Source organism: Haliotis rufescens, unplaced genomic scaffold, assembly GCF_023055435.1.
Source record: "Haliotis rufescens isolate VD_foot unplaced genomic scaffold, xgHalRufe1.0.p SCAF_20, whole genome shotgun sequence".
Taxonomy (NCBI): domain Eukaryota; kingdom Metazoa; phylum Mollusca; class Gastropoda; order Lepetellida; family Haliotidae; genus Haliotis; species Haliotis rufescens.
Genome location: NW_025963891.1, coordinates 17,698,586 through 17,759,533, shown reverse-complemented (window position 1 = coordinate 17,759,533; position 60,948 = coordinate 17,698,586). Strand labels below are relative to the sequence as shown.

At 41.1% G+C, this 60,948-nt stretch overlaps 2 protein-coding genes across 3 annotated transcripts in view; one reads left to right on the top strand and one right to left on the bottom strand.

Annotated features, from left to right (window-relative positions):
• Positions 1 to 712: 712 nt before the first annotated feature.
• On the bottom strand, positions 713 to 36,340 carry LOC124132807 (sphingosine kinase 2-like). The gene is made up of 6 exons (XM_046496949.2): positions 35,944 to 36,340; positions 14,354 to 14,503; positions 9,322 to 9,416; positions 8,632 to 8,747; positions 7,754 to 7,974; positions 713 to 6,275 (listed from the first exon to the last, which is right to left on the bottom strand). Exons 1-6 carry the CDS (start codon positions 36,338 to 36,340, stop codon positions 5,293 to 5,295), a joined length of 1,962 nt encoding a protein of 653 aa, XP_046352905.2. The 3' UTR covers positions 713 to 5,292.
• A 13,197-nt stretch (positions 36,341 to 49,537) lies between these two features.
• Positions 49,538 to 60,948, top strand: part of LOC124132799 (glutamate receptor ionotropic, kainate 3-like) — a 16,751-nt gene continuing 5,340 nt past the window's right edge. Inside the window, exons 1-12 of one of the 2 annotated variants that reach the window (XM_048400900.1) lie at positions 49,538 to 50,005; positions 51,003 to 51,194; positions 52,324 to 52,467; positions 53,803 to 54,054; positions 54,956 to 55,149; positions 55,288 to 55,449; positions 56,088 to 56,243; positions 57,076 to 57,291; positions 58,360 to 58,454; positions 59,682 to 59,772; positions 60,167 to 60,303; positions 60,584 to 60,786. In XM_048400900.1, the coding sequence (XP_048256857.1) occupies positions 51,089 to 51,194; positions 52,324 to 52,467; positions 53,803 to 54,054; positions 54,956 to 55,149; positions 55,288 to 55,449; positions 56,088 to 56,243; positions 57,076 to 57,291; positions 58,360 to 58,454; positions 59,682 to 59,772; positions 60,167 to 60,303; positions 60,584 to 60,786 (1,756 nt within the window). In that variant the 5' untranslated portion in view covers positions 49,538 to 50,005; positions 51,003 to 51,088. Of the gene's footprint in view, positions 50,006 to 50,417; positions 51,195 to 52,323; positions 52,468 to 53,802; positions 54,055 to 54,955; positions 55,150 to 55,287; positions 55,450 to 56,087; positions 56,244 to 57,075; positions 57,292 to 58,359; positions 58,455 to 59,681; positions 59,773 to 60,166; positions 60,304 to 60,583; positions 60,787 to 60,948 lie in introns of those variants that run through there. The other variant, XM_048400899.1, reaches the window with a different exon arrangement.

Genomic DNA, 60,948 nt, shown 5'->3' with positions numbered 1-60,948 from the left:
AAATACAGTTCATTTAATTTTGCACTTTCAAAAAACTTGAACAAGCAGCGCCATGGTCAAAACAGAAAACAGTTGGTTCCACTGAAACAAACTGTCCACCATGAAAATCAGTAGTCAAGTGTTCACTGTTCAATTGTGAGTGAGTTGGGTTTAACGACGCTTTCAACAGTAATACAGTTATATCACGGCGTGTCAGCTTAATCTGGGAGGAAAGCCCGAAGTGATGCAGGTCTCAGATGTTTACCACTGCGGTGAAACCCACGAGCACGGGTATGGTGCTGACCAACCTAAAAAACATAATCGGGGGGAACCGGGATTCGAACCCACAATCATAGGTTTCTGGCGTGCCCAAGGGACGCAAGTTCACTGTTCAAGGTACATGTAGAAATCTCTTCCCAGGCTGATTAAAATTCAATATCTTATGATTATCAATGACATAAAAAAAAAATTAGGAGCGAGTGAGTTGGGTTTAACGCCGTTCTAAACAGTACCGGTATTCCACTTATATCACCATGTGTCAGCTTAATGTGTCGAGGAAAGCCAGAAGTGATGCAGGTCTCAGACGTTTACCACTTCGGTGAAACCCACAAGCACAGGTATGGTGCTGACAAATAGAAACATAATGGGGGCGAACAGGGATTTGAACCCACAATCATAGGTTTCTGGCGTACCTAAGGGACGCAACTCTGCACAGCGAATCGCGGAGCCTAAGACGACTGGGCTACCCGTGCCCCCTCCAAATAAACAGTTGTGTACAATCAACCTGGGAAAGGGCCTCCCTACATAAATGTATTCCTTGATGAATAAATAGTACAGTATTTGACTACCGTTGGAATTGGAAGATTAAAGTAAACTTATGTGACCCACAAGTTCCTGTATCGAAAACTTCAGTGACCCACAAGTTCCTGTGTCGGAAACTTGTGAGACCCACAAGTTCCTGTGTCGGAAACTTGTGTGACCCACAAGTTCCTGCAATGTGTCAACACTCACACACAAATTCTGAAATGTCCTTTTTTATTTTTCATTTTTCCTATCTTCCAACTAGGATTTTTTCACAAAAGAAATCTGTAAACCACAGGATTAAAATAGTCTGGCCTAACCTAAGTAATGCCGTAATTCATTGAAAACTTGTCGTAAGAGGCGACTAATGGGATCGGGTGGTCAGGCTTGCTGATTTGGTTGATGCATGTCATCGTATCCCAAATGCGTAGATCAATGCTCATGACGTCAATCACTAGAATCTTGCCGAGTGCAGCGTTGAACAAGAAATAAACAAACAAATCATTGAAAACTAAACTGACAAGGGAGGAACGCTTTCTACTCCCCCCCCCTGCCCCGAAGAATACCAACCAACACAACGGGGCACACATGGATTTCGTCTCTCTGATACGATGTCAGTGTTGGTTGTGTTCATTTTATGAACATTTCCTGCTTCCTATAAAATGTGAAATTTGCCAATAAAAAAGACTGACAAGCAAAAATACCACAGAAATATTTCCTTTGATAAGCCTCATCAAACATGGTCCAAACATGGTCCAAACATGGTCCGAACGAGTCCTTGGTCCACATAAACATGATTAACCATGATAGGAACTATTGCACATAGAAAATAGAAATATACAAAATTTGATGTACATATTCAAATGTTCACTTTGAGTGTCGCACTGAATGGGAACATGATCTAGATAACCATAACACGACAAATGGGACTTCAAGGTGCTGGGATCTTTGTCTTCAAACCAGGAATACCTTTAAATACTGACATATATACGCATAAGTCCTCAAGGTCAAATCACCATATAAACATAGCACTTTGGAAGTAACTTGTATGATTTAATCACTAGTAGTTAATATAGAAAGGAGAGTTTGATAGCGAAATGGCATACAATTTCATTATTTGAATCAGAATATCAGATTCCTGATTCAATTCAAAGTTGCATTATGCAATGTTTGACAATTAAACGAACTCATACATTCTGTTGCTCCCATAACATGACAACATGATACTTTGGGTACAATATTGAAGCTCACCTTGCTTTTATGATTCCAAATCCAATATTTCATGGCCTATTATTTCATCATTTCATATTAATATGGAATGGTAATATCATAAATAAATAAATGTTTAATGTGAAATAGTAGAAATTTTATCAAAGATCAAAGTAAATACATGTAAACTCTGTTTCACAAAATGAATGAGTCAAAGTTACAACATAAATAAAAGGAAGCTTTTAACATCTAACACACACCCTAGCCTAGTTTCCATACATTTCTTATATATCAAATCTTATATAGAAGATAACTGGATTCAGTTTTTGAATGACAACAAGTTAGCCTGCCTCTCACATAACCTGTTTTAGCAGTCCTTTGAGTGAGTGAGTGAGGTTTTACGCCACTTTTAGCAATATTCCAGCAAATATCAAGGCGGGGGACACCAGAAATGGGCTTCACGCATTGTACCCATGTCGGGAATCAAACCCACACTAGGCTACCCAACCACCCATCAGTACTTTTAAGCATCATATTTCTACTGAAGACAAACAAAACAAATCTTCAACATGAGTGCTTTCATTTTTTACATGAGGACACCTGTACGAAATTTGGAAGATTAATTTCTTTTTTCACTGTTTCAAACCTACAATTTCTTTCTCTGAATATATTAAAAGGAAAAGATGAACCATTTCATTTTTTTTACAAAACACTTTTTTCAAGACAATTTTTTTCTGTCTTTACTTTTAAGCACATATTTTTGATTCAGTATTTTCTGGAACAAATAATGTTTTTCCAAAACACTCCCAGCCCCCTCCTACCCAGCCCTGAATATCATATGATCAGTCCCTAAGAATATCACACATCCAAGGGCCTATTCACTGACATTTCAGATGCTTAAGGTTCATATAAGCGAAATGAAACAATCAGATAAATTGGATAAAGTCATCCTCTCTGTCCTCACTATCTTAACCACAAACTACATAAAGACTGAATACTGAGTGAGTGAGTATGGTTTTACGCCGCTTTTAGCAATATTCCAGCAAGATCACGGCGGGGGACACCAGAAATGGGCTTCACACATTGTACCCATGTCGGGAATCGGACCTGGGTCTTCGGCGTGACGAGCGAACGCTTTAACCACTAGGCTACCCGACCGCTCCCTGAATACTGAGACCTCACAAAGCAAGACAAAGGTGAAACGTAATTTCTATTTCCAAGAGAGCAAGAAACACAACACAAATTCAAAACATGTAAGGACACAGGGTCCCGTTCCACAAAGCTATCTTAGCGCTACGACTGTCATAAGTCAATGCTAAAGTATGGGAGTTGCGGTCATCTTGGCGCTAAGATTGCTTTGTGGAAAGGGGCCCAGGTTATACAAATAACTTTAGGCTACGACTGTCGCAAGTCTACGTTAAGGTATGCAAGTTTCGATCCCAAAGATCGCTTTGTACAACGGCACTCAGAACTTTGTGAACTCTGACCTCTGACCTCCACAATAATCACCTCCAAATAGATGACCAAGTGTGTAGTATTCTTGGGCTTCGTGGGACAAACACTCATTGAAAATACAAAGCATTCAAGCATCAAATGCACATTCACACCACAGTGGCACGTTACAGTTATACAAATATAAATATACCCTTGAGTAAGTGTCATGAATTTGAGCCGTATTCTAAATACTACAATCACACATTCATGAGTACAAAAACCATCTTCCACAAGAATTTGTGCAAGTTACCATGGCTATGTGTCATCTTTGCATAGACTCTAGAAAATATATAATATATTTTGAAAATATCAATAATCTCTATTTACATATATACACAGTGAAGCCCTGACTCATTATACAATTTTTGAAAAAACCCAGGTAATTCAATTTTATGACCGGGTAAGTAACGCCAAGACTCTTCTGGGACAGTATGTGGTTACATTTTGTTACAAGTCCGGTGCATTACAAATCACATGACTTTCACATGATATAGATCAATGTCACAATACCATATCTCTCATCTTATTGTGCGTGTCCTGGTATCATATTCTCCCATTCCAAAATCATCCATGCAAGTCAAGGATTGGATCACAGACAAGCTTTTATACTACCAACCATAAACTATTTTCTCAGCAGTTAGTTTTTGCAACTCACAAGGTTAACACTTGATGCTGTCTATAACACTGCCACCTGCAGAGTCCGACAAACAGCGAAAACAATCACACTTACCGTATTTGCCATATTAAACACCCTGTCTCTATTCAGTTTCAAGACCAAACTGCATGTAATCTTCAAAAGCAACATTTTCAGCCTGATATGGTCCATACGAGCCATTATTTTGTTTTAATATTTATAATAGTATTTATTTTCAGACAGGTGTGTATACATGCAGATAATGAGTTTTGACATCTGTCAGGATGTGACAACACTACTAGTATGTAAACACTGGATATACGTACCATGTCAACAAATTCTAACTCTGTCTCTTATTCATCCCTTTCTTACAATATTTCATCGCGTGCTCATCACCTTGTCTATCTTCTTATAGCAAAAGTTTTAGTTACATCAGCATTAAATAATGTTAGTTCACTCCTCGATCTGTTATCAAATTTAGACATATTGTGAGTTATTAAAAAAAGCATCCAACTCGACTTAATTTCTAATCACCCATGGTCCTTAATATGGCGAATACATTATCTATACTATGTACTGTAATGTAAGTACAGTATAACATGCATATCTAGTCATATCATGCACTGCAGTGCACATCTGGCCAATATCAGACACATATAACTCTGATATCCACTAGAGCGTATCTAGCCACCATATACAACGCATACAATAATGCATATCTATTCACAACATGTACTGTAGTGCATATCTAGCCATAACGCACCTTAAAGTATGTATAGCGCAAATGTACTTAATCTAGCCACTATAATATATATCTATCCACAATATGCTTAAAAAATACATCAAGTTAGTACATCCACTCTTGTGTGTATCTGGCCACAATACACCATAATGCATATCTAGCAATAACAAACTCTGTAACAAATCTAGCCGTAACATCTACTAAAACGTGGGTTAATACATGAAGCTAGAGCATTCTGTTCCACAAATCCGAAACCTATGTTCTGTCTTCCAATTTATGCTGCTAGTACATCTCAAGTCTGTTGTTGGACCACACAAACCTGGAATTAATACACACTAAGCAATGCCACTATAGCTCTGACGCATGTTGGCAGAAGCCATTGACAAACACATCCATCTTGAAATCATCCATCATAATACAGAAAATGATTAGATCACTGAATTGCCATAATTCTACTAAGCTGAGGTAGAACTTGACCTTGGAGAGGGGTCACATCAATTCGTTCACCATCAACCATAATATTCCCATTTGACGAAGATGGCTCGAACCTAAAAGCTAGCACTTTGACAATTTCCACATGAGGCGAATCAACATGTCCGCCTTCACCGAAGGACAGAAAGAGATTTAAGAGCGTATTCCGTGGAATTCCATCTCTGATAAACATAAGATACATAAAGCCGTCACTAAGATGAGCATGAGGTGCTGCAAGCATGTCACTTCCAAGATGGGTCTGGTATAGAGCACTGACTGACACGAACCCATCCTCTATAACAACCCAATCCTCGGGAACTGGTTGATCTAGCGGCGGCAGAAGAGCGGCAGACAGGTTGTGGTTCTCAGCCCTCTTAGCCGAAACCGTTTCTGTTTCAATTTCAAATTGGCCACGGCTTCCCGAAGCTGTTATGGAACTCTTCTTCAATTTCACATTATTTTCCAAGCTCTGATTTGTCCCGCCAGATGGTTCATTCGTGGAGTGTCCGTTTGTCGTAATGTTTATTGGTTTAGGAGTTTGTATGCCGTCTCCACAGCCGTCCGGGGAGAAGTCCTCGCTGATCTCCATGCTTGACCTGGTAGCGGAATTGGACAGAGTGGAATGTTCCTGAGATTCTTGGAGGTTTGGCATCTGTTCTTGATCTCCCATGCTGCTGTTCATCTCACCCATACTCCCGTTGGAGTTGCTGAGGCTGAGCTGGGAGCTGCTTGGGTTCAGGTCCGAGCTGACAAGGTCCTGGGAGCCGAACGCTGACAGTCTATCATTGCTGCCTGAACTCAGTGTGCTTTTACTGTTACTGCGACTCCGTAGTGAAAATCTACGGATCTTGGTCACAACAGCATTCTTACTTTCTCCATTCACAACCTTGGGACTGTATTCAGCAACTGGCAGGAAGGAGATTTTTCCTTTGTACGAGCGTAAATCTGAAGAACAAAGTGATCATGGAATATAAAAATTGACAAAAGGACTTTATGCATGTTCAAAATATTATGTCTCATAAAAAAGATAAGACCCTATTTAATCATACCTACCTGCTTATGTTCAGCAAATTGCCTATTGAGAGGTGAGGATGAATTTAATACTGTGAGTAAACCAGAGCTGTAGCTCACCTGACTGACTGAATGAACACACTGGCGGATGCAACTGTCATGAAGTCACGATACTGGGGTAAACATACTGTTAGTGTTGACATCAACCGAATACTAGAAAACCAATGAGTGAGTGAGTGAGTTTGGTTTAATGCCGCTTTTAACAGTTATATCACAGCGTGTCAGCTTAATGTGAGAGGAAAGCCCGAAGTGATGCAGGTCTCGGACGTTTACCACTTTGTGTGAAACCCACGAGCACGGGTATGGTGCTGACAAACCTAGTAACGTAATCGGGGCGAACCGGGATTCGAATCCACAATCATAGGTTTCTTGCGTGCACCAGGGACGCAACTCTGCACAGCGAATCGCTGGCCTTAGACGACTGGGCCACCCGTGACCCCAGAAAACCAATGACCAAACACAGGATGTCTTATATGGTTGAATGGAAACCAAATTATACATTGATGAAGATGTGATGATGAACAAACATTCGAGATCATTGTTGGAATCAAACGAAGACTCAGATTCATTTCTCCTTTGACATTTCAGGGAAGATGCTAAGTGAGTGAGTATAGTTTTACCGCAATTAGCAACATTCCAGGAATATCACAGTGGAGAACGCCAGGAATGGGCTTCACACTTTACCCATGTGGGGACAACCCGGGTCTTCAGCATGACAAGCGAACGCTTTAACCACTAGGCTACCGACCACCCCTGCTAAAGAAAGCCTCCACAGTTCTGTTCAATGCCAGGATGTCAATCCATATCATGTCAAACCAAGTCATGACTTGTAGAGGCCATTGAACTGGTTTGTTTGTTTGTTTGTTTGTTGGTTGTTTGAATGAAGCAAGTCCTATGAAGATTCCGGGTTAGAGTAGGTCTTCAGCGACCCATGCTTGTTGTAAGAGGCGACTAACGGGATCAGGTGGTCAGGCTCGCTGACTTGGTTGATGCATGTCATCGTACACCAATTGTACAGATCGATGCTCATGATGTCAATCACTTGACTGTCTAGTCAAGACTCGATTATTTATAGCCGGCTGTCATATAGCTGGAATATTCCTGAGTGCGGCGTTAAACAACAAACAAAAAACAAACACACTCACTCATCAATATTCCTGCAAAATGAGGGCAGCCTGTAAATGATCAAGTATTGACCAGACAAACCAGTGATTGACATTATGAGCAATGATCCATGCCGTCGGGCCCGATGACATGCCATCAACCAAGTCTCCAATCCTTACCAACTGATCCATTAAATCACCCATACGATACTGGGGACCTATTCCACCCCGGAGTCGGCTGGTACTCACTAAGAATGCGCTTGATGGCCCCGAGAGTGAACCTGGCTTCCCCGATACTGCGGTACTTCTCACTCTCAAAGTCGATGTCGGCCATGATGCCCCATGTGACGGACAGGAAGGAGAAGATCCGCTGTGACGGAGTCTGGATCAGCACCAGGTCCATGGGCACGACCTTGTGCTTGATGAGGACAAAGGTCGAATGCAGCACAGCATTCATGTCCACTGGCTCTCTGAGGAAGTAAAGGCAATTAGGACGACTTCGAAAAGATGTTCGTACTCATACCTTTAATCGACATAAACCCGTAGCACAAAAGGGGTAAAAAACCTGGACATGTCAGCACATGTAACAAGGTAGCAACAGATAAGGGAAATCGCAATGTGTGTCCCTTCTTTCTATACTTGATACACCAGACAGCCCTACTACTTCCATCTTCCCGAGGCAAGCGTGTCCCCTATCAAAGCCTAGTTTCTACCCTTTCCACATCAAGGCCACTTTTAATGGCTAAGCCCTGGCGCCATTACGCGTAGATCATGAGTTGTGCCCCTTGTACTGAAAACGGGATATCCAATCAGATCGCTGTTCTTAACTCATATAGCTTCACAAAGATGGAGGCTACCATAGGCAACAACCTAGTCAATCAGATAACAGGAAGATGTACTACTGCATGTCACATGTGAATCAACATTCATTTACAGAAATCCATTGAAAAACCTGTTTAAAACAGCGATCATATATACAAAATGCTTTCTGCATACATCTATTTTGAAACAACATCAAGTTGAGTTGTCAAATCTACAGTATAACATACAACTGTCAAACACAATCAGTTTAACCACTTTGTCAAATGTTTCATTGAAGCAGACGGTTAAAGCACCAAGCTCCTTACCCTGCTGAATAGTTGATGGAGCAGCAGAGAGCATTGCCGGAGCCACCAGGAATACATCCCACGGGAATCTGGATCGCTTTCTCCCAGTCCGGCCTCTCCATCAGCCCATTGATAGCCTGGAATCCAATTGAAATTTACTTTAATAAAAATTCATTATAAAGAGCAAAATTTATAAAAATTTGTGGCCAAATTGTTTTTTGTATATTCTGATAGAGAAGTATCTTGTCAAACCAAATTCAATTTTTCAAAGGCTGTGATATTAATTGAACTTGATGCTGAAAATACCCACCCTCATTCATTAACACGTGCAGACAATTGTCGCAGTTGTGTGTGTCACTATTCACAGATGTTTCGACACATAAAATGAGTTCTGTGTTTTGTTTGTTTGTTTGTTTGTTGTTTAACATAGCACTCAGCAATATTCCAGCTATATGATGGCGGTCTGTAAATAATTGAGTCTAGACCAGACAATCCAGTGATTGACATCATGAGCATCGATCCATGCACATTGGGATAGGATGACATGTATCAACCAAGTCAGTGAGCCTGACCACCCGATATCATTAGTCGTCTCTTACGACAAGCATAGTCACCTTTTCGGCAAGAATTGGTTGCTGAAGACCTATTCTACCCCGGATCTTCATGGGTCAAGCGGCCTGTATGTCTAGTTAACAGTTGAAATATCCGTACCTCATATATCAAGCCATCGCCGGACACGATGACCACTGCATACCATTCACTCAGGGCCAGTGTCAGCAGCAGGTCTCGGGCGTGGCCGGCATACTCTGAAATACAGGACGAGTCAAACTGAAGTGCCCCTCTGGGGAACATATTTCTGAAGTATTGATTTTGTTCGTTGTAAATAACGCTGCAGTCTGAAATATTCCAACCCTATGGAGGCTGCCTTGATATGATCGATTCTGGACCAGACAAACTAGTGATTGATATTATGAGCAACAATTCATGCCGATGGGTTACGATGACCTGCAGTCAACCAGATCACCAAGCGTGACAAAACTGATGCATTTAGTCACCTTTTAAGACCAGCATAGGTTACTTCCAACCGATTCTAACCCGAAGTCCTTACGAGTGACCATAGTTTTGACTCTCTATTATCTACTCCAGGTGCTTTTTCTTACAAAAATTTCATGCTAGGGTTAAAAAAATAAAAGAATTGATTCTGAGGCAATGACTTTTGAAAATATAGTGAGGGTGGGCGTTTTTGTTGTTGTTGTTGTTTTAACCAGTATGTAACCAAATAAACGGTTGTGTACCATCAATCTGTGAAAGGGCCTCCCTCCCTACATAAACAAACATACAAACTCCTATAGCCGGCATGACCATAACACGAGATGCACAGTAAAGCAGTGCTAATGTACAGGGAAGTAACTGTGTGCTATATGGACCGCATTGTCTTTAAGTATCTGTTTTAAGTATTTGTTTGAAAATGGAAATAAAAACGAAAAGTGCGGCAGACTTTACGACCATGTGGGTGGTTCCTGAGAACCATGACTAATATTTTTTTAGCCTTATGTGAGCAGACATTTACACTGATCATTGCTCACAGGAGCTTTCAACATCAAAGGTAATATTTTTTGATAAATTCTCTGATCATATGGACTTGTTGACAAACTGCGGACTCGTAAATAACTTGCTTGCTTCCATCATGTCATGGAAACATGGATCAATAAAATTGTTAATGCCGTGGTCAACACAGTTGTTTAAAGCGTTGATTTGTCACTCAAATACTAAGAACTCTACTTTTGTGTCTTATAATTGTTAATGCTTTATTCTCTCGTTTATTACACCAATATAATCCATTAAACCATTGATAACAACACACAAATATTCAAGAAAACCCAGCCAAACCAAGCAATGTCAAGCCTCTGTGGGTCTGATGGTAGATGCAATCCTGGGGACATATACCGCAAAAGGTTTAACACTTAAAATTAAAAAACAAAACTGGTTCCAATTAATTAGCTGCCATTTCATAGCATGTTACCATGAGAAATTCTATTGTTGTTCTGTCCATGTTTTTTCATACACTGTATTAGTAAATATCAATTCCAAATTATCCAAAAATACCACTTCTCTGAGGTAAGACAGCATGTTACCATGAATAAATACCATTGGTCTGACCACATTTGTTCTTGCAATGTATTATTTGTTTGTTGTTTAACGCCCCACTCAGCAATATTCCAGCTATATGATGGCGATCTGTAAATAATCAAGTCTGGACCAGCCGATCTAGTGATTGACATCTTGAGCATCTATCTAAGCAATTGGGATACGATGACATGCATCAATCAAGTCAGCAAGCTTGAACACCCGTTAGTAAACCTCTTATGACAAGATGGTCGCCTCCAAGAACTGGAGTGAGATACATTATAGAAATGATGCAGCAAATATTGTGACACACCGGTTTGTTATTGTGTGCATAACATGTATAACAGCTCCTATCAGTGAACAGGGTATTCCATTACAATGATTGCATGTATCATTTGGTGCCAGGTATCGGCAGGTCTGCCACCAGATACTTCTGAACAGGACCTTCAAAACAACTGTTGAGTTTCATATAGCCACAAGACTCTATAGCTCAGGAATATCTTTTTTCAACATTTGCAAACATAAAGGTTTCAAAGATAATAAAGATCATACTACAAGTTAGGGCTGGGACAAGTCCAAATTTACTGCCTGGGTACCCACCCCACTATTACCCGACCCTACCCGGGTACCTGCTGTAGGTCTCAAGAGTTGGGTACAAAATGTCCAATTGGGAATAGTTTGACCATAGCCCTGGCAAAATGTATTTAGATACACATACAAAACGATCTGGTCATTCAAGAACTGAAGTTGTCTGAAGTTTTATCTTTATTCAAACCAATAAAGGTCAGAAGGAATGGGTGGATAGTCTGGAAAGAAATGCGAACATTAGTGACTTGTAGTGTAACCATAGAGTTCTAGATAATTTTTGTCATTAACCAATATATCACTTGACTAACCACGGGTCCGACTCACCTGACCGAGTACCAATCACTACACATTTATTTAATGCAAATAATCACCAATCTCACTCTATATTTATCAGGATATGAAACAAATATACTAGGATGAAAACATGTTCCGCCTACCTAGTTGTTTTGTCCAAACCATATTCTTTAAGCCTTTTCATGGAGTCCAACAATGAAGAAATATTCCTGGCAAGTATTTCTACATCTGACAAAATCAGACACTAGGAATGATAAAATCTGCTCAACAAAATTAATCCAACAAAGGAAAATAGCTCCAATTTCATCTTTTGAAATAGTCAACAAAGGAAATATTACAGAACATATCCTTTCTGAAGACAAATCGGTCCATCTGGGACCAAATGTAACAACTTGCAAAATATAGGAAAGCAATTTTATTCTACCATTCATTCATTCATTCATTCATTCATTCAGTGAGTGAGTGAGTGAGTGAGTGAGTGAGTGAGTGAGTGAGTGAGTGAGTGAGTGAGTGAGTGAGTGAGTGAGTGAGTGAGTGAGTGAGTGAGTGAGTGAGTGAGTGAGTGAGTTGGGTTTAACACCGCTTTTTAACATTTTTCCAGTTATATCACGGCATGTCAGCTTAATGTGGGAGGAAAGCCCGAAGTGATGCAGGTCTCAGACGTTTACCACTTCGGTGAAACCCACGAGCACGGGTATAGTGCTGACAAACCCAGAAACATAACCACTATTCATAGAATCGAAGTATCCCTGTCAATTGAAATGCTAGTAATCACATTCAAACTATGCACATAAAACCTGTACATGTTCTACAATGATAATTTTGGCTCATCCTTATTCTGAAATAGAAGAAGCCTGATGGAATTGTGGCATATAAGATTACTATGATAACAATGTATGTTAATCTTGGCCTCACACATCTGCACATGTGTCGGTATCCACACTACATAATGGCTGTTATGAAACCACAGGGTCAGGACTTAGCTGTCAATGACTCGCATCACATCATGCAGATAAGAGAGGTCACAATGTGGACCAAAGCTGACTGCCATGCATAGCAGGTATAACAAGTGCCTGCTATGTCTACATAAATATTAGGATAGGGACAAGCATGAAAGTAAGGCCATGCTAATGTTTACACTAAATGTACTGAAAACTAGGGCTGGGACGAGTCTTTACAACCCGGGTACCACCCCCCTATTACCTGACCCTACCCGGGTACCCGCTATAGGTCTCAAGAGTTGGGTACAAATGTCCTATGGAAATAGTTTGACCGTAGCTCTGGCAAATCGTATTTAGATACTTGTATAAAACGATCTGGTCATGCAAATACTGGAGCTGATTGAAGTTTTATCTTTATTCAAACATAAAAAGTCAGAAGGAATGCGTGTATAGTCAGAAAGAAATACGAACAGTAGTCACTTAAAGTGTAACCATAGAGTTCTAGATAGTTTTTGCCATTAAACAATATATCACATGACTAACCACCGGTCTGGGTAGTCCTGTGGGTACCAGGGTCCTACTCAGTACCCACCCGATCCGAGTACCCGAGTTACCCATCCCAGCCCTACTAAAAACATACACACTGACTATGACGGTTGTTCTATCGACTATTGTATCTTCCATAGTTGTACATACCACACACACAATTCAACACTGACCAAGTTTGTTATCTTCTGTTTGTTCACCTGAAGCAATACGATTGTGCATCAAATACGAAACAGCTATTTGTCCCAAAACTTGTTCTCAAGAATGGGAAGTGTGCATTATTTACAAGGAAACTTGGTAGACATACAAAAAGCATAGCACTATGATCGCTAATATAAATAACAGAAGCTACAGCCTTGTAAGGATTCCAGGCCAGGCCCTCTCGGTCTGTTCCACAATGCTATCTTAGCGCTAACCTTATCGTAACTCCCACACTTTAACATCCACTTATGACTGTCGTTGCACTACGATCGCCTTATTGGAACGGGACCCTGTCGCTTTATCTGACTCATCTTAAACTGTTGCAAATCCAGTACTGTATCATACACTTGCGATAATCATAGTGCTTCCTGTGGCTACCACACACCTACCTGTGACTTGCATCTTGTACATGATCTCACCTCCTGCAGCATCGGCTTAACTTCCTGTGGCTACCACACACCTACCTGTGACTTGCATCTTGTACGGGATCTCGGCCTCCTGCAGCATCGGCTTAACTTCCTGTTGCAAATCCAGTACTGTATCATACACTTGCGATAATCATAGTGCTTCCTGTGGCTACCACACACCTACCTGTGACTTGCATCTTGTACATGATCTCACCTCCTGCAGCATCAGCTTAACTCCCTGTGGCTTCCACACACCTACCTGTGACTTGCATCTTGTACGGGATCTCGGCCTCCTGCAGCATCAGCCTAACTTCCTGTGGCTACCACACACCTACCTGTGACTTGCATCTTGTACGGGATCTCGGCCTCCTGCAGCATCAGCCTAACTTCCTGTGGCTACCACACACCTACCTGTGACCTGCATCTTGTACGGGATCTCGGCCTCCTGCAGCATCGGCTTAACTTCCTGTGGCTACCACACACCTACCTGTGACCTGCATCTTGTACGGGATCTCGGCCTCCTGCAGCATCAGCTTAACTCCCTGTGGCTACCACACACCTACCTGTGACTTGCATCTTGTACGGGATCTCGGCCTCCTCCAGCATCAGCCTAACTTCCTGTGGCTACCACACACCTACCTGTGACTTGCATCTTGTACGGGATCTCGGCCTCCTCCAGCATCGGCTTGACCTCATTGTTGAAGATCTGCAGTGCCTTCCCGGGGCCGCTGTGGGGGTTGATGAGGACGAGGAGTCGCCCGGGGGCTGGGGGGCAGCAGGAGTCTAGATCTGGGGACACACAGTGAGTGAGTGAGTTAGGAGAGTGTCATTCCAATCTATAAATCTCATAGTAGATACCACGAACCTACCACCTCAACTGTGTGGTGAACCGGAAGGATATCTGTGCAAGTTTATTCATGAACGAGCTGAGTTTAACAGTATTACAGTTCCATTTTGTGTCATTTTAAACGGAAACAAAAGCCCCAAATGCCACGTTTACAGATCTCATGGGAACTCTATTCTGGAATAGAATTTGTCTCCAGCAACCTATATGCTTGTGGTACGAGGCTTCTTAATGGATTGGGTGGTCAGGCTTGATAATGTTGAATCACAGGTTTGTCTGATTTTCAGAAGAGGCAGTGCAAAGATATGGTAAACACTTCATTCCTGCTGATTGACTTTCTGATAGTTAGGGTTTTTTAATCAAGTAATTTTAGCCTTTGTTGAGAAATTTTCAGTAGGACAAAAAGGGTCTGTTATCTATGGAAGAGGAGCTGTGCCAAAATGCAAACATGTTACATGGAAATTTCACTGGCATTGTGGCTATGAAATTTGAGTTTACAGTGCTGCATGTCTAGATAGCATGCTAGTTGCAATGGGCCACTGCCAAGGCTTACAAGTCAATTTGGTCAAAACACTGCATTTCTCAAGTCAATATGTATCTGACCATATGTCTTTCCTTTTTTTATCCAACTAGCCTGACCGACTCATATTAGACTATGGCATCAAGCGGTAAATCAAATAATATCAGTTTCTATTAAACATGTCATTTGTTCTCCATTTATATGAAAAACATGGAAATGTTCTGTGTTTATTTATGGCTTCTTTGAGAGGCATTTAGAAGTTGGAGTACTAAGTAAGGATAAGAATTTATGGGGGAACAACTTCTTTATTACAATTAAGAGCATTAATTGTAATAAAGAAGTTGTTCATCCATAATGTTCTGTGTTTATTTATGGCTTCTTTGAGAGGCATTTAGAAGTTGGAGTACTAAGTAAGGGTAAGAATTTATGGGGGAACAACTTCTTTATTACAATTAAGAGCATTAATTGTAATAAAGAAGTTGTTCATCCATAAATTCTTATCCTTATTTATTTATGGCATCAAGCAGTTAATCAAATAATATCAGTTTCTATTAAACACGTCATCTGTTCTCCATTTATACGAAAAACATGGAAATGTTCTGTGTTTATTTATGGCATCAAGCAGTTAATCAAATGAGATCACTTTCTCCTAAACATGTCATGGTTTTTTTGTTCTCCATTCATGTGAATATCTTGGAAAGCTTCTGTGTTTAATCCCAGGGACCAGTACATGATATGCATATAGGGCAACAAACAAACATGACAAACAAAGACATAAATACACAGGGGACAAACGAAGCATGTCATACTTCCATGTGCTGCGCATACAAACTTCATAAGAGATAGACCGCCTCTGTGGTCTAGTGGTAGAGCATCCGCCCAGAGAACGGAAGATCCGGGGTCTGATCCCCGCCGCGTCATACTAAACGATGTTAAAAGATGGGACTTCTTGTTACCCTGTCTGGTGCTCGGCATTAAGGGGCTATAACAAGGACTGGTCGGCTCAGAGTCAGTATACTGTGTCTGAGTGCGGCATGGTATCTCAGTGAGCTAGCACTATATAAATCGGCATCAGTCCGGACTAGTACAAGCAGCCACACACACACGTGCATGCATGCCGCTATATAAGTGCAATAATCTTGGACGCGACATTAAACCCCATTTCACCTCTCCTCATGAAAGATATTTTAGTTTTGTAGGTTTTGTATCTAAGTGTTGAAATTTCCACACAAAAGATCCTACAAGAGTGGAAAATATGTCTCCAACTTAACATTTTATTTCTTACAGCTCTCAATGCTACAGGCGAATCTATTTGACAGATGCAAACCCAAACACCCCAAAATGATCCTCGCAATAACTGTTTACCAAGTAGACTTTGCGTATAACTGAAGTTACATATCACGCAGGTCAATTTAACTTTAACCATAAACACGTAAAATGTTCAACTTCTCATGATCATGGTTACATTTCTTATTTAATGCCACACTCAGCAACATTCCAGCTCTATGAATCAATACATAATCGAATCTGGGCCAGAAATCAAGAGATTGATGTAATGAACAACAACATTCAATCAACCAAGTCACTGAGTGACAATCAATCCATTAAGTCATCTGTTACGACCAGCAATGGTTGCTAGGGGATGATTTTATACTGGCATCCCAAAAGGGCTGACATACTTATAGATCAACATCCATGTACATTCATATTCACTATTTCATTGAAATGGTCAGTTTCACTGATTACAAACCTCAGCAAGTCACATGAAACATATTTCTGAACAAACCTTTATTTTCATTTACATAAGGCTAAATGATGTTTCTGCCTCTGTCATGCTATAGATCAACATTCATCTGCATTTATAGTCACTATTTCTCTTCAAACCATGGCTCCATTGTCTTTGACCGTGTCAGTACACCACTTGACAATGACGGAACTACTTTTTTCGCAGTCCTTTACCTTGATGATAGAACAATTTCATGAAAAACGAGTGTTGCCAGCAGGATTCGAACCCGCGAAGTCTACACCGAAGGCCAACAAATGTAGTCTTATGCAGTACATTTTATTTTACTCTCAGCATTGTACAGTATGTGTGATTTGGTAGCTATTCATTCAACAAATTAGCTCATAATAGGCCAATATGGGCAAGAAATATTTAGGTTATTGGTAAATGTGCTCGTGTTGGTCCAAAATGAATGGTATACTTGCCCCGGGACATGCATTTCATAACCCGAGTGAGCAAAGTGCGATGTGCACATGCGAAAGGCTCAGGAAACATATTTCAAGTGCACCACTTGAGTGCTACTCACACAGTGTTCTTACAGTCAAGTATAGAGTTCCTGGATATCTTTCAAAATATCTTTAACAAAACAAAGCTATTTAAGCACTTTTGGCCCTATGAATGTTAGCCATGGTTTAATAGGTCATACCACTCGGATTCCGATGTTTAATCATTGAAATGGTCAGTTTAACTGACCATTTCAACGATTAAACATGGGATCCACATGGTCTAACCTATACTTAAGCATATCTCAAAAAAAAGAAAAAAAAGAAAAAAAAGATCAAACAAGACCTAAGTCCTGCATATATCAATAGCAGATGTTTGATTTGATTTCAAACCACAGCAAGTCACATGAAACATGAAACAGAAATAACATTTCTGAACCTCTATTTTCATTGACAACAAGCTAACTGATGTTTCTGCCTCCGTCATATCCTTTTCATTATTTATATATTCTACAGGTTCTAAGAGCTTTCCTAGCAGGAGTAGAGGCATTATAGGCTGAGACACGATATGGCTGAAATTTTGCCGATGTGACTATAAATATTCACTCACTCAAGTTGAGATGTAAGCCTGTTGTTGGAACCACATCACACTAAATTGTTGGTGACGACGTCATGAACTCTTGATGTCAGTATCTTCAATTATTTGTGTAATGTGCTCACATCACATCATGCTTCTATGATCGGCTTTGTAAACAAGAAAACAATGGGACAAGGACACAATCTTGCTAATTAGCATGAGCACAGTTATTGTGCTCAGTGAGAATCAAGGAAAATAGTTTCACCTATAGTCATGCCCCTATGGCATGATGGGAAATATACTACTCAAAAGAAGTTAAAGAACATCCAAATTTATCATGTGACTATAGTTAATCTGTCATGTGACAGTCATTTGAAAAATGTGTGTTCTTTAACTTCTTTTGAGTCGTATATATATAATTATATAACATATACTGAGTTTGAGAAAGATGTTAACTGTTGCTATAGTTACTTAAACTAGATGAACCAATTGTTGTTTCGTATCATGTTCATGTTAATGGCCATTAACCAGTTGTATCAATACCTTTTGGCAGTGACAGACCTGTGTAGTTCTCCCAGCCCACAACACATCAATTTGTGTGGTATTAAATTACTCTGTTAGTATCATAAAACAGTGTGTTAGTACCAGCTGGCAATGAACTGCCCCATGTACACCTGTCCTTTGAAAAGAATCAATACCTCTAACTGATGATGTCTCTATGTATTGGTCAGCTGGGAAAGGGAATTGGAATCCAGGGTTTGTTTGTTTGTTGTTTAATGCCACACTCAGCAATTTTCCAGCTATAGGACAGCAGTCTGAAAATAATCGAGTCTAGACCAGACAATCCAGGGATTGACATCATGAGCATCAATCCACGGGATCAATTGGGATACGATGATATGCATCAACCAAGTCAGCGAGCATGACCACCTGATCACATTAATTACCTCTTACGACAAGCATAGTCGCCTTTTACAGCAACATATGCTTGCTGAAGACCTATTCTACCCTGGATCTTCACAGGTCTACTGAAAGAAAAAACAACAACCCCAAAACAACAACAATAAAAACAAAAAAAAACAAAAAAAATCCAAAACGACCCCATAGTCTTCTCCCCTAAAAAGACTTTGGTAATAATAAGAACAATGTATTCACACCTGGAATAATAAATTACCTGTCCCTTGAGAATTAATGTTGAAAGTAACAAAACTAATTCGCTTAGATTAGATAATCCGAATTCCTCATATTCCCTAAATTGATAATAATCCTGATATCAGTTTAAGTTACATTCTACATCAGAATCCCTGATGCAGAAATGTGAATTGAAGTGTTGCGAGCAGTCAGAGATATTATATGACATGATGATAGTTATGTCATGAATATTCACTTGAAAAAAACCCCACTGTATTACATACACCAGAAGTTGCATGTAACAGTATAAATGTTATGTGTTGGACTCACACATATGGTGTGTCACTAAGCCAGATTGACATATTGTGGAAGATTTGTCAATTCTGTCATAAGATGTCATCTTGTGTATATGCCCTTAGTGTCATCTTGTGTATATGCCCATCTCATCTTGTGTATATGCCCTTAGTCTCATCTTGTGTATATGCCCATAGTCTCATCCTGTGTATATGCCCTTGATGTCATCTTGTGAATATGCCCATCTCATCGTGTATATATGCCCTTGATGTCATTTTGTGTATATGCCCTTAGTGTCATCGTGTATATATGCCCTTGATGTCATTTTGTGTATATGCCCTTAGTGTCATCTTGTGTATATGCCCATCTCATCTTGTGTATATGCCCATCTCATCCTGTGTATATGCCCATCTCATCTTGTGTATATGCCCATCTCATCCTGTGTATATGCCCATCTCATCTTGTGTATATGCCCATCTCATCATGTGTATATGCCCATCTCATCTTGTATATATATGCCCTTGATGTCATTTTGTGTATATGCCCTTAGTGTCATTATGTGTATATGACCATCTCATCTTGTATATATGCCCTTGATGTCATTTTGTGTATATGCCCTTAGTGTCATCTTGTGTATATGCCCTTGATGTCATCTTGTGTACATGCCCATCTCATCCTGTGTATATGCCCTTGATGTCATCTTGTGTCTATGCCCATCTCATCTTGTATATATGCCCTTGATGTCATTTTGTGTATATGCCCTTAGTGTCATCTTGTGTATATGCCCATCTCATCTTGTATATATGCCTTTAGTCTCATCTTGTGTATATGCCCATCTCATCCTGTGTATATGCCCTTGATGTCATCTTGTGTATATGCCCATCTCATCTTGTATATATGCCCTTGATGTCATTTTGTGTATATGCCCTTAGTGTCATCTTGTGTATATGCCCATCTCATCTTGTGTATGTGCCCTTGATGTCATCTTGTGTATATGCCCATGTCCTCAAGCACAGACCTCACATTTTGGTTTATAAGATCATTCGACAGCCTGGACGAAGTCAAAGCTATATGTTCATTATAACAAACCCAGTTCTAATCATAATGCTAATCCCTCAGAAGCAGGAAGTAGACGTGGCATCAACGTGTGGAAGTAAGACCACATGTCCTTGGGCAAGTGAACAATTTGTCTGGAGTCAACAGATCATCATCCAAAATTCAAAACAGGTACAGTCATACCTTACTTAGAAGTGAGGTGAAACGGGGTTTAACGTTGCGTCCATGACTAATGTACTTACATAGCGACGTGCATGCACAAGTGTGTGTTTGGATTGTTATTCTAGTCTGGACTAACACCAATTTTACAGTGCTAGCCCACTGAGATACCATGCTGCAGTTTAAGATGTATACCCCACAAGACACAATATACTGACTCCAAGCCGACCAGGCCTTGTTTAAGCCACTTCTATATGCCAAGCGCCAGGCAGGGTAACAAAAAGTACAATCTCTTGATGTTTTTTGGTATGATGCACCCAGGGTACGAACCTCCGATCTTCCACTCTCCAGGCAGACGATCTACAACTAGACCACAGAGATGGTCACCTTACTTAGATTAAGCTCTGTATAATGGATGACGCTCATTTTACCACATACTGATGGCAAGTGAACCAAGCTGATAAGCCAAATATATTAACAATATATACTACTCAAAAGAAATTAAAGAACATTTGATTCTTTCATATTACTACAGTTAATCAGGCGTGACAGATTAACTTCGGTAATACAGGTTGAATGTTCTTGAATTTCTTTTGAATAGTATACATGAAACATTTTAGTAGGGGGATTAGGCACATAAACACTAGCAATCCAACGTCTAGTTTAAGTTGTTCAAACACTACTTTGTTTACCGTATTCTATGTAATAAGCACCCGAGAACTCTCAATATTAGAAAAGGGGTTCACTTATTAGAATGCAATTTTGGTTAAAAAACAGATTGAAAGATCACGCAGAAAATGATCTGTGTCCATATTTTACCCCTTAGATATGTCTCTTACAAATAATATACTATGTGCTTGCCTGGCAAATACTGCTGTGGGTGCTTTTTACAGCAGGGTTACATTGAATACGGTATCTGCTAACTCAGTTTACAATGTAAACCAGTCAAACAAGTAATGATAACACGGAGACAAGGACTCCCACAATACAACAGCTAAACCTGGACTGACGCACTAGCAACACCCCATCGAACACAATGACAAAAATTATCTAGAACTCTATGGTTACACTACGAGTCATATGGTTGAATAAAGCTATGACTTAAGTCAACTTCAGCGTATGCATGACCAGATTGTTTAATACATGTATCTAAATATGTTTTGCAAGTGCTGTGTTAAAAATAAATTCCCAATCAGACATTTTGTATCTCTTGAGACCTACAGTGGGTACCCTGGTAGGGTCGGGTAATAGGGGGGTGGGTACCGGGGTAGTAAATTTGGACTCGTCCCAGCCCTCATGTCTTCAGCATAATGAGCAAACGCTTGAACCACCAGGCTAAAATATCAGTAACGTCATCAGACATAATCAACCATGTCCTGATATCCCAACATTTGCCACAGGTGAAGGAACCAGCATAATCAATCACACATGCAGAACTAAAGTCATTGGCCCCAGGTAGAGATCAGATGGCGCAACCCAGAGTTGTACCAAGCCTTAACACCTAGGGTCACTGTGACTCCAGAACAAATATATTGAAGGTTTCTTCAAACAGTGGATCATCCTGATATTACAGCACATGAGTCCTGATTTAGTCTTTGTTTGATGTTTTGATCTTGATACTTTATTTGAAGTTGCATGTTTTTTTCACAATGCTTAATGTGTGATGTTTTGATCATGATATTTTTTTATTCATAATTTGATGCTTTGTTCACCATACTTTATTTAATATTTGAAAGATTGACCATATTTTTAATCATTTTCTATCATGATCGTGAGTTATAACAGCAACCGAGTCATGGCTTATACCTTATTTGATGTTTTGATCACTTTATTTGATGTTTCGATCACACTTGATTTGTTATTTTGATCACTTTATTTGATGTTTTGATCACTTTATTTGATGTTTCGATCCCACTTAATTTTTATTTTGATCACTTTATTTGATGTTTTGATCACTTTATTTGATGTTTTTCGATCACACTTCATTTGATATTTTGATCACTTTATTTGATGATTTGATCACTTTATTTGATGTTTTGATCACACTTAATTTGATATTTTGATCACTTTATTTGATGTTTTGATCACACTTAATTTGATATTTTGATCACTTTATTTGATGTTTTGATCACACTTAATTTGATATTTTGATCACTTTATTTGATGTTTTGATCACACTGAATTTGATATTTTGATCACTTTATTTGATGTTTTGATCACACTTAATTCAATATTTTGATCACACTTAATTTGATGTTTTGATCACATTTCATGTGATGTTTTCAACAAGAATGCCTGCTTCATCGCACTGTTGACAATTGACCTTAGGCTCCACTTAAACAGGGAACCATATACAAATTGACATACCAGATAAAACTGTTGGATTGTTTGCTTGTGAGTGTCATTTAGATATCACAGTGTCAGGTATGTAGGGCAAATCCTGGGGACCACTGGTTATAGCTGCACACTGACCTCAATCTTTGACTAAGCTTGACCGAAACATCTTTCAAGCAGGGCCCAATCCCAGAGGAGGTATATACCAAGTTTAATGATAATTGCATCAAAAGGTTTTGAGAAAGTCTAACCACAAGCTGTTGTGTATTTCTATCCCATGACATTTGACCTTTTCAATACATCTGCTAAAAGAATTCCCCAGTGCCAATTGGAGGAAGTCCATGAAAGAAGATAATCTTTGTGTTGTCAGTAGAAAAATCACCTGCAGTGGCAGTCAAATTCCAAGAAAAGCAGACGATACTAATTCATATTCAAAGAGTTATGTTTTTATCTGAGAGAAAGACTATTTCTAGGTTTTTCAGAACTGTTTGTAAAAGATATATACACCAGCTTGCTGTAACAACATCATCATCATCATCATCATCATCATCATCATGACTTTCTAGTGACAAGTGCATGTTGTACTGACTAACCTCAGGCCCTTCCCTAGCACCAGGGGTCCGGAAACCGTCATATGCGCCGGACATGTCCGATTTGGAATCTCAAATGTCCGTTTTAAAATATTGCTTACCGGACATTTTAAAAAGTATTGTCCAGACATTCTTAAATTTTGACCGGACATGATCAACAGTTAGGACTGAGCAGTTTCTGTCTGCAGTTGCAACACAATGAAGATTAACTACACTGACAAGCTTTGTTTGTTTTGATTGCTGTAAATACATCGTACCTACATGATAGTCCAATCGGTCAATCACTGTAATAGGCAATAAACTGAGTTGACACTGATTAATCGAGGATTAATTACGATACGTAACCTCAGACAAGAAGCGAAAGCGTGACGACAGCCAGTCGACCGATGCAGATCAGTCGAGCGGATCTGCCAAACCCTCAAAGTCTGGACGATCATTTTGTAAGTCGTGGCTAACGACTTTCACTTGGTTGACATACAATAAGGATTTGCAGATTTTATTGTTTTCAGTAGCTAGTCGTATATTGAATCTTGATTGACCGCCATTTTGCTTTCTCGGACGATCGATATCCAATTTTTTTATGGTAAAAAATTAAGTACAGATGAAAAAAGTATTCAAATAACTATTGCTATCAATGATATTTTAGTATTTGTGATTAAATTATCTGTCTTGTTTTTAAAAAAATCTTTAGTTTAAAAAAAAACTTTTCCCATGAGGTCACGTGATAACCAAATATGGGATAATAGTCTCGATCCAAATGTTACAACGCGTACACTTGAGCAGACTCATGAATATTAATTAGACCGTTCACTACGTTAACAGATCGTTATTATAACAGAAACACACGTATGTTTTCCATGTAAATCTAAAATGATATTATTTGTTATTAATTGTCCGGTGAATTAAACAATTTAAATTGAAACAATTCATAATTCATTATATTATGAATACGTAAACTTGTAATGTGTGTGGAAAGTCGTACTAAAATACGCTATTTGAAGGGTGTGTGGCCTAAATGCAAATGTCCGATTGGGATTTTAAATTTTCCGGACCCCTGCCTAGCACCCTAACACATCTGAACCGTTTGTTGTTTAACGCCACACTCAGCAATACTCAAGCTATATGACGGTGGTCTGTAAATAATAGTGTCTGGACCAGACAATCCAGTGATTCATGCCAATCCACCAAGGTGGGATACCATGACATGCATCAACCAAGTCAGCGAGTCTGATCACCACTCCCATTTGTCGCCTCTCACGACAAGCATGGGTTCTAACCCGGATCTTCACGGGTCCGTTCATCTAGAGAATAATTCACATATAATCCAGTGAAAAGAAGAAAGACCAGGAGTGAGTGAGTGAGTGAGCTTGGTTTAACGCCGCTTTTAGCAATATCCCAGCAATATCACGGCGTGGGACATCAGAAATGAGCTTCACACATAGTACCCATGTCGGGAATCAAACCTGCGTTTTCAGTGGACAAGCAAACACTTTAACCACTAGGTTACCTACCGCCCCTTTTAAGACCAGGAGGATACACATGCAATATCTAGAGTCAACTATACACTTTATTTGTTTACTCTTATGTTGTTGCCATTTATCAAGTATAACTGAACAAATAGATGACACACCAACTTCCTTAATGTACATGATACATGAGGGCTCCTACCATCAGTTATCAGCCTCGGCTCAACACCTGATCGTTAGGCTTGAGCAGGTTCCCAGCTTGCTGTCAATCCTGAGGCAAAACTGGGTCATGATCACTGATAATGTACTGGTCAAATGTGAAGATGAAAACAAGTTACTTTACACATTCACAAGATGTGAATCCAGTGTTCCATTCAATCAGGTATTTTGAGACAGGGCGAAGTTATGGCCACACCGTGCACACATGTACATTAGTACACAGGGGAAGGCTAGGGTTGTGTTCAGGGTGAAAACACATTGATTTCTCTATTTACTGTTTACATTGACTTTCAGATTCAAATTCACGTGTTTACGCTAGCTGAAGTGACTCGCTAGCACCTACACACTGATAGGCTCCAGACCTGGTGAGACGGCCATATTGAAAAGAAATGGAGAGTCATTTGGGGTTTTTCTCAGGGGTTTAAGGACTCATGCCTCTAGGCAATTTGAAACACTGTTTATTTCACACGTTTCAGTCTGCAATTTTATTCCCTCGCCAACTGAAGCTAAGTACGTGTATTAAGGAAAGCTCTACTGCTTCAGATGAGCCTTATCATAAATATTACTTGTTTGGAAACCCTGGAAGTTGACGTCACAGACAGATAGGCGTCTACCATGTTGTATTTAAGCTAGCCTGACCATCATCCATCATGGCTGGTGTCATGTCCCTCCCTTATCATGCTAATGCTTGTCCAGTTTTCTGATGACCCTCAAAATGTTGTCAATTTGCCAAAATATGTTTTTATCACACAGGAGTCATCAGAAGATGACAAGTCACTCCCCCCACCCCAACCATACCTGAGGTACCCACTGTAGTTCTCAAGAGATAGGTTAAAAAGGTCGGATTGGGAACAGTTTGACCGTAGCCCTGGAAAAATGTATTCAGATACAAGTATAAAACAATCTGGTCATGCATGTACACTGAAGTTGACTGAAGTTTTATCTTTATTTAAACATGTAAAAGTCAGAAGGAATGGATGCATAGTCAGAAAGAAATGCGAACATTAGTGACTTGTAGTGTAACCATAGAGTTCTAGATAATTTTTGTCATTAAACAATATATCACATGACTAACCACGGGTCCGGTTAGTCCTGTGGGTACCCGGGTCATACATAGGACCTACCCGACCCGAGTACCCGAGTTACCCGTCCCAGCCCTATAACATTCCATGATGCATGTCCCAAAACACTATTCAACAATGCCTTCAAAAGTCAGAAGTGTATTAAAGCGTGAGAAAAAAAATCATATTTCCTCTTCATTGAATAAATGTCCCTGTGAATGGGAAACTGAGCCATAAATACTGTTTCATACCATACATAGTCACATGTCTCAGTTATTTACACATGCAGAGTAGATTGTTGTGGCTAGGAAAACTGTGAAAGTCGGGAACACCATGCAGTCCACTGGTAGCGGAACCCCACAATGAGACTCACACTGTGAACAGCAGGCAGTTATCTACCCCTGCTGAGAGAGGCTGACAAGACTGAAACAATGTCAGTAAAAATTCTCAAATTGGAAGCAAAAATGTCCTAGATCATGTATATAGAATTATAGCAAATATCTTCCTTTGTGAAGTTGACATATATTTCCCTGATAACAGAACAATAACGAGGAAGAGGTATTATTGTATTGAATGCAATGTTAAAAAACCCTCTAAATTTCAGAAAATTTCACTTAAGGTAACATAAATAGTTTTGGGGATATTTGTATGAAGTTGAGTGCTCAGTCTTCACTATGACATATATTCCCCCAAAATATTCATGATCCATAATATTTCTTGTTCAGTATATAAAACTTAAAAAATCAAATTTTGCACAAAATAATTATTTTTTCCCTCATTTGCCTTTAGACATGTCAGAGGGCACTTAGTTTGGAATCCTAGATAAATAATCAACCATGAAAAGATTATCATCACATACAGGATATTTTTCACACACTGTTTTTCACAATGTCTGTCAGTGCTTTTATTGTGGTTAAGTAATTTTTGAAAATCCCACGGATGATGAAGTATTTAGATCTTAAAGCATTCTACATCAATCTGACTGGTTGGATGAAAGGTCGCTCTGACATGTCCTGTAATGGGATGTCCTAAGATCGCTGTTTAGCGATAGCGGGAACTAGGATCTGATTTTAATGAGATTGCATTCTACACCCGTTTTATATTCACTCTTTTCATCAAGAAGGGTTAATGCACTTGCCCACTACAGTACCATGTTTACCTGAATACTAACTTCAATCCCGGATATGTTTGCTGCAGTAGTTAAACTTGTCTCATGTTAAATCTACTCTAACCTATTCACTGCATTGTTAGTTTAACCCGATCGTAGGCAAAGTCTTTTCTTAGTGACATGTAAGTTTGCATTTGGCTGAATAAATGAAATCTTATAAAAAATTAACTGTCATTTTATTTATGGTTACAGAATTTGTCAAAAACAAAATTAAAACCTCGCCTAGACACGCAAGAAGCCTTGTGATTTGGTCCTGATCAGTCTTCTTGTAGTTGTACAGTTGTACACCCATACTATCACATTGAGGTTTTATCGTGTAACATTGTGTGCATAACACATGTACTCATGTGACTGAGTGAGTCCAAGATTATTGCACTGATATAGAAACGTGCATGCACATGTGTGTGTGCCTGTGTGCGTGCGTGAGTGAGTGCCTGCGTGCGTGAGTAAATTCAACCACCCATGAAGATCCAGGTAGAATAGGTCTTCAGGAGCCCGTTCTTGCCATAAAAGGCGACTATGCTTGTCATAAGAGACGATAAACGGGATCGGGTGGTCAGGCTCGCTGACTTGGTTGATGCATGTCATCGTATTCCAATTACGTGGATCGTCGCTCTGGATGTCAATCACTGGATTGTCTGGTCCAGATTCGATTATTTACAGACCGCCATCATATAGATGGAATATTGCTGAGTGTGTCATTAAACAACAAACAAACAAATACGAGTATTAAGTATTCACTGGCTCAAAACATTATCTAAAGCACTGTTGTATGTCAGGACACCCTTCCCTCCAACCCCCTCAATGTCTAACACTATCCTGTTAGTGTAGGTTCTGTGCCCAGAAACTCATTATTAGTCAGTAAATACAAATATATACCCCCTTTATGTAATTAGAGAATATATCATAGGGGGTATATATCATTATTTACTGACCAATGACAAGTACCTGTGGTTCTGAGTATCTTTGACCTATCACTGGCCTATTTATAGTCATAGATCATGAGGCTACCCAATAACAACCTGACACAAAATTGATGTATAAAGTCTGAGCTAGACATTTTATTTTTGAATCTCAGCATCCTTCTGTAGCATCCTTTCGTGACATCCTTCTAGAGCTTCCTTGTTGGATACTGATGAATGAGATTCTCCCACTATGTAGACAGCAATAATGGTGTAACAAGACCTTGTACATGGATCATGGATAAAGCTAACAAAATATACCGTATATGACCGTAGATAAGGCGATCTCATAGTTAAGCCGAGGTATTAACTTGGTCCTTGAAATATGTATCAAAATGTTATGTGCAGTAGATAAGCCGGACCCCCAACTTAAAACCACATCTCGTCATGATCTGTCATCGGAAATAGAATATCAACAAGTCCGTATTGAATTACGCAAGTTAATCCTGTCATTACACTATCGGTAATAAAAAGTGTTTATTGTATATCTGGACTCATGTTTGTAATCTACTTAATTTATTTTATTTATTTTAATCAAACTTTCATTAAATAATATTTAGATTAATTTCGGTTTCCATCCGCTATGTACAACTTCCGTTTACCCCATTCCATAAGGTCCACTTTACCACCTCACCATTATTTACAGTAACAACGATCATATTACCGCTATTGACACCATGAAATGAACCTTAGTTGACAGAAATTGAACACATATATCATAACTGCCATACTTTGACTCATTAAAAGTAATATTTGTTGTAGTTTGACAATTAAATGTCAACATATAGTTTATGCAATGGAAATAGCAAGATCACGCGAAACCTCAATGCTGATTTGTCAAATTGTTCCAAGCCAAAATATTATCCGACAAAACACAAAAGTGCTACCACATAACCCTGGTAATGGTTATCATTTTTTTGGAAAAGATCAAATATTATCTTTAGAATCTTTCAAATTATTTGAATCATGTATATATATATATATATATATATATATATATATATATATATATATATATATATTGTTAAATAATGTATTGAATGATGAAATACTATATTTATCTGCAACTGTAAAATCAATATCTCGCTTGAGTAAAATAACACTTTATGCCTTAACTCATTTCAGTCTGCCGAAGTGAAACCTTGGCTTTCCGAGTAAGATCATTAACATCTCAAAGAAACTATGTGACACACGTAGATCATTAGTCTTTCCTTGTCAAACTACATGTTTACATCATCTCATGATCTGCCGAAGTTGCCATTTTCACTTGACTCTCCATAAATAATTTCAAAGTTCCTTACAGGACATTTGAGGGTCCTGTAAAATAATAAAATGGCATGGTGTACTGTACTCTAAGATTTGATAACTACTTTAATTATAGGATCTTTATATTTCTTTTCAAAATTCAGTTCAAAGAATACTACTGTGTTTCCTGAGGGATGCACCATAATTTATTTCTGTGATCCATTCGTACGCCCAGGACGCACATTTATGCGTCTTGTAAAACCCGCTCACTGGATGAAATATTTCTTAGACAAGAAAATGGAAATATCCTCCAGAACATTATATAAATTTACAGTATTTGTTTCATTTTAAAAAAAACAACAAAAAAACACACCCCAACCCAACGAGACTGTTACCACTGTTTCGCTGTGCAGAGTTGCGTCCCTTGGGCACGCCAGAAACCTATGATTGTGGGTTCAAATCCCAGTTCGCCCCAATTATGTTTCTAGGTTTGTAAGCACCATACCCGTGCTCGTGGGTTTCACCGACGTGGTAAACGTCTGAGACCTGCATCACTTCGGGCTTTCCTCCCACATTAAGCATGTTAAGCTGACACGCAGTGATATAACTGTAATACTGTTAAAAGCGGCGTTAAACCCAACTCACTCACTCACTCTTTTGTCCATCCAGCAACTTTTGACTTCTCTGAAACAACTGAAGGAATGAACTGTAACACTGAACATGAACTAATATTTCAGTGTTTAAACCAAATAAAACAAAAGTCAAATAGCTGCCTTTCAGAAAACACATGACCCAGAGAGCTGTGACAGAGAATGTTACCATGGTTACCAGAATGACATTTTGCCATAAAATTTGAAACTGACATTAACAAATGATTAAGCTGAAAAGCAATCAAATGCAAAAATCTCCTTCTCAAAGCCCACCAGTCACATTGAAACAAAGATGCTATAGAGTGACTTTCTGAAGCTCAAAGTTGAAATAGACATCATCTGCATGGAGATTATCTAGACCTGCCCAGAGATATACACCGCACTCAGCAATATTCCATCTATATGACTGCGGTCTGTAAATAATCAAGTCAGGACCAGAAAATCCAGTGATTGACATCATGAGCATCGATCCATGCAATTTGGATACGATGACATGCATCAACCAAACATGTACCACAAGTATAGGATATTAAAAGAGCTTCCCATTTCGTACGATTGTTTTTTGTTCGTTGTGTAACGCCACACTCAGCAATATTCCAGCTATATGACGGCGGGATGCAAATAATCGATTGGTTGACATCATGAGCATCAATCTACGCAATTGGGATACGATAACCTGCATCAACCAAGCCAGCGAGCCTGACCACCTGATCCTGTTAGTCGCCTCTTACGACAAGCATAGTCATTTTTATGGCAAGCATGGGTTGCTGAAGACCTATTCTACCCCAGATCTTCACGGGTAGCTCGAGCTTGAAACAGACTAGTGCCCAAAGTCACAGACTGGCATCACTGTCAGTAGATTTCAGTGTACTTATGTGAGTGAGTGAGTGAGTGAGTGAGTTGGGTTTAACGCCGCTTTTAACAGTATTCCACTTATATCGCGGCTGTACTTATGTGGACTGTTGTCAGCTGAGCTTACTTAGACTGAAAGAAATTCTGTAATAGACTGGGACTACAGACAAGTGGCTAAAAACGAAAACACAGTACTTGGGGATAATAAGAAGTGTATTTTTGCACAATTTTGTTTATATTTGTCCTTCTTGATGTTCAAGACAAAATATCAAAACTACAAAACATCAAGCTGAGAAATTCTAGATTTTACGAGAGATATCACAAGCAAGAAAGAGTCTAATGGCTACACATAAAGATAATGGTAATATCCAAATTCTTGATGTGGTCAAAGAATTTCATGATATCATCACGAACATGAAAAGCTAAGATCAAATTTCACACGAATGGTTATGTTGATAGATGTGTTAGTGTTCACACAGCTAAAGGTATGATAATAACACCCAACAGTTATTGCCAAACTGCCATAAAGATCTTCTGCTATTTACGGTCCATAGGATTGGTCATTTTTTTATTAAACATGTTACACTGCCATTTGACATGTTACTCGCTCTTTCAGTTTTCTATTGAGTATGTTACCATGGATATGACATTCTTCTTAAATATTTCTATAAAATGCTGTTTCCGGTGACTTGAGTCTGTTGTAGATGTCCCAAGAGTGTCACATGTTGCACATGAGTCCAAGTTGCAAGAGAAATGTAGCATTTTGTGCATTATTCCCTGAAGTAGACTTCATGATGTGATAATATAAGTTGTTGCAGGATCACGAGGGGTACATGGGGTTTTATGCGTCCCTCGTTTGGTTTTATACCACTCGAGGATCACGAGGGGTACATGGGGTTTTATGTGTCCCTCGATAGGTTTTATACCACCCGAGGATCACAAGGGGTACATGGGGTTTTATGCATCCCTCGTTAGGTTTTATACCACTCGAGGATCACGAGGGGTACATGGGGTTTTATGCGTCCCTCGTTAGGTTTTATACCACTCGAGGATCACGAGGGGTACATGGGGTTTTATGCGTCCCTCGTTAGGTTTTATACCTCTCGAGGATCACGAGGGGTACATGGGGTTTTATGCGTCCCTCGTTTTATACCACGAGCCGGAAGCATAAAACCCCATGTACCCCTCGTGATCCTGCTGCAACAAATTTATTCGTTTTGATAGTTTGTTAGGCTTTATGAAACTTAACGCGGGACACATAAAACACCATGTACCCCTCGTGATCCTGCTACAACTTTATTTCACCGACATGTTTTAATGTGACATTGTAAAAGATTTAACACAAATTTAAAATTGATAGAAAACAGCTGTCCGATTGAGATGAGGTTAACTTGTGCTATGTCACGTGACTCCATTGACTTGGGAAAAGCGTGCAGCTTTTTGTATCGAAGCGGGGTATAAGGGATTATTTCTGCCTCTCAGATATCCACGTGCAGCCTGCATTGCTCGTGAAGGGATATAAGAGATTTATTTCCCTCCAAGACGGGTTACACTGTATTTTATCAAGATCACGTGGACCAATCAGATCTCATTATTCTGTTATGGAGGTATGATAACTGGATTTGACCAGTAAATAAAGTCATTAAGCACATGGTAAGGAGTGAGTGTGTGAGTGAGTTGGGTCACATTACAGTCTGTCAGATTGATGTGGGAGGAAAGTTCAAACTGATTCAGGTCTTAGACATTTCCCACTTTGTTGAAACCCACAAGCACAGTGCTGACAAACCTAGAAACATAATCGGGGCAAACCATGATTCGATCCCATCTCATGGGTCTGCCTTGCTATTTCTGCGCCTCAGACCACTGGGCCACCCATGCCCCAAATTCCGGAAATAAAATCCTTCGGAATCAACAGATTCGAGTGATTTCTCTGACTTATGCCATGTTACAGTTTATATACAATGGCTCTACAATTTTGTATAATGACCTATAGTTGCATCAGTTTTACTAGTTTAAAATGCACTTTCAGAATGGCCTGTCAATTCCTGGCTCGGAATCAATAGCAAGAAGATAAGTGCAACGCCAACATATTAATGGTTTAACATGTATTTCCTGAAACCAATTTCCATGGCAAAGCCTATAACGATGTAAAATTAGTGGTAAGCTAACACCATTGATCATATTTATACACACTTTACATTCTGAGTAAATACGGTGAGTGACAGTCCTACATGGACTAATCTATCATTTAGTCAACCAAGCTCTGGTGAACTGTTTAAACACAGAAATATATATTACTCAATCCCACTTCTTCAGAACTCTTCACTAAATCTAGGTTTGCTATTAGCAAGCAGAATTCAGTCATAAATACCGATTAGAGACAGTGAAAAAATGTTTGTTTGTTTGTTTGTTCTATAACGCTGCACTCAGCAATATTCTAGCTATATGATGGCAGTCTGTAAATAATCGAGTCTGGACCAGACAATCCTGTGATTGATATCATAAGCATCGATCCACGCAAGTGGGTGAGTGAGTGAGTTGGGTTTATCGCCGCTTTTGACAGTATTCCAGTTATATCACCGCGTGTCAACTTTATGTTGGATGAAAACCCGAAGTGATGTAGGTCTCAGACGTTTACCACTTCGGTGAAACCCACGAGCACGGGTATGGTGCTGACAAACCTAGAAACATCATGGAAGCGAACCGGGATTCAAACCCACAATCATAAGTTTCTGGCGAGCCCAAGGGACTCAACTCTGCACAGCGAATCGCGGCGCCTTAGACGACTGGGCCACCCATGCCCCCCCATAAAATAGGATGAAAGAAGAAAGAAGAGACGCATAGTGTGCATGTGATAAGTTCAAAAATATAGAAAGAGTTTGTAATACTTTGTTGTATATTATATTAGAAAAGTGATTATAAAAGAGTGACTATACATGACATAGAAGTAATTAACTATATAGTATAAGTATAAGAGTCAAACGCATTAGGCATTCAGAAACTTAGGATCAGTTAAGAATCTTCTCTTAAGTGAGTGCTCAGTTTTAGAAGATGAAAAACATTTACTCTTGCTCCATCGCCATTATAATGATATACTGTATTCGATGTAATAAGCGCCCCGCTCTAATAAGCGCCCACAGTGATATTTGCTAATATATTGGCTAGTGATCAATCCCAATCAGCACCCCTTCTGATTGATCAATGTAACACAAGACTTATTTATTCGTGTATAATACGCACTCATGTATTATATCACCCTTAGTTCTTGAAAAATATATCTGTCGTATGTAAACATTTCAGGCTGTTAGCACAAACCACGAAATATACGATCTTTCAACTCAAAATAATATTCTAATAAGCGCCCCCTATTTCTAATTTTGAGAGCGCCTTTGGCGCTTATTACGTTGAATATGGTATATGCTCTTAACATTTTCCCTCTATTCATGCTAGTATGATGAATTCTAATAATATAAGATCCACTTGTTTATTAAATAATAAGAAACAATTTTTATGCTTGCAAAATTTGTGTTTAAGTTCCATTGGAATATGGAACAATAAGTTATAACCAGTGCATATGTGTACATTATATAAGTAAATGCAATTGTTTTATGGGTGTTTAAAGAAATAATAAAAGATTGTCATTGGTAATATTATTATAACATTAACTATCTCCATCATCACACAAACACCTTACTCCCTAACTATTTACCACCCATAGTTAGCAGAATATCTTGGAGCTTATTGACTTTATTCGGTTAATACTTTGAATACTAAATCCCCATTAAATTTACTTTCTTCAAATCGCAATCTTTAAGCAATGTCTGAGTGACTAAATGTCACTCCAGTTGTTCTGGTTTATTGCTGATGACTGGACAAACACTGTAAATAATTTAACATCCTTATCAATTTCAGTTCCCCAATAAACATGCTATCTGCTTCTGACTTAATTACTAGGCTCTTGCAATTAACCTGGTTATCAACCCGCTTCGTCTAATTTTTTAAAACAAGTAAACAGTAGCTATTAGATAACCCAGGTATAGTCAGGGATGACAAACAGATTATATGGGCCTGTGACTACACGGATTACACTGAGCCATGGAGAAACCATTCATGTATGTGTTAGACAACCCATGCATAGTGAAGCTCTAAAAATGAGACGACCCAGGTTGTAATCTGAACCTGTGCATAGTTACATCTCTAAGTAATAAACTTTGTTTCTCAGCACTTGTCCAAATACAATGCAAGAATATTTGACTTACTGTATTCGACATAATAAGCGCCCAGGGCGCTCTCAAAATTAGAAATGGGGGCTCTTATTAGAATATTATTTTGGTGAAAAACAACAGAGTTGAAAGATTGTACATTTTCGTGGTTGGAGCGGGGCGCTTATTATGTCAAATACGGTAGCACTAAAACTAAGAATTTTTGCACTTGCCAGATAGATACCCATAGCCTAATATGAGCAAGGTGTTCTGCTGGGATTACAAGTGGCTAAATATCCCTATAACTGTTAACTTATGAGTCAAATTATCAGTCAACAACAATTCTTCCTGAAGCAAATGTTTAAAACAGTAATGTGCACTACATAGATCTAAAATTGAAGGCATAACCTTATATTATTCATTTTAATTAACAACTAATATTCATAACAATGTTCATATCTGCAACATGCTTAATCATGTTAATATTGTATACATAATGAAATTACTTGGTTTACGAATATTAACTATCCATATCTTATTTGCAAGTTGACAGTGTGTTATTTATGAATGTGATCTGTATATGCGTGATAGGTGACGTATAGTGAAGTTATCGTTATCAATCATATTCATAATGTGGGAGATATAGACCTACTATTGACATTGGTCGACTTACCTTCGCCATTCAAGGGAATGCTCCGTGACAAACAGTTGATGACATTCCGCCATTTTTCTGCAAGTTTGAGATTGTCATCGAAGGAGGAAAACTTCTGCACCTCAAAGATGACGGGTACTCTCTTCCGCGTAGATTTGGAGCTGAACACTTTTTGTTTGAACGGGTAGGAGAAAATAGTGATGAAAGCCGATGCACAACCAAGCGATCTTTGGCACCGGCAGCCGATTACATCGCTCAAATGAACGACTTTTACTTCACTTGCACCTTCTTTGTCTGTTAGAAGGCTGTAGAAAATCCCTGTGCGACTCAGTGAGACTTTGTACACATTTCGTTTCTTTGGGTAAAGTCCGAACTCGCTTGACAGCAGTACTTCGCCGCGTATCGTCGCCATTTTCATTACTGAAGCATGTTCGGTCATGTGATATGTTATTCTTGTCACGTGATTTCTTGACCTTCAGGGTTCACGCAGGCGATACGACGTTTTTTAATCAGAGGCTGATGATGATGGGAAGATAATAGCATGTCTGATCAAGGTTGTGATAATCTACAAAACTAAAGTATATATCTTTTATTCGACCATACGTTTGTCAGTTACCCGCTGTTTCACTGATTTCCATGGCATCAGGAGATCCATGGTTTTAATATATATTATATTCGTATTCATGTCATATAATGTTTACGATACGAGTGTCTAAATTCTGGTATTTCACGTCACAATAAGAATCGTCCGGATGGCGGAAACAATACACTGTTGCCTCGTGACGTAATATGACCCTAGGGTACATATGATTTTTATTAACCCCGATATGTTTGCGCTTGTATGAGAGTAATATGTCACACTAGAAATGACGTCAGAGCTGAAGATTGTTGACGTCATTCGACAAATTGTGTAAATAATCGAGTCAGGACCAGACAATCCAGTGATTAATATCATGAGCATCGATCCATGCAATTGGGATCGATGACATGCATCAACCAAGTCAGCGAGCCTGACCACCCGATCCCGTTAGTCGCCTTTTACGACAAGCATAGTCACCGTTTACGGCAAGCGTGGGTTGCTGAAGACCTATTCTACCCCGGAATCAAGAGAATCATTTAATATGTATATCTTGAAACTGGTGTTACGGACAATCTGTTTCCTTCTTCTTCCTTTTTATCGCAAACAATCCCTGGCATCAGATATAGAGGGTCTCTGCTGCCATGTACGAAATTAAGTTTATTAAAATACTTGGTTTGTTTTATTGTTTGTTGTTTAACGCCGCACTCAGCAATATTCCAGCTATATGACGGCGGTCAGTAAATAATCGAGTCTGGACCAGACAATCCAGTGATTGACATTATAAGCATCGATCCACGCAATTGGGGTCGATGACATGCATCAACCAAGGCAGAGAGCCTGACCACCCGATCCCGTTAGTCGCCTTTTAAGACAAGCATAGTCACCTTTTACGGCAAGCATGGGTTGCTGAAGACCTATTAAAATACTATTCGGAATCAGATGCATGGTTCTTTTTTTTTCTTTTTAAAACACGTGTATGATTGTTCAGATTCTACTTAAAAAACATCGGTTATTAAGATATATATATGTGTATAGTTAAACCACACCTATATTTTTTACTAAGTTATATTATATAGAACTTAGTAAAAATAGGTATGATTAGGTAGCCTAGTTAAAGGGTGTCGCCCCACTTGTCAGACAGCTTGTAATCACAAAGGTCATGGGTGAGTGCAATACTATCGGCAATCTCACTAAAATGAGATCTTGGTTCTCGCTACCGCTAAGTTTGTTCAATTTTAAAAAGATTGATCCATCGGCCGATACCGTTCCAATGCAATAGAAAAATGGGGTAGAACATGTTAGAGCAGTCGATTGTCGCGCCGAAGGCCGGATTCGATTCCCCACATGGGTACAATAAACGTCATATGCTTCTGGTGTCCCCGACGTGATATTGGTGGAATATTGCTGAAGCGTCATAAACCCTACTCACTTGTAAAAGTCATCCCAGACAGAGACAATTCTAAGTTGTTTAACTTGGCACAGTTTTCAATCTTTCCCATTGTTTATATTCGGTGGTAGGGGTGGCTCAGTAATGTCATGCGCCGCAACTTGCTGTGCAGAGTTGCGTCCCTTGGGCACGCCAGAAACCTATGATCGTTGGTTCGAATCCCGGTTCGCTCCCATGATGTTTCTAGGTTTGTCAGCACCATAACCTTGCTCGTGGGTTTCACCGAAGTGGTAAACGTCTGAGACCTGCATCACTTCGGGCTTTCTTCCCACATGAAGATGACATGGTATATAATTGGAAAACTGTTAAAAGCGGCATTAAACCCAACGGACTCACTCACTCGTTCATGTTCAGAGATCAGCGAGACACTGCCATAGTTGTATAGGTGTACAGACAGAACATGATGCACTTATACCACATAATCCAGAGCCTAGAGCTCCTCTACATCTCCGAAGATTGATTAGTAGCTAAATACATCGCCAGTAAATGGATCTCTCTGACACCTAACCGGTGGTTTTGAGATTTAAGGAGCGCTTACACGTAAGGTCATCATCTGCATGCCAGCCTGCAGCGATATATATCACCGTGCATTTCATTACTCACCAGATATAATTATTCAATGTTAATTACAGGGAAAAATACAACAATTTCATATATCTAGAAGCAAATATATTGGGTGAGGTGAAATGGGGTTTAATGTCGCGTCCAAGGTTATTGCACTTATATAGCGAGGTGCATGTACGTGTATGTGTTTGTGTGGCTTGTACTAGTCCGGACTGATGCCGATTTATAGTGCTAGCTCACTGAGATACCATGCCGCAGTTTAACATGAATATCCAACTCAGACACTGTATACTGACTCCGAGCCGACCAGTCCTTGTTTTAGCCCCTTAATGCCGAGCGCCAGACAGGGTAACAACAAGTACCATCTTTTAACGTCTTTTGGTATGACGCGGCCGGGGATCGAACCCCGGGTCTCCCCCTCTCCGCGCGGACGCTCTACCACTAGACCACGGAGGCGGTCTTATGAGTGGACATAACCTAAGGGTTACAGCCCTCATTTACAATGGATATATGTTGTGAGCAAAATGTCTGTTTCTCCTTTATAACGTTTACACAAAATTCTTTAGTTGGGATCGATTCGGTTTCTATTATGGACAACACGCATATGATTTGTTTGTTTGTTGTTTAACGCAGCACTCAGCAATACTCCAGTTACATGGCGGCGGTCTGTAAATAATCGAGTCTAGACCAGACAATCCAGTGATTGACATCATGAGCACCGATCTACGTAATTGGGATACGATGACATGCTGCATTGCATCAACCAAGTCAGCGAGCATAACCACCCGATCCCGTTTGTCGGCTGTTACGACACAAATATTCGCCTCTAACGACAAGCATGGCTTTCCTGAAAGGACACCCTGAAGACCAATTCTAACCGGGATCTTCACTGTGTGACACGCACACGAATGTGACATTCACGATGCGCGTATCGTGTGAATGTCCTGATCGACGCATTGACATTTAATTGATTGAAAAAAGTAATGTACCGAGCTGTGGGGTTTCCTGGGGCTAGTTGATCTGTTTGACATTTGACGAGCTTGCCATTAGATAATCTATTAAAATGTAAATACTTTATAAATAATCCTCAGCCACAGGCGAAAAGTCAGAAATGACCGCTTGTCAGACATGGGAACGTTGCTAATTATACACTTCAATAGGTGCGCGTCCTATCAAATTCATCAATTTGTACTGTTAATTGGCTTTGAAATGACATGTTATATTACGATACTGTGCGAACAGTCCCCAGACAGATGTTTTGTTTGTTTGTTTGTTGTTTAACGCCGCACTCAGCAATATTCCAGCTATATGACGGCGGTCTGTAAATAATCGCTTCTGGACCAGACAATCCAGTGATTGACGTCATGAGCATCGATCTTCGCAACTGGGATACGATGACATGCATCAACCAAGTCAGGGAGCCTGACCACCCGATCCCGTTAGTCGCCTCTTACAAGCATAGTCGCCTTTTACGGCATGCATGGGTTGCTGAAAACCTATTCTAACCAGAATCTTCACGGGTCCAGAAACATGTAGAAGATAAGGGCATGAATGCCCACCTTATAAACGAAAACATTTAACAATTTCGAAAAACAAAATGTGAAATTTAGAGACATGCTGATACTGCAGTAATCTAGACTTGTCAAACATTATAGACTTGCATGGCCTGTATTGTATATATTTATTTCAGGGTCTGTATGACAGACTACATTAAAGTGTACGTTTCATTTTATTAAAATCAACACATAAGAGGGTACGACTGGTAGAGTTGCGTCCCCTAAATACACCAAAACGGCGTCCTCGGAGGACTACACTTATTGACGAAGATCGGTCCCACTAAATAACATCCTGGAGCGTCCTGAAACGTCTAGCAGCGTCCGGGAGCATCCGGAAGAATGATACTAATTAATAAAATGTATATTGTAATGCTATGTGGGTTGTGTGTACTTTAATCACAGGTAACTCTTGTATCTGTAGAAAATAGATTCACTGACTGGAGTCAATCTAGTTTCCGTTCGCGGAGCTCTCTAATAAACTAATGTCCAAAAGAAACGATACCACACATTTTTCTAAATATTTTATTATGAAGAGTTAATTTTCGTCTGAAAAGGTACTTTTTCGTATCCTACGTTCCAAACCAAACGTATTCGGTCGATAAAACCGGGAACATTTGATTAATTGAGAAAAAAGCGTGCATTTTGCCCAAATGACGTTCCGTCCCGTAACACGAAATGCACGTGCATATCTTCTGTATAAAACTGCTGACCCGACACGTTGGGATCACAGCAACAAAAAGCACACAAAAGAAATGCCACGTTTGACAGCGATTGAGAGAGAGAGAGAGAGCCGTAGGAATGCTCCAACAGGGAGCTACGCACTGCGACGTCGCCAGAAGGTTAGGATGCGCGCGCATTACCGTCACCAGGTTAATGCAGCGGTTGCGTCAAACAGGTCGGACAGCAGACAGGCCGAGAACCGGGAGACCACGGGTGACTACGCCTATTGAAGACCGCCACATCCGGGTACTTCACCTTCGGAACCGCTTCGTAACGGCGACGTTAACGGCACGGACGGCACTGGGACACGTGATAAGTCGACAAACCGTGTACAGGAGACTGCGGGCACTTGGTATCTGAGCACGTCGCCCCTACCGCGGAGCGTTCCTGACACCTCAACACCGACTCAACAGACGGATATGGGCCAGGCGACTTGGACGGTGGCAACGGTGGAACTGGGCACGTGTCATGTTTTCTGACGAAAGCAGATTTTGCATCTTCAGGAACGACGGCCGGCAGCGTGTGTACCGAAGAGTAGGTGAACGTTTGGCACCGAACTGCATCCATCAAGTCAGGCCATATGGAGGCGGAGGTTTAATGGTTTGGGGTGGAATCTGCGGTGACGTCAAAACGAGACTCGTCGTTATTCGAAGAAACCTGAATGCGCAGCGTTATCGTGATGACATCTTACAACCAGTTGTGGTGCCATTCATCCAACAACAGCCTAATGGTATCATTTTCCAGCACGATAATGCGAGGCTTCATACGGCAAGGCTGACCCAGAACTTCCTAGCAAACGCCAACATTCACGTTTTACCATGGCCGGCATGTTCACCGGACATGAACCCAATCGAACACATGTGGGACATTCTCGGCCGCAAAGTCAGGAATCGCCCTGTGCCTCCAGTTAACCTCCAGGAATTGGAACAATGCCTCCTCCATGAATGGCAACGCACCCCCCCCCCCCCCCCATCAGCCCGTAGACGTGTACTAGCGTGTATTGACGCTCACGGTGGACATACCCGGTACTAATTTGACTTTGAGACTTGTGTTGTGACATTTTCCACACTTGACTCATCAACTGTGTTCAAATGAAATTTTCATTTTGGACCCCCCGCGTCTTTTCACGTCTGTCCGCATGATTGTAAAGGATTGATTACAATGAATTTTTGTACACATACTGTGAAAACATTACTCACAAGTCATATACCAATTTGACATGTCTGTATCGTTTAGTTTTTTTGTAATGTCCTTTCAAACACGTGGTATCGTTTCTTTTGGACATTAGTTTACTATCACTGACACCAGTCAAAACTGAACTCGCAACCGAATGACCGTTATGTTTACAAACAAGTGACGACTGTCGTGACGCCGAATACACTTACCGCTGCTAAATTACTTTCTTTGTTTGTCAGTTTGAATTTTTGTTTCATTAAACTCTCATAGATCTAGAAAGAATGTAAGAGAGAAGTTGGTTGATTTTCCGTTAGTCCGCAATCTCGAACCAATCTGATTATTAAAACAACAAAGTAAATTCATCTGGAAAACATGGTCAGTCGTAAACCTTTTCAAAATGAAATAGATCTATTATATGGCATTCCCACAGACATAAAGAAACGTATAAACGTTACTACATTTGGGGTTAGAGGGCAAATTTGAGGATTCTTGTAATGGCCGCGCCCACACTGGTGGCAGCGATGTTACCGAGAGTGTAACGAAGGTGTCACGCACTGGGAAGGAGCTTGAGGTGTGACGGGCTGGGTAGGAGCTTGACATGGCATTTAGTACAGGCAAATAACTCTACATGGCATACAGATCTCAATATAGTGAAGCACTCATACAATATGACAGATTTGCCACAAATCACTACATGCATAATTATAACTGTGTTCTTGTATTAATTATAATAAAATGCCATTGATGAGGGTGTTCCCCCAACCCCCACCCCTCCCTTGAATCACGACTACCTTTTATTTCTCACCTCTGAATCCCGAATACTATTAATATTGTCTATGTATTTACGTGGTGTAAGTGTATAAATGCCCAACTTTTTGTACATCGATCTTAATTGAGTCAGCCTGGTATTCCGACTGCTTGCGTACGGGCGACTGTGAAGAGGATGTGAAGCGCCGGGAGGTTGAGCTGGAACTTACTCATCGTTGTATGTGTGATGTCGAGCAGGTATTCCGCTCATTGTATATTTGTGACATGTCCCCTGCTGCCAGATTCAAATTTCTGCCTGGAAAGGCCAAAATGCTATGATTATAGCGAATGTGACAGTGAGCTCAATTGGATAACACGTATATTCACATAGGACAGGGGTGGCCGGGTACCCTAGTGGTTAAAGCGTTCGCTCGTCACGCTGAAGACTTGGGTTCGAATCCCGGCATGGGTACAAAGTGTGAAGCCCATTTCTGGTGTCCCCCCGCCGTAATATTGCTGGAATATTACTAAAAGCGGCGTCATTACAATAGTCATTCATATAGGACAAATGACACTTTCCAGCATATTGCGGTATTGGGGCGAACTAGTTTACGTGAATCTGTTCAAAGGCAGTTCCCAAGCTTGTCACAAAATACAATGAACTATAGTTGAGTCACTTTAATTTATTGATGTTAATGCCTCTTACTCTTCATCTGCTTGCTATTGAACGGGTATCATTTGTTTTCGATTGGTTGCAAATGATATGTAATCCACAGTCTAATAATCAAGTCTCATTCAGCACATCTTTTCGTACCGATGGCCATATAAAATCTCTCGATTACTGGTTTCTGGTTTTCTACTTATAATGAGGAACATGTCAGCAAAACTAAAGAGTTGGGCTCAAATAAACGTTTAGAGGTCCAAGTTCGCGCTCAGTTCTGCTTCTGCCACGTCGTCTGCTACCTGGCAGTTTTTTTGTTGATCAATGATTAAAAATAATGTACAGGTAATACATGATACACAGCTTGTTCCAATCTCGTATCATTGTTTTGTCCCTCGTGTAAGCTCGGAACACACAGGTAAGATTATTCTACTCAGGACCTAACCTTCGGACCCGTGAAGATGCGGGTTAGAATAGGTCTTCATCAACCCATGCTTGCTGTAAAAGGTTACTATGCTTGTCGAAAGAGGCGACAAATGGGATCGAGTGGTCAGGCTCTCAGACTTGGCTGATGCATGTCATCGATCCCAATTGCGTAGATCGATGCTCATGATGTCAATCAATCGATTATTTGCAGCCCGCTGTCATATAGCTGGAATATTGCTGAGTGTGGCGTTACACAACGAACAAAAAACAATCGTACGAAATGGGAAGCTCGTTTAATATCCTATACTTGTGGTACATGTTTTGATTTTCTATTGATATTCATGTCACACCATCCCGCTTAACAGTCCCTCACCAAGGACAGACCACCCTCATTCCGACCCCAACAATAGGCCTAGGGGGTCCCGACAACCGATGGTCACATATGTCTGAAGCTTTATTCCCGCAGACTCCGTGAAGGCTCAAGGTTACCCACTCAACAGCTGTTCCCTTATCCGTGGCATGTACACCTCAAAGAGGCTCAGTGTGTAAGCACGTCCGAGGGTTTTTACGATATTTTCAAAACCCACATCCGCGGGATAAGGGTTTTAAATATCATAAAAACCCGAGCGGAAGTGTTTTATCTAAATTATAAACCGAAAAAACCCAACTTAAAATAACATTTATCAACATTTTTATGTTTCAAACATAGTTTCATGAAACGGGCGTAAAATATCTGTTGCTGGTGTACAGTACTTGAAAAAGACATTATTAAAAGCGGTTCGATTTGGCAATGCCTCTGCAGCCTAGTGGAACACTCACTGGGCTACAAGGTTGTGTGTTCGATCCGCGGGACCATAAGAAACCATTTGTCATTGTGTTTAAATGAAAAATAAATATGTTACGGTAAATAAGGTAAACAGAAGAATGAAACAAGGACTGGTTGGCTCGGAGTCAGAGTGTTGTGTCTCGGTGGGGTATCCCAGTGGGGAATAACGATTCACATGAAGTTTTGATTGTATATTCCCTAGGGAGCTGAGAAAGAAAATCGAGTGCACTGATGGTATTCGAAACCGGTATTTGAAACCGTTCCCTTGTGTCCAAACACCATTACTTCACCGTTTAAATTCTCTTGTGGACACAGGGGATGTTCCGCCTTGGTTGTGCAAAGAACAATACTTCTCCCAAAGAAAGGTGATTCGACTGACCCTAAAAACTTAATATTAACTTATTACCTATTACTTGTCTGAATGCACAATACAAAATTCTTTCAAGATGTCTTACAGATCTCGTGCCATCATACTGCGCTTCCAATGACATTATTTACATGGAGCAGAAAGGAGCCAGACAGGGATGCTGGGGTTTTAAGGATCAATTGCTAGTTCAGAAAATGATCCTTGAAGAGGCTAAAACTTACCACCGTAACCTCTCCATGCGTTGGATAGACTACAGAAAAGCTTATGATTCTATGATTTCTATTGAAGTGACTGGAATGTATTGACCTCCCTGAGCGACTACTTGTTTTACCTAAGTCTTCAAGGAATTGCTGAATTGAGATGTATTCGAAGGGGCATGTGGTGACTTTGGAACCCATTTCTATAAGAAGAGGAATATCTAAGGGCGATTATTTTAGTCCTTTGCTTTCTGTTTGTCACTAATTCCTTTACGCTCTTTGCTTAGCAAAGAGGAAGGTTATCATCCTGGACCTCCTCAGCACAGATCCCCAAACACCCCTTTCTCACCACATTTACATGGATGACCTTGAACCTATTGCCAATGGAGGATCCACTCTAAAAAACGGATCCTCCTTGTCGTGTTCAATGATATCGACATTCCTTTGGACTCGACAAATACAACATTCTTCGTCTGAAACGTGGCAGGGTAGAAGAGAGAGGATCAGTCAGTTTACCTGGGGGAGGAGTTATTGACCATCTCGTGGAAGGTCAGCCCTGTACGCACTTAGGGATGTAGGTTACAGACAAACTCCAGAATATTCATATCAAAGACAAACTTCGGGCAGAATACAAATGTAGACTTAAGAAATATGGAGTTCAGAGCTGAACGCTCCTCGCAATAAAGTCAAAGCCACAAATACTTATGCTGTGTCCGTCCTTTTGATTTCTTTTGGTGTTGTTGATTGGACACAACAAGAAATTCAGGGTATTGACACCCTCACACGAAGAATCATGTCCTACAATAGACACCACCACCCTCGCTCTTACCTCAATCGCTTGTATTTACCAGGATAAACATGGAGGCTCTTCATGATAGAATTGTATTGTGCACTTTTGCACACATGTATTTGTCTGATGATCCTCTTGTGAAGCATGTCAAGACTCATGATGAAAACAAGGTTTCCCACGTTTTTTTAAACGAGCCAAGTATGTGGGACATAGTCGCAGTGTCAATGTTGATTTTGTTGATGGTTCTCTACTGATGGACGGTACAGAAATGAGTGTCAACCAAACGAAGTGCCAAGTCAAATCGGTCCAAACTCAGTTTTTTAAGGAGAGGCTATCTGAACGACCACTGTATCGAGTTGATCTGAGTGTGTTGTGACCAAAGGCAACCCTGCAGAGTCCACTGCTTGGATGAAGTCGGCTGGCCTGAAAAGTGAAACAGAAGGCTTTCTGTTTGCTTCTCAGGACCAGTCACCTCCCACTCGAAACTGTCAATGTGTGATTTTGCATCAAAATGAAAATATGAAATGTAGATTATGAAATGAATTTAATGACACTGTCCAACACATTGTCAGTGGATGCCCAGCTTTGGCACAAATAAAGTATCTTAAGCGACATGATGCAGTGGCTCGATCCTACTATTACCGTCTTCGCCATGCTTGTGGTTTTGACACAGAGGTCCATTCACGGCCCGACTTAGAATATGTAGCGGGCGTCATGAAAAATGATAATTACAAAATTCTTTGGAATAGGCCCGTATACAGCCTCAGACCTATCAAGGCCAACGAACCTGAACGTGTTCTATTGATCAACCCAATGAAATCAATTATATCACTGAATTTTCTGTCCCTTTTGACATTTATGTGATTGACAAGATTCAGGAGAAACATGGTAAATATGCGGAAACGTTTCGAAACGTCACGCTTGTATCCCAATTTTTAGTACCAAGTTGTCCGACTCCCCATCGTTCTCGGTGCCTTAGGTTTGGTACCTCCCAATCTGTTGACTGACATTGTGAGAGCATCCGGGTTTGCTGCCAGGAATACAGCCCTTCTGACAATCTGCAGTGTTGGGGAGTCTTCAAAAAGTTCTGGATGGGTTCGACTAGGCAGCGCTTCCTGGGAGAAGTCCCATTCCCTGTCTGGGCTGCGTGTAGAGGGGGCAAAGGCCCTGAGGTGATGATGAGCCTAACCAGCCTGACAGTGCCAGGATCACCCAAACCCCCTTTGGTGCATTTATTTATTTTAATCTGTGTTATAAAACAAACAAACCCAAAAATCAAACTAATATAAAACTGACTGGTAAATCCAGACTGGTACAAGCAATCGTACACTCACACGTGCGTGCGGGACACAAGGCTCTGGGTATGCCACATTCTCTGTCATGTACGTTAAGATTTTTGACATATTGTCTCATAGTAGTACAAAATATTAAGTACCTTGAAATACGGTTTCTCAACAACAATCGAAATTGGAAGGAAAATACTTGTTGTATACATTAACCTTGTGTAACATCTATCTTGTAGCATGTCTTAAGCTTGTACATAATAAATCAGACATCCATTGTAAAACTGGACCAGTCTACGTTTTGTTATAACATGTAAATGCTGTCTCAAGTTAAACAAGTTATCAAGCAAAGTCAACAAAAGACATTCCAATATATTTATAAGAGATTTAAATCCCGAACACACCTGGGACGAAGAAAAATATTTTTCTCGGTTTTTATATTTTTTAAAAAATAAATTAATATTGGAACACAGAGACTTTCCCGCGTCTAAGCCAGTGTACGAACATTGTATTTTATAATGATTCTGACAGTGCACCTGGTACTTCCCATCTTCAAAGATGTATATGTAAACACAGTACCCAACACACACACACGCTTGGCCATGGTCTGCTCTGCATCATCAGTAATGGCACTGTGGAGAGCTACCTGATTGCAGCATTAGTGTATATGGCCATGACAATCATTAAAGTAGCATGTCTGCATTCCCATCTGACCTCATCACGCGACTGTAAATATGGTACTTAGGTCTTTTATTTTCTGAAGTCCGCGTACTACAAAGGACTTAATTGTTTCTCTGCAAAGTTGACCCCACCACTCTCCCTTGTTCTGTCCCTGTTGCAGATGTTCAAACTATCCAAATGAGTCAATCGTTAGGCACTTAATCACGAAACAGACCCTTGTGTGTGGAGAGTCTTGATCCAGTGAATGCTACATAGCGTTTGTCCGGAACCGAGTGTTTAAACATCTATATACTACCTCCTATCAAACTCGTGACTGTATCGATCTGAGTGTGTAGTGATGGAGGTATGTGATGATATTACGTATTTTAAACAAACAGTTACATGACTACGGTCGTACAGCCTGTCAAACCTGAGGCAGCCTCATTTGAATATGTGCTTCCTCTGCTGGCAAACCTTGTTTTTTTCAATTTAAACAATTGCTTGATGATACTTTGTTAAATACAAACATTTATAAGAATATATGAATACACATCAAAGAAAAGTTGAAGAGGGTTGAATGAAAGCTTTCGCAAACACCTCAGCGATCCACATACTTTTCAACGCTGTTTTGCCTTTTACGCCCAATAGAATCTGTTCGGCAGATAATCGAGACTGGTTATTTTCTGGCGTTGACGTTTCGTATTTCCACACCCGTCAATAGTACACCTATATCAAAGCCAGACACATCAGGGGCACGGGGAAAACGCAACGATCAATGACGCCGGATGCGACGACACACAAACAGCCAGGTGACACATGTGTATTCATCAGATTCTAGGATATCTTACAACAAATGACAGTCTCTCACATTTACTTTCTTTTTGTACCATTTGTGGTGTTTTATTGAGAAATTACACGTTCTGGCGACAGATTTTAATTGTATTGATTTTTTTAATAGTGATTGTATTTTTATTTAACAGAATTCATTGATTAGTACGACCACCTTACGACAAGCATAGTCGCCTTTAACGGCAAGCATGGCTTGCTGAAGATCTATTCTATCCCGGATATTCACGGGTCTTATGTGACTGAGCACAGAACTGTAGTAGCTTCATAAAGGATGCATTATGATGATGATAGTTGTCCTGCCTCACTTGGTACACGACCGCCTCCGTGGTCTAGAGGTAGATCGTCCGCCCGGAATGCGGAAGGTCCGGGGTTCGATGCCCTCCGGCGTCAAACCAAAAGACGTAAAAAGATGGCACTTGTCGTAACCCTGTCTGGGGCTCGGCATTAAGGGACCAAAACAAGGACTTGTCGCCTCGGAGTCGAATACTCTGTCTAAGTTGGGTATTTATGTTAAATTACGTCATGGTATCTCAGTGGGCTTGCACTATAAAATCGGGATTACTCCGGACTAGTACAAGCAGCCGCACACCCACGTGCATGCACGTCGCCAAATAAGTGCTATAATCTTGGATGCGACGTTAAACAACATTGCAGCTCACTTCCTTTGGTACACGCGCGAGTATTGGCATTGTTCATATGGAAGCTTTAACTGACTGTTATCTCGACGGCCGACAGCTGTCGGGGCAATCACAGACTACTATGATTCACTCGCAGATTACACTCGTGATGAACCGTGTCTATAGTGTGTCTTTAGGAGAATCGTTTTATGGATACAAAATTAATAGATTTGAGTGTTTACTTTCTATCGTGTGTATGTGTGATATGGCTGTCGTGAAGGAACCTGGCGCCGCCCGTGTAGTCTGTCTACCCAGACAGGGGAGGGAACTCCAGTGACGTCTGTGTGTGGTTGGTGGACTAGTCTGTCTACCCAGAGAGGGGAGGGACTCCAGTGACGTCTGTGTGTGGTTGGTGGACTAGTCCGTCTACCCAGACAGGGGAGGGAACTCCAGTGACGTCTGTGTGTGGTTGGTGGACTAGTCCGTCTACCCAGACAGGGGAGGGACTCCAGTGACGTCTGTGTGTGGTTGGTGGAGTAGTCTGTGTACCCAGACAGGGGAGGGGACTCCAGTGACGTCTGTGTGTGGTTGGTGGAGTAGTCTGTGTACCCAGACAGGTGAGGGGACTCGAGTGACGTCTGTGTGTGGTTGATGTAGTAGTCTGTCTACCCAGACAGGGGAGGGGACTCGAGTGACGTCTGTGTGTGGTTGGTGGACTAGTCCGTCTCCCCAGACAGGGGAGGGGACTCCAGTGACGTCTGTGTGTGGTTGGTGGAGTAGTCTGTCTACCCAGAGAGGGGAGGGACTCCAGTGACGTCAGTGTGTGGTTGGTGGTGTAGTCTGTCTACCCAGAGAGGGGAGGGACTCCAGTGACGTCAGTGTGTGGTTGGTGGTGTAGTCTGTCTACCCAGAGAGGGGAGGGACTCCAGTGACGTCTGTGTGTGGTTGGTGGAGTAGTCTGTGTACCCAGACAGGGGAGGGGACTCCAGTGACGTCTGTGTGTGGTTGGTGGTGTAGTCTGTCTACCCAGAGAGGGGAGGGACTCCAGTGACGTCAGTGTGTGGTTGGTGGACTAGTCCGTCTCCCCAGACAAGAGTGGGGGAGGCGGCTCGAGACAGTGGCTGTGGATTAAATTGTAGACTGGATGAGTTCAGCCTTTGCAGTGTACTTGAAATATTTTCAAAACACGAGCAAAACATCCGGTGCGAGCGATATGGCCAAGCAATTCATATAACTCAGAAAAAAATATCCAATACTAAATTGATGTTAATCTGCCCATGTTATATTACTGGGATCCACGCTGTGCCATGATACAGATAATGGTTCAAAGCTGCTACCTGTGGTAGACTAGTTGACGTCCTTCTGTGTGTGAAGGTAACATGTTCTGTTGACACAGAGGTCTGTGGAGTACGATGCCTGTTTTGACGTTCAAGTAACTGACTGATAGATTCTCATACAAACCTGTAGTCAGTGGCAGCAATGTCTGGTAATTGATCCCGAGGGAGCTGATTGTTAATGATGAGTAGCTCCCCTCTGGCACCGATTCCTTCCATTGATCCGTTTCCGGGATTGATTTACCTGAGAGAGGAGGTTGCCATTGTCGCTGAATTACAGGTAGATGGGGACGATAACAGACAACAATAAGCCACTCTCGCCCGTCCTCTCCAACACACCGACAGCCATGCTTCAACACAGCTTGAATGACTAGATGGGCAGATATGGCGACATCAGACGCGCACGTGAACGTTTGGGCGGTGGTCAGTTTAGCCTACCTGGTGTCCAGTCTGACCGGTGCTGTAAACATCGGTAAGTAACAACGTGCTTGTGTCAATACTTAAGTACTGTGTACAGAATATATACTTGGTTTGACATTTGGTGATTTATTAGTACTGGATAATCAGCCAGGAAGGTTTAGTGTGGGTACGCCTGGCAGATGGGAGATTGGGGCACCATGCTTAAACGTACAGTAACTTGGTTCGAGCAGAGAGACCAGTGAAATGTCACACCTCTATGATGTCACTAAGGTATGTTGTCGGAAGATCATTACGATTTATGTGGCATTTAGTCATGTTTCTTTGGTGCCATAATGCGTTTCTGTTTTGGAATGACCGCCTCCGTGGTCTAGTGGTAGAGCGTCCGCCCGGATAGCGGAAGGTCCGGGGTTCGATCCCCGACCGCGTCATACCAAAAGACGTTAAAAAATGGTACTTGTTGTTACCCTGTCTGGCGCTCGGCATTAAGGGGCTAAAACAAGGACTCGTCGGCTCGGAGTCAGTATACTGTGTCTGAGTGGGGTATTGATGTTAAACTGCGGCATGGTATCTCAGTGAGCTAGCACTATAAATCGGCATCAGTCCGGACTAGTACAAGCAGCCACACAAACACACACACATACATGCACGTCGCTATACAAGTGCAATAATATTGGACGCGACATTAAACCCCATTTCACCTCACCCACCTCTGTTCGGGAATAATGTTTCAGTGAACTGCTGAATATATATTTGCAAATCTGAATGATATCCATCCCCAGGCTATTCACTGAATGCTATGTGTGTTTCTTATGAGAAGGTAACAACGTATATAATATTATGCTGATGCCCTTAAGTGAATGAGTGAGTATGGTTTTACGCCGCTTTTAGCAATAGTACAGCAATATCACGGCGGGGGATGCCAAAAAAGGGTTAACGCATTGTACCCATGTGGGGAATCGAACCTGGGTCTTCGGCGTGAAGACCGAACGCATTAACCACTAGGCTACCCGACCGCCGTAAAGAAAAGCCGAGAGGATGAGTCAATGATAGTCGGGTTCGAACATTTCAAATATCGAACCATATACAATACTCTCTGGAAAGGATTCTGTGTTTGTTATCAGGAACATTTTACCTCAGTGCCCGAAGAACCGTGTGTTTCGTTAGTCTTGGTTTTATTCTAGGATTCATCTACCACGAATCTTACAACGCTAGTATCGTCCTGACGACGACATTGCCCTACATCGCCGCCAACAATGCATCACCCCTTGTAGGTATAGTGGAGATACGTCTGGCAGAAGGGAACTCAGTGGACGTCATACAGAAAGGTACAGCAGCTCGAGACAGCCAGTGACCGATGTCAGGATAGCTCACTGGTCTACGGCACCACAATCCGTTATACAGAGTGTTTCGTTGTTTACAGGTTGACGTCGCACGGTGGGAGTACTGCTGTGTGGGGTCATGCAATACGTTCTTATTTTTTATGCAAATTGTATGACTAGCGGGTGCTTCCGGTAGGACAGGACATGCTCACCCTTTTTGCGAACACCAGGGCCCACTTGCACAAAGCGATCTTAGTGCTAAGATGATCTTAGCTCCCATACTTTAACATAGGCTTACAATAGTCTTAGCACTAAGATCGTTTTGTGCAAGTGGGCCCTGGTGTCATCACCGATTTTGAGTGGTCCATTCATAGGATTTCCTTAACGCAAAATGGAATCTGTGTCGGCTGAAAATCTAGGTTGTTTATTCTCTTGCACTGACAATTTATATTCCATAGCCGCCAGAATATAATTTGAGTAACATCCAATGTCCACAATTTGTTATCCTTGGTCTTTGAGAACCAGAGTCGTGCTCAATGGTAACATAAGAGTTATGAGTGAGTGAGAATGGTTTTACGCCGCTTATAGCAATATTCAGCAATATCACAGCGGGGGACACCAGAAATGGGCTTCACACATTGTACCCATTTCGGGAATCGAACCCGGGTCTTCGGCGTGAGGAGCGAACGCTTTAACCGTTAGACTACCCTACTGCCCCGATAAGAGTTGTGAACTCTGGGCGAACGATTGTATGAATGACTGGGCGGTGTATGACGCCACGTTCCAAATTGTGTGAGTGAGTTGAGTTCTACACCACTTTTTCTCCACTATGCTGCTCTGTTCAACGTGAGTAATTGGTATCCAGGAACCTATGCTTGTTGTAAGAGGCGACTAATGGGATCGGGCGGTCAGTCAGGCTTTCTAATTTGGTTGATGCATGTTATCGTATCCCATTTGCGTAGCTCGATGCTCATGATGTCAATCACTGGATTGTCTGGTCCAGCCTCGATTACTTACAGACCGCCGTCATATAGCTTGATGCGGCGTAAAACAACAAACACATGTTCAGTGTGGCATGCATAGTGGGCGAGGAAAGCTCTTTTCCTTTAGCAAAACATTTTGTTGCTAATTGATTTAGCGATGTCTCAAAATAAATATTTGCACTGTGTTTCTTATGGTGCCATGTTTAGCTTGTGTATCTTCAAGGATGTACATTCTTAAATTACATATTGATCCCGAGGTTCACTGCAATACACAGTTGTTAAACTGTCGGAAAACAAACAGCCAATGTCGTTGTGTGTGGCAGTTGCTACACTAATTGAATTGCTTCACTAATTTCAGTTTGTGAAGAGGTAAAGAATAACACTGTAGGGTTCGTGGTTGTCTCCCCCTGCCGCCTGCTGACCCTACTAGAGGCCGCTGTGGGTGGTCTCGATGTTCCTGTTCTCGGTGTTCACACTGACCCCTGCCACCACAGGGTCACTGTACCTTCCTCCTTCCGTGTACAGCCTCCCTCGGAGTACCGCCATAACGCCATCACCAGCCTCCTGCGGGCCGGGGGATTTGTACAGGTCGCCATACTCACAGATGTGTGTAAGTAATGTGACCTCACAGATGTGTGTAAGTAACGTGTCACAGATGTGTGTAAGTAATGTGACCTCACAGATGTGTGTAAGTAACGTGTCACAGATGTGTGTAAGTAATGTGACCTCACAGATGTGTGTAAGTAATGTGACCTCACAGATGTGTGTAAGTACGGTGACCTCACAGATGTGTGTAAGTAACGTGTCATAGATGTGGGTAAGTAATGTGACCTCACAGATGAGTGTAAGTAATGTGACCTCACAGATGTGTGTAAGTACGGTGACCTCACAGATGTGTGTAAGTAACGTGTCATAGATGTGTGTAAGTAATGTGACCTCACAGATGTGTGTAAGTAATGTGACCTCACAGATGTGTGTAAGCAACGTGACCTCACAGATGTGTGTAAGTAACGTGTCATAGATGTGGGTAAGTAATGTGACCTCACAGATGTGTGTAACTACGGTGACCTCACAGATGTGTGTAAGCAACGTGACCTCACAGATGTGTGTAAGTAACGTGTCACAGATGTGTGTAAGTACGGTGACCTCACAGATGTGTGTAAGTACGGATACCTCACAGATGTGTGTAAGTAACGTGTCATAGATGTGTGTAAGTAATGTGACCTCACAGATGTGTGTAAGTACGGTGACCTCACAGATGTGTGTAAGTAATGTGACCTCACAGATGTGTGTAAGTACGGTGACCTCACAGATGTGTGTAAGTAACGTGTCATAGATGTGTGTAAGTAATGTGACCTCACAGATGTGTGTAAGTAATGTGACCTCACAGATGTGTGTAAGTACGGTGACCTCACAGATGTGTGTAAGTAACGTGTCATAGATGTGTGTAATGCTATATCTGTATGATCTGTTGCCGAGAATTGCACTACAATGTGACATTTATTTCCCAGCGGAGGCACAGGTCACACACTTCCGGTCCCTTCTTTCCGGTGCCTTTGTGGAGTCGTCCGTGACATATATGTATGGAGGCTACAACGCACGCACTGCGACAGCACTGTTGTCAAGGGTAACAGAAAATGACGATACGACGACGTGCCTCATCCTGATGCTAGGGGAGCAATCGCTGAAGGAAGTGTCACGTCTTGTAAGCCTCACAGTTTATTTTTACCATACAGGAAATATAATTTCAACTCGTGTTTTTTTCCATCTGTTCCAGCTATTTAATTAATTGCGATGAGCATGACATAAAATAGTTATATCTTTTCGTTCTAATGCCGTTCAGCTGAACACCACTGAAGACGACTTTGAAGACAACATTGCCATAGTTGTACCGTCTTCAGCTGTCAGCTCCACGCACGGACTAGAAGGTTTCGCTAAGTTCCATGACGTCCTCTACATATCTGCAGCCAGGCCCAACTTTCCCAGTGATGTCAAGAGTTTTAATGTAGGTTCACTCTCATTTTTGTCAAATACTTGATATAAAAGACTCTTTGACAAACCATGCGGAACAGGGGCCTAATATTCCATCTACATATATTTATGCAGGCACTTAATCTGAACGTTAATAGTCAAAATAGGTTCGTTAGGTGAAATTTGCTGTTTTTTAAATAAAACAAGTTACCGAGTGAGTGAATGAGTGAGTATATATTCCATCAATATCACGATGGGGACACCAGAAATGGGTTTTACACATTGTACCCATGTGGGGAATCGAACGCTTTAACCATAAGGCTGCCCCATCGCCCCTCCCGAGCCTGACAACCCCCCTTTGTAGTTGCTTCGTACCAGAAGCATACGTTCCGGAAACCCAACGAGTATTTTCGGTGTCCTGGCTGATTTAGCGTACCATCGTACTCAAATGGTACTCACGCCATGTAATACTGATGGACCGAATTATCTCACCTGAGTTTGTGATCTGCCCTAATATGATAAATAGTAATAAGTTCACAGAGCGTTAAAATCCATTTAACAAACTCGTGCACTGATACCGTCATGTTGTTTGTTGTACACCACATGTGTTGTATCCAGTTAATTACATCTACTGTATTTTCTGCCTCCTTTTCCTTCTACAACTAATGGTAGACTACAGATGCACACGTGCTGGACTCCTTCATGGCCCTCTCAACGGCGATCAACGTCAACGTGGCAACGGCAGACAACGTCACCACCAAGCGGTGCGGAGACAGCTACATCGGCATATCGTCTGTGGCTCAACGGGTCACTCACAGCTTACGTCAGGTATAAACAGAATCTTACGATACCAAGTGAAAATGATATTTATTACACAAAAGTAGTCAGTATTTGTATAAGCATTAAAGAAAACGATCAGTATTTAATGATATTCAAAACAGATATATTTCGTATAGTTTACTTATACCATTTGGGCGGTGGGGTAGCTTAAGGGTCAAAGCTGGTCAAAGATGTGGCCAGTCACGTCGAAGACTCTGTTTCGGGTGTCCCCTACCGTGGTTTACAGGTATATTGCTAAAAGCGGCGTTAAACAATACTCACTCACTTCTTTATAATGTTTCATGTTATTAATAATATAAACTGTCAACGTCAGAGAATAATCAGCCTCGAACATCTACTGATACAGATTCCATTGGGCATAAAAGGGAAAAAGCGGCGAGAATTATATGAATCGATAACGGAAAAGGGTTAACATGTTCCGCCCTACCGGTAGCACCCCCAACTCACACATTTGCACAAAAAAGTAAGTGTTTGTTTATTGCCTGACGTCGCACAGCAATACTCCTGCCATATGACGGCGGCCTGTAAACAATTGGTGAGTGAGTATTGTGTGACGCCGCTTTTAGCAATACTCCAGCACTATCACGGCGGGGGACACCGGAAATGGGCTTCACACATTGTACCCATGTCGGGGATCGAACCCGGGTCTTCGGCGTGACGAGCGAACGCTTTAACCACTAGGCTACCCGACCGCCCCTGCCTGTAAACAATCGTAACGTTGGCGTGACGTAAGGACTTGTAAAGACACAGGTAAATACATGTCATAATCAACGCATTTGTGAAAGATGAATACAATGATTTACGACGTAATTAATTTCAGTTAGAAACAAACAGCACGCTGTTTGACAACACCGGACAGAATCAGATGAGTTTTTACAACATCGATAGGTTGCGGTACGAGAACAATACTTTGACGTCAGAGCATGTGGCCACGTGGTCGCGGAGGGGTGGACTAGACGTCCCTAGGGGGACTGAGCTGTTCCGCGAGAATACCAAAGGTCTTGGGAACATCACACTGAGGGTCGGCACCACTGTGGTAAAGTCGCCGGCTTTCTTGAAGTCGGTTCCAAAACTTCATTTTATTTTCAACTATCAGTATGACGTATATTTCTTGCAAGATGTGTACGATGCGATACTTTTTCGCATAATATTTGCTAAATATATGCTTAATACAGTAAACTACGTTTATAACGAACACCCTTATAACGAACTGACGGATATAACGAACCTATTTTCTTTGTCCCTATCATTTGCTGTATATATGCTGCATGTATGCTTATAACGAACTAGAATTAGAGTTCGTTTTAACCGCAGTTTACTGTATAGGAGGAGTGCTTAAATTTAAAAAAAAAAAATCAGAGATATATTTTTCCTCCTCACTGGTGTTCCGAATGCATACCTTTTTATAAATAGTGTTTTAAATGTTATGTTGTTTGTTTGTTGGTTGAAGGTTATGTTGAACAATATTTACATGACATGATACTAAAATGGAGACTGGTCCAATCGTGAGGGATACCAGAGTGTATCTTCCCGAGGCAAGAGAGTAAACTGACTTTAAAAGTCCTTTTTCCACCCTTGCCGAACTTGGCTTGAATTCCTGGGCGCGATCGTAGCGCCACCAGTGGCTACTACGAGTTATGTCCCTTCCATGTCTCTCCTATGGACCAATCAGATTCCACCTCTCGTATCAATTGCATTTGCTTCAACAAAATGGCGGCGCCCAGTCAAGACGATCTGATCGATAATCAAGATCTATATTGTGATAAAACGAGTGTTACATCACGTAGTGCGTCAAATCACGTGAGCACCTTGATTGAAAACATGAACAGATTTAGAAAATATCTGTTGACAACGACTTAGCGGTGCACATGCTTTGCAAATCCTGCATTCGACCGAAATCGGCGTGACAGTTTACGAACCGGATTTCGATTTCGTTGCGCGATTTTGATTGGACCATGCCTAGAATCAGAATCGTAAGTCCACCCAAATGGTAACTCCATAATACCAACCTAGTTCGGCAAGGGTGGAAACTGGACTTTTATAGTCAGTGAACACCCTTGCCCCGGATGATGACCAGTGTGACGCTTTGTATTCCATGTTGCAGGCCGCACCGTTCGTGATGAAGCTGCCTAACAACTCGGGCTGGGAGGGTTTCTGTGTCGACATCTTGGACGAGCTGGCGGCGAGGCTCAATTTCAGGTAGGCACCGCTTATGGGGAACGTGTGAGTGAGTTTGGTTTGACGCCGTTTAAGCAGTATTCCAGCCACTACACGTAGAGGGACACCACGAAGGGGATTTACACATAGTGTCCAGGGTGGTAATCAAACTTGGTCTTTGGCGTAATGACACTATAGCTACCAATGACTTACCCGGCTGACCCGATTACCCGACTTACTCGACTTACTCAACTTACCTGAATTACCCGACTACCTGACTTACTCGACTTACTTGATTTACTCGACTTACTTGACTTACTTAACTACCTGACTACCTTACTTAATCGACTTACCCGACTACCTGACTTACTCGACTTATCCGACTTACTCGACTTACCTGAATTAGCTGACTACCTGACTTGCTCGACTGACCCAAGTTACCCGACTACCTGACTACCCGACTTACTCGACTTACCCGACTTACTCGACTTACCTGAATTACCCGACTACCTGACTTACTCGACTTACCAGACTCACTCGACTAACCCAAGTTACCCGACTACCTGACTACCCGACTTACCCAACTTACTCGACTTACTTGACTCTCTCGACTTTCTCAGCTTACTCGACTTACCAAACTTTCTCGACTTACCCGACTTACTTGACTTACCCGACTTTCTCGACTTACTTGACTTACTCAACTTACTCGACTTACCTGACTTTCTCGACTTAACCGATTTACTTGACTTTCTCGACTTAATCGATTTACCTGACTTTCTCGACTTACCCAACTTACCGACTTACTCGACTTACTCGACTTTCTCGACTAACCTGACTTACTCGACTTACCTGACTTACTCGACTTACCTGACTTACTCAACTTTCTCGACTTACCTGACTTTCTAGACTTACCTGATTTACCTGACTTACTCGACTTAACTAACTTACTTGGCTTAACCAACTTACTTGACTTACCCGACTTTCTCGACTTACCTGACTTACTCGACTTACCTGACTTACTCGACTTATCTGACTTACTCAACTTACTCGACTTACCTGACTTTCTCGACTTACCCGATTTAGCTGACTTACTCGACTTAACCAACTTACTCGACTTAAATAACTTACTTGACTTACCCGACTTACTTGACTTACCTGATTTTCTCGACTTACCCAACTTACTCGACTTACTCGACTTACTCGACTTACCCAACGCTCCTCTGCTATGTAGATGTTCCAAAGATCCTTATCTTCAATCCTTGTCTGTAGGTACGAGCTGATACAGTCTCCGGACGAGTTCTGGGGCACTGTGGATGAAGACGGCAACTGGAACGGCGTGGTGGAGATGGCGAGGAAGAAGGTTTGTGCTTCCATTGTATGACGCGTCTTTTGAAGGATTTCATTGGCCGTCCAAGTCAAAGTGATCATCCAGTGACTAGTTGACGACTGTTAGCTTTTCTTATGGACCGACCAATTTGATAATTCTTTTTGGGCTCTTTTAGAAAAAAATGTTTATTCCAGACAATACTGGAAAGAAATAATTTGGCCTTACAAAAATAATGGTTCATCGGATTTGCTTGTTTTTTCCCCAAAAGTGTATGTCTTGATGCAATGACAGAAAAATATTAATTAAATCTTCCGGTAAATTCTTTGGTTTTGCATCTGTCAAATGTTAACAAAGTGTGTAGTGTGGGGTCGGGGATCGCATAAGGAGGTCCCCTGTCACTCCTCACTGTGTCTTCTTGTGTCTGCAGTCTATTCACCTGGGAATCGGACCCATCAGTCTGACGTCAGAGCGGGAGAGGGTGATTGACTTCACCAAGCCCTACATGGAGGAAGGGGCGGGCATCATACTCAGACGTTTCGAGGACAAAAGCAGCAAGATTTTCAGGTAAATCATTTCTCTCATTATGTCTGCTTGAGAGCTGGGACATATTTAAGAAATAAGTAACAGTCAACCAAAATATTATAAAGTATTTTTCCCGGTGTCCAAAAGTATCACAATTTACCGACTTCAAGATGATAAACCTGAACCACAGAACAGTCTGAATCATCTGTCATTAACAAGCCTCAGCTGAAACACCATGATACGAAATATCGCGAGAAATACATATTTTTCGAAACATTAACATAATAACAAACAGTAGCATGATTCTGTGGTGGTGCTCCAGGGTGTTCAAGCCGTTCACTGAGAGCGTGTGGCTGTCCGTGGCAGGGGCCGTGCTGGTGGTGGGCTTCACGCTGGCCCTGGTCAATCACCTCAGCCCCATCAAGCAGCAGCAGCAGGAGGAGGAGGGAGAGGGCGGCAGCAGGAGGAGAGGCATCAGCACATCAGACAACATCTGGATAGTGTACGAATCCTACATGGAGCAAGGTGACCGGATGGTTGCAGTGACATCGTCACTCACAGACCACCTAACTAGCTAATAAAAACATTGTGTTAAGGATGTTTATCTATATTTTGATTAATAAACGTTTATATTGATATTTATTTGACAGGGCTGAGTGAGTGAGTTATAATTTACCGTCGCATCGG

Coding starts and splice junctions, on each gene's coding strand:
- LOC124132807 (XM_046496949.2), bottom strand. CDS start 36,340: ATGAAAATGGCGACGATACGCGGCGAAGTACTGCTGTCAAGCGAGTTC. Junction 8,748..9,321: donor GCGATGGCTTGATATATGAG/GTACGGATATTT, acceptor ATTGGATTCCAG/GCTATCAATGGGCTGATGGA. Junction 6,276..7,753: donor GGCCATCAAGCGCATTCTTA/GTGAGTACCAGC, acceptor TTTGTTCTTCAG/ATTTACGCTCGTACAAAGGA.